The following is a 72,089-nucleotide window of genomic DNA, read 5'->3' on the forward strand; positions in this document are numbered from 1 at the left end:
TAAGGACTAGTTCACCAGGGGTATATTACTAACTAAGGACTAGTTCACCAGGGGTATATTACTAAGGACTAGTTCACCAGGGGTATATTACTAACTAAGGACTAGTTCACCAGGGGTATATTACTAACTAAGGACTAGTTCACCAGGGGTATATTACTAACTAAGGACTAGTTCACCAGGGGTATATTACTAAGGACTAGTTCACCAGTGGTATATTACTAACTAAGGACTAGTTCACCAGGGGTATATTACAAGGACTAGTTCACCAGGGTATATTACTAAGGACTAGTTCACCAGGGTATATTACTAAGGACTAGTTCACCAGGGTATATTACTAAGGACTAGTTCACCAGTGGTATATTACTAAGGACTAGTTCACCAGGGGTATATTACTAAGGACTAGTTCACCAGGGGCATATTACTAAGGACTAGTTCACCAGGGGTATATTACTAACTAAGGACTAGTTCACCAGAGGTATATTACTAACTAAGGACTAGTTCACCAGGGGTATATTACTAAGGACTAGTTCACCAGGGGTATATTACTAAGGACTAGTTCACCAGGGGTATATTACTAAGGACTAGTTCACCAGGGGTATATTACTAGTTCACCAGGGGTATATTACTAACTAAGGACTAGTTCACCAGGGGTATATTACTAACTAAGGACTAGTTCACCAGGGGTATATTACTAAGGACTAGTTCACCAGTGGTATATTACTAAGGACTAGTTCACCAGTGGTATATTACTAACTAAGGACTAGTTCACCAGGGGTATATTACTAACTAAGGACTAGTTCACCAGGGGTATATTACTAAGGACTAGTTCACCAGGGGTATATTACTAACTAAGGACTAGTTCACCAGGGGTATATTACTAAGGACTAGTTCACCAGGGGTATATTACTAACTAAGGACTAGTTCACCAGGGGTATATTACTAAGGACTAGTTCACCAGGGGTATATTACTAACTAAGGACTAGTTCACCAGGGGTATATTACTAACTAAGGACTAGTTCACCAGAGGTATATTACTAACTAAGGACTAGTTCACCAGGGGTATATTACTAAGGACTAGTTCACCAGGGGTATATTACTAACTAAGGACTATTTCACCAGGGGTATATTACTAACTAAGGACTAGTTCACCAGGGGTATATTACTAAGGACTAGTTCACCAGGGTATATTACTAACTAAGGACTAGTTCACCAGGGGTATATTACTAAGGACTAGTTCACCAGGGGTATATTACTAACTAAGGACTAGTTCACCAGGGGTATATTACTAACTAAGGACTAGTTCACCAGGGGTATATTACTAAGGACTAGTTCACCAGGGGTATATTACTAACTAAGGACTAGTTCACCAGGGGTATATTACTAACTAAAGACTAGTTCACCAGGGGTATATTACTAACTAAGGACTAGTTCACCAGGGGTATATTACTAAGGACTAGTTCACCAGTGGTATATTACTAACTAAGGACTAGTTCACCAGGGGTATATTACGAAGGACTAGTTCACCAGGGGTATATTACTAAGGACTAGTTCACCAGAGGTATATTACTAAGGACTAGTTCACCAGGGGTATATTACTAAGGACTAGTTCACCAGTGGTATATTACTAAGGACTAGTTCACCAGGGGTATATTACTAAGGACTAGTTCACCAGGGGTATATTACTAAGGACTAGTTCACCAGGGGTATATGACTAACTAAGGACTAGTTCACCAGAGGTATATTACTAACTAAGGACTAGTTCACCAGGGGTATATTACTAAGGACTAGTTCACCAGGGGTATATTACTAAGGACTAGTTCACCAGAGGTATATTACTAAGGACTAGTTCACCAGGGGTATATTACTAAGGACTAGTTCACCAGGGGTATATTACTAACTAAGGACTAGTTCACCAGGGGTATATTACTAACTAAGGACTAGTTCACCAGGGGTATATTACTAAGGACTAGTTCACCAGTGGTATATTACTAAGGACTAGTTCACCAGTGGTATATTACTAACTAAGGACTAGTTCACCAGGGGTATATTACTAACTAAGGACTCGTTCACCAGGGGTATATTACTAAGGACTAGTTCACCAGGGGTATATTACTAACTAAGGACTAGTTCACCAGGGGTATATTACTAAGGACTAGTTCACCAGGGGTATATTACTAACTAAGGACTAGTTCACCAGGGGTATATTACTAAGGACTAGTTCACCAGGGGTATATTACTAACTAAGGACTAGTTCACCAGGGGTATATTACTAACTAAGGACTAGTTCACCAGGGGTATATTACTAACTAAGGACTAGTTCACCAGGGGTATATTACTAACTAAGGACTAGTTCACCAGAGGTATATTACTAACTAAGGACTAGTTCACCAGGGGTATATTACTAAGGACTAGTTCACCAGGGGTATATTACTAACTAAGGACTATTTCACCAGGGGTATATTACTAACTAAGGACTAGTTCACCAGGGGTATATGACTAACTAAGGACTAGTTCACCAGGGGTATTAACTAAGGACTAGTTCACCAGGGGTATATTACTAAGGACTAGTTCACCAGTGGTATATTACTAAGGACTAGTTCACCAGGGGTATATTACTAAGGACTAGTTCACCAGGGGTATATTACTAACTAAGGACTCGTTCACCAGGGGTATATTACTAAGGACTAGTTCACCAGTGGTATATTACTAAGGACTAGTTCACCAGGGGTATATTACTAACTAAGGACTAGTTCACCAGGGGTATATTACTAAGGACTAGTTCACCAGGGGTATATTACTAAGGACTAGTTCACCAGTGGTATATTACTAAGGACTAGTTCACCAGTGGTATATTACTAAGGACTAGTTCACCAGTGGTATATTACTAACTAAGGACTAGTTCACCAGGGGTATATTACTAACTAAGGACTAGTTCACCAGGGGTATGTTACTAACTAAGGACTAGTTCACCAGGGGTATATTACTAACTAAGGACTAGTTCACCAGGGGTATATTACTAACTAAGGACTAGTTCACCAGGGGTATATGACTAACTAAGGACTAGTTCACCAGGGGTATATTACTAAGGACTAGTTCACCAGGGGTATATTACTAACTAAGGACTAGTTCACCAGGGGTATATTACTAAGGACTAGTTCACCAGGGGTATATTACTAACTAAGGACTAGTTCACCAGGGGTATATTACTAACTAAAGACTAGTTCACCAGGGGAATATTACTAACTAAGGACTAGTTCACCAGGGGTATATTACTAAGGACTAGTTCACCAGTGGTATATTACTAACTAAGGACTAGTTCACCAGGGGTATATTACTAACTAAGGACTCGTTCACCAGGGGTATATTACTAAGGACTAGTTCACCAGGGGTATATTACTAACTAAGGACTAGTTCACCAGGGGTATATTACTAAGGACTAGTTCACCAGGGGTATATTACTAACTAAGGACTAGTTCACCAGGGGTATATTACTAAGGACTAGTTCACCAGGGGTATATTACTAACTAAGGACTAGTTCACCAGGGGTATATTACTAACTAAGGACTAGTTCACCAGAGGTATATTACTAACTAAGGACTAGTTCACCAGGGGTATATTACTAAGGACTAGTTCACCAGGGGTATATTACTAACTAAGGACTATTTCACCAGGGGTATATTACTAACTAAGGACTAGTTCACCAGGGGTATATTACTAAGGACTAGTTCACCAGGGGTATATTACTAACTAAGGACTAGTTCACCAGGGGTATATTACTAAGGACTAGTTCACCAGGGGTATATTACTAACTAAGGACTAGTTCACCAGGGGTATATTACTAACTAAGGACTAGTTCACCAGGGGTATATTACTAAGGACTAGTTCACTAGGGGTATATTACTAACTAAGGACTAGTTCACCAGGGGTATATTACTAACTAAAGACTAGTTCACCAGGGGTATATTACTAACTAAGGACTAGTTCACCAGGGGTATATTACTAAGGACTAGTTCACCAGTGGTATATTACTAACTAAGGACTAGTTCACCAGGGGTATATTACTAAGGACTAGTTCACCAGGGGTATATTACTAAGGACTAGTTCACCAGAGGTATATTACTAAGGACTAGTTCACCAGGGGTATATTACTAAGGACTAGTTCACCAGTGGTATATTACTAAGGACTAGTTCACCAGGGGTATATTACTAAGGACTAGTTCACCAGGGGTATATTACTAAGGACTAGTTCACCAGGGGTATATGACTAACTAAGGACTAGTTCACCAGAGGTATATTACTAACTAAGGACTAGTTCACCAGGGGTATATTACTAAGGACTAGTTCACCAGGGGTATATTACTAAGGACTAGTTCACCAGAGGTATATTACTAAGGACTAGTTCACCAGGGGTATATTACTAAGGACTAGTTCACCAGGGGTATATTACTAACTAAGGACTAGTTCACCAGGGGTATATTACTAACTAAGGACTAGTTCACCAGGGGTATATTACTAAGGACTAGTTCACCAGTGGTATATTACTAAGGACTAGTTCACCAGTGGTATATTACTAACTAAGGACTAGTTCACCAGGGGTATATTACTAACTAAGGACTAGTTCACCAGGGGTATATTACTAAGGACTAGTTCACCAGGGGTATATTACTAACTAAGGACTAGTTCACCAGGGTATATTACTAAGGACTAGTTCACCAGGGGTATATTACTAACTAAGGACTAGTTCACCAGGGGTATATTACTAAGGACTAGTTCACCAGGGGTATATTACTAACTAAGGACTAGTTCACCAGGGGTATATTACTAACTAAGGACTAGTTCACCAGAGGTATATTACTAACTAAGGACTAGTTCACCAGGGGTATATTACTAAGGACTAGTTCACCAGGGGTATATTACTAACTAAGGACTATTTCACCAGGGGTATATTACTAACTAAGGACTAGTTCACCAGGGGTATATGACTAACTAAGGACTAGTTCACCAGGGGTATTAACTAAGGACTAGTTCACCAGGGGTATATTACTAAGGACTAGTTCACCAGTGGTATATTACTAAGGACTAGTTCACCAGGGGTATATTACTAAGGACTAGTTCACCAGGGGTATATTACTAACTAAGGACTCGTTCACCAGGGGTATATTACTAAGGACTAGTTCACCAGTGGTATATTACTAAGGACTAGTTCACCAGGGGTATATTACTAACTAAGGACTAGTTCACCAGGGGTATATTACTAAGGACTAGTTCACCAGGGGTATATTACTAAGGACTAGTTCACCAGTGGTATATTACTAAGGACTAGTTCACCAGTGGTATATTACTAAGGACTAGTTCACCAGTGGTATATTACTAACTAAGGACTAGTTCACCAGGGGTATATTACTAACTAAGGACTAGTTCACCAGGGGTATATTACTAACTAAGGACTAGTTCACCAGGGGTATATTACTAACTAAGGACTAGTTCACCAGGGGTATATGACTAACTAAGGACTAGTTCACCAGGGGTATATTACTAAGGACTAGTTCACCAGGGGTATATTACTAACTAAGGACTAGTTCACCAGGGGTATATTACTAAGGACTAGTTCACCAGGGGTATATTACTAACTAAGGACTAGTTCACCAGGGGTATATTACTAACTAAAGACTAGTTCACCAGGGGAATATTACTAACTAAGGACTAGTTCACCAGGGGTATATTACTAAGGACTAGTTCACCAGTGGTATATTACTAACTAAGGACTAGTTCACCAGGGGTATATTACTAAGGACTAGTTCACCAGGGGTATATTACTAAGGACTAGTTCACCAGAGGTATATTACTAAGGACTAGTTCACCAGGGGTATATTACTAAGGACTAGTTCACCAGTGGTATATTACTAAGGACTAGTTCACCAGGGGTATATTACTAAGGACTAGTTCACCAGGGGTATATTACTAAGGACTAGTTCACCAGGGGTATATTACTAACTAAGGACTAGTTCACCAGAGGTATATTACTAACTAAGGACTAGTTCACCAGGGGTATATTACTAAGGACTAGTTCACCAGGGGTATATTACTAAGGACTAGTTCACCAGAGGTATATTACTAAGGACTAGTTCACCAGGGGTATATTACTAAGGACTAGTTCACCAGGGGTATATTACTAACTAAGGACTAGTTCACCAGGGGTATATTACTAAGGACTAGTTCACCAGGGTATATTACTAAGGACTAGTTCACCAGTGGTATATTACTAAGGACTAGTTCACCAGTGGTATATTACTAAGGACTAGTTCACCAGTGGTATATTACTAACTAAGGACTAGTTCACCAGGGGTATATTACTAACTAAGGACTAGTTCACCAGGGGTATGTTACTAACTAAGGACTAGTTCACCAGGGGTATATTACTAACTAAGGACTAGTTCACCAGGGGTATATTACTAACTAAGGACTAGTTCACCAGGGGTATATGACTAACTAAGGACTAGTTCACCAGGGGTATATTACTAAGGACTAGTTCACCAGGGGTATATTACTAACTAAGGAATAGTTCACCAGGGGTATATTACTAAGGACTAGTTCACCAGGGGTATATTACTAACTAAGGACTAGTTCACCAGGGGTATATTACTAACTAAAGACTAGTTCACCAGGGGAATATTACTAACTAAGGACTAGTTCACCAGGGGTATATTACTAAGGTCTAGTTCACCAGTGGTATATTACTAACTAAGGACTAGTTCACCAGGGGTATATTACTAAGGACTAGTTCACCAGGGGTATATTACTAAGGACTAGTTCACCAGAGGTATATTACTAAGGACTAGTTCACCAGGGGTATATTACTAAGGACTAGTTCACCAGTGGTATATTACTAAGGACTAGTTCACCAGGGGTATATTACTAAGGACTAGTTCACCAGGGGTATATTACTAAGGACTAGTTCACCAGGGGTATATTACTAACTAAGGACTAGTTCACCAGAGGTATATTACTAACTAAGGACTAGTTCACCAGGGGTATATTACTAAGGACCAGTTCACCAGTGGTATATTACTAAGGACTAGTTCACCAGGGGTATATTACTAAGGACTAGTTCACCAGGGGTATATTACTAACTAAGGACTAGTTCACCAGGGGTATATTACTAAGGACTAGTTCACCAGGGGTATATTACTAAGGACTAGTTCACCAGTGGTATATTACTAAGGACTAGTTCACCAGTGGTATATTACTAACTAAGGACTAGTTCACCAGGGGTATATTACTAACTAAGGACTAGTTCACCAGGGGTATGTTACTAACTAAGGACTAGTTCACCAGGGGTATATTACTAACTAAGGACTAGTTCACCAGGGGTATATTACTAACTAAGGACTAGTTCACCAGGGGTATATGACTAACTAAGGACTAGTTCACCAGGGGTATATTACTAAGGACTAGTTCACCAGGGGTATATTACTAACTAAGGACTAGTTCACCAGGGGTATATTACTAAGGACTAGTTCACCAGGGGTATATTACTAACTAAGGACTAGTTCACCAGGGGTATATTACTAACTAAAGACTAGTTCACCAGGGGTATATTACTAACTAAGGACTAGTTCACCAGGGGTATATTACTAAGGACTAGTTCACCAGTGGTATATTACTAAGGACTAGTTCACCAGGGGTATATTACTAAGGACTAGTTCACCAGGGGTATATTACTAACTAAGGACTAGTTCACCAGGGGTATATTACTAAGGACTAGTTCACCAGTGGTATATTACTAAGGACTAGTTCACCAGGGGTATATTACTAACTAAGGACTAGTTCACCAGGGGTATATTACTAAGGACTAGTTCACCAGTGGTATATTACTAAGGACTAGTTCACCAGGGGTATATTACTAACTAAGGACTAGTTCACCAGGGGTATATTACTAAGGACTAGTTCACCAGGGGTATATTACTAACTAAGGACTAGTTCACCAGGGGTATGTTACTAACTAAGGACTAGTTCACCAGGGGTATATTACTAACTAAGGACTAGTTCACCAGGGGTATATTACTAACTAAGGACTAGTTCACCAGGGGTATATGACTAACTAAGGACTAGTTCACCAGGGGTATATTACTAAGGACTAGTTCACCAGGGGTATATTACTAACTAAGGACTAGTTCACCAGGGGTATATTACTAAGGACTAGTTCACCAGGGGTATATTACTAACTAAGGACTAGTTCACCAGGGGTATATTACTAACTAAAGACTAGTTCACCAGGGGTATATTACTAACTAAGGACTAGTTCACCAGGGGTATATTACTAAGGACTAGTTCACCAGTGGTATATTACTAACTAAGGACTAGTTCACCAGGGGTATATTACTAAGGACTAGTTCACCAGGGGTATATTACTAAGGACTAGTTCACCAGAGGTATATTACTAAGGACTAGTTCACCAGGGGTATATTACTAAGGACTAGTTCACCAGTGGTATATTACTAAGGACTAGTTCACCAGGGGTATATTACTAAGGACTAGTTCACCAGGGGTATATTACTAAGGACTAGTTCACCAGGGGTATATTACTAACTAAGGAATAGTTCACCAGGGGTATATTACTAACTAAGGACTAGTTCACCAGGGGTATATTCCCTAGAATTTCTAAGCAAACAGCTGGAGGCAGGGCTTTCTCCTATAGAGCTCCATTTTTATGGAACGGTCTGCCTACCCATGTCAGAGACGCAAACTCGGTCTCAACCTTTAAGTCTTTACTGAAGACTCATCTCTTCAGTGGGTCATATGATTGAGTGTAGTCTGGCCCAGGAGTGGGAAGGTGAACGGAAAGGCTCTGGAGCAACGAACCGCCCTTGCTGTCTCTGTCCTGGCCGGTTCCCCTTTTTCCACTGGGATTCTCTGCCTCTAACCCTGTTACGGGGGCTGAGTCACTGGCTTGCTGGGGCTCTCTCGTGCCGTCCCTGGGGGGATGCGTCACCTGGGTGGGTTGATTCACTGTTGTGGTCGGCCTGTCTGGGTTCCCCCCCCCCCCTGGGTTGTACCGTGTCGGAGATCTTTGTGGGCTATACTCGGCCTTGTCTCAGGATGGTATGTTGGTGGTTGAAGATTTCCCTCTAGTGGTGTGGGGGCTGTGCTTTGGCAAAGTGGGTGGGGTTATATCCTTCCTGTTTGGCCCTGTCCGGGGTGTCCTCGGATGGGGCCACAGTGTCTCCTGACTCCTCCTGTCTCAGCCTCCAGTATTTATGCTGCAGTAGTTTATGTGTCGGGGGCTAGGGTCAGTTTGTTTATCTGGAGTACTTCTCCTGTCCTATTCGGTGTCCTGTGTAAATCTAAGTGTGCGTTCTCTAATTCTCTCCTTCTCTCTTTCTTTCTCTCTCTCGGAGGACCTGAGCCCTAGAACCATGCCCCAGGACTACCTGACATGATGACTCCTTGCTGTCCCCAGTCCACCTGGCCATGCTGCTGCTCCAGTTTCAACTGGCCTGGGCCCTAGGACCATGTCCCAGGACTACCTGACATGAGGACTCCTTGCTGTCCCCAGTCCACCTGGCCATGCTCCTGCTCCAGTTTCAACTGTTCTGCCTTACTATTATTCAACCATGCTGGTCATTTATGAACATTTGAACATCTTGGCCACGTTCTGTTATAATCTCCACCCGGCACAGCCAGAAGAGGACTGGCCACCCCACATATGCTCTCTCTAATTCTCTCTTTCTTTCTCTCTCTCGGAGGACCTGAGCCCTAGGACCGTGCCCCAGGACTACCTGACATGATGGCTCCTTGCTGTCCCCAGTCCACCTGACTGTGCTGCTGCTCCAGTTTCAACTGTTCTGCCTTATTATTATTTGACCATGCTGGTCATTTATGAACATTTGAACATCTTGGTCATGTTCTGTTATAATCTCTACCCGGCACAGCCAGAAGAGGACTGGCCACCCCACATAGCCCGGTTCCTCTCTAGGTTTCTTCCTAGGTTTTGGCCTTTCTAGGGAGTTTTTCCTAGCCACCGTGCTTTTACACCTGCATTGTTTGCTGTTTGGGGTTTTAGGCTGGGTTTCTGTACAGCACTTTGAGATATCAGCTGATGTACGAAGGGCTATATAAATAAATTTGATTTGATTTGATTTGATATATTACTAAGGACTAGTTCACTAGGGGTATATTACTAACTAAGGACTAGTTCACCAGGGGTATATTACTAAGGACTAGTTCACCAGGGGTATATTACTAACTAAGGACTAGTTCACCAGGGGTATATTACTAAGGACTAGTTCACCAGGGGTATATTACTAACTAAGGACTAGTTCACCAGGGGTATATTACTAACTAAGGACTAGTTCACCAGGGGTATATTACTAACTAAGGACTAGTTCACCAGGGGTATATTACTAACTAAGGACTAGTTCACCAGGGGTATATTACTAAGGACTAGTTCACCAGGGGTATATTACTAACTAAGGACTAGTTCACCAGGGGTATATTACTAACTAAGGACTAGTTCACCAGGGGTATATTACTAACTAAGGACTAGTTCACCAGGGGTATATTACTAACTAAGGACTAGTTCACCAGGGGTATATTACTAACTAAGGACTAATTCACCAGGGGTATATTACTAACTAAGGACTAGTTCACCAGGGGTATATTACTAACTAAGGACTAGTTCACCAGGGGTATATTACTAACTAAGGTCTAGTTCACCAGGGGTATATGACTAACTAAGGACTAGTTCACCAGGGGTATATTACTAAGGACTAGTTCACCAGGGGTATATTACTAACTAAGGACTAGTTCACCAGGGGTATATTACTAACTAAAGACTAGTTCACCAGGGGTATATTACTAACTAAGGACTAGTTCACCAGGGGTATATTACTAAGGACTAGTTCACCAGTGGTATATTACTAACTAAGGACTAGTTCACTACTAAGGACTAGTTCACCAGGGGTATATTACTAAGGACTAGTTCACCAGGGGTATATTACTAAGGACTAGTTCACCAGGGGTATATTACTAAGGACTAGTTCACCAGGGGTATATTACTAAGGACTAGTTCACCAGGGGTATATTACTAACTAAGGACTAGTTCACCAGGGGTATATTACTAACTAAGGACTAGTTCACCAGGGGTATATTACTAACTAAGGACTAGTTCACCAGGGGTATATTACTAACTAGGGACTAGTTCACCAGGGGTATATTACTAACTAAGGACTAGTTCACCAGGGGTATATTACTAACTCAGGACTAGTTCACCAGGGGTATATTACTAACTAAGGACTAGTTCACCAGGGGTATATTACTAAGGACTAGTTCACCAGGGGTATATTACTAACTAAGGACTAGTTCACCAGGGGTATATTACTAACTAAGGACTAGTTCACCAGGGGTATATTACTAACTCAGGACTAGTTCACCAGGGGTATATTACTAACTAAGGACTAGTTCACCAGGGGTATATTACTAAGGACTAGTTCACCAGGGGTATATTACTAACTAAGGACTAGTTCACCAGGGGTATATTACTAAGGACTAGTTCACCAGGGGTATATTACTAACTAAGGACTAGTTCACCAGGGGTATATTACTAACTAAGGACTAGTTCACCAGGGGTATATTACTAACTAAGGACTAGTTCACCAGGGGTATATTACTAACTAAGGACTAGTTCACCAGGGGTATATTACTAACTAAGGACTAGTTCACCAGGGGTATATTACTAACTAAGGACTAGTTCACCAGGGGTATATTACTAAGGACTAGTTCACCAGGGGTATATTACTAAGGACTAGTTCACCAGGGGTATATTACTAAGGACTAGTTCACCAGGGGTATATTACTAACTAAGGACTAGTTCACCAGGGGTATAGTACTAACTAAGGACTAGTTCACCAGGGGTATAGTACTAAGGGCTAGTTCACCAGGGGTATAGTACTAACTAAGGACTAGTTCACCAGGGGTATAGTACTAACTAAGGACTAGTTCACCAGGGGTATAGTACTAAGGGCTAGTTCACCAGGGACATTGTTGCTGGTTGGCCATTTATTGGGATGAATATTGTCCTGGAGGCAGCTCTACTAGCTAGCTCAGCCACACATCCTGATTTTAATCACACTGCTAACACTATGCTTAATCTTAAACAAGCTCATTTTAGTTTTCATACGTTTTGTTTACAGTTTTGCCGTTTTTTCCTTTGCGGCTGGCCCATCTAGCGGAAAGCTCTCCTCTCTTTCTCCAGGACAATCCCAATAAACACCTTTTGTTCTGGGGTGTTTATGAAGTGAATGACCTGACCAGATGTTTGGTATGTTGAGTTGAACATAAACCATTGAAGAGAGTTGTTCTGTTCCCTAGATCTAATCCCCACATCCATCTCCACAGTCACTAGATCTAATCCCCACATCCATCTCCACAGTCACTAGATCTAATCCCCACATCCATCTCCACAGTCACTAGATCTAATCCCCACATCCATCTCCACAGTCACTAGATCTAATCCCCACATCCATCTCCACAGTCACTAGATCTAATCCCCACATCCATCTCCACAGTCACTAGATCTAATCCCCACATCCATCTCCACAGTCACTAGATCTAATCCCCACATCCATCTCCACAGTCACTAGATCTAATCCCCACATCCATCTCCACAGTCACTAGATCTAATCCCCACATCCATCTCCACAGTCACTAGATCTAATCCCCACATCCATCTCCACAGTCACTAGATCTAATCCCCACATCCAACTCCACAGTCACTAGATCTAATCCCCACATCCATCTCCACAGTCACTAGATCTAATCCCCACATCCAACTCCACAGTCACTAGATCTAATCCCCACATCCAACTCCACAGTCACTAGATCTAATCCCCACATCCATCTCCACAGTCACTAGATCTAATCCCCACATCCAACTCCACAGTCACTAGATCTAATCCCCACATCCAACTCCACAGTCACTAGATCTAATCCCCACATCCAACTCCACAGTCACTAGATCTAATCCCCACATCCATCTCCACAGTCACTCACAGTCTGACATCCATATTAAGTCATTTTATTTGGCAATTCAAAGAAATATACATCTTAGTTCATCAAAATAGTTGCAATAAAAATGTTTATAAAATCTGTACTCTGCCATAAAGTTGTTACAGTCCATGTAGCTGAACAAACAGGCAATATGAGGAGAAACATAGTCAGGTTTTTAAAGCACATACAACAGATTAAATTCTGGCAGATTTGAAGGCGTTTTGCTTCTACAGTGATGAAACGATACACTGATTACATTGTTACAAAACCTCAGCACGGCTCCACACATTCACAGGAGACTGAGTTTCCATCCAGGGTAGAGCCTGACTGACTGGCTGGCTGGTTGGCTGCCACCCTAAAACTGACAACTAACTCAAATGGCAGTACAAACCTAGTGAGCATTTAACATCTATTGAGGACAGACACACAGATAAGTTAAGTGCATGGAATGGCAGAGTCTGAGTCTACATGATGTCACGGGACCTCCTGATGGCACAGCACAGCAGCATGCTGAAGATCATCCCAAAGATCTGGACAGAAGAGAAACTACATATCATTAGAGGACAAGAGGAAGGAGAGGACAGAGGAGTGGAGAAGAGGAGAGAGAGGGAGAGGGGAGGAGGAGAGAGAGGAAGGAGAGGAGAGAGGAGTGAAGGAGAGATAGAAAAGAGAGGAGTGAGAGGTGTGAAGGAGAGGAGTGGAGGAGAGGAGAGAGAGGGAGAGGGGAGGAGGAGAGAGAGGAAGGAGAGGAGTGGAGGAGAGGAGAGAGAGGGAGAGGGGAGGAGGAGAGAGAGGAAGGAGAGGAGAGAGGAGAGAGAGGAGTGGAGAGGAGAGAGAGGTGTGAAGGAGAGGAGAGAGAGGTGTGAAGGAGAGGAGTGGAGGAGAGGAGAGAGAGGGAGAGGGGAGGAGGAGAGGAGAGAGAGGGAGAGAGAGGAAGGAGAGGAGAGAGGAGGACGGATAGAAAAGAAAGGAGTGAATGAGAGAACGAGACAGGAGAGGAGAGAGAGGGAGAGGGGAGGAGGAGAGAGAGGAAGGAGAGGAGAGAGGAGTGAAGGAGAGGACGAGACAGGAGAGGAGAGAGTTGATTGGCTGTTCTCACCATGAGGACTCCAATTCCGATGCCCACTCCTCCAATGATATGGAGTTTAGAGTTGAACACCTCGTCAATGGCCGCTGGGCAACTCTGACAGAACAACACACTGAGATTACACACTGCTACAACTCTTTTACCCTATAATATACACTTCTACCCTGTAATATACACCTCTACCCTATAATACCCTATAAGATACACTTCTACCCTATAATATACACTTCTACCCTATAATATACACCTCTACCCTATAATATACACCTCTACCTTATAATATACACCTCTACCCTATAATATACACTTCTACCCTATAATATACACTTCTACCCTATAATATACACCTCTACCCTATAATATACACTTCTACCCTATAATATACACCTCTACCCTATAATATACACCTCTACCCTGTAATATACACCTCTACCCTATAATATACACTTCTACCCTATAATACCCTATAATATACACCTCTACCCTATAATACCCTGTAATATACACCTCTACCCTATAATATACACTTCTACCCTATAATATACACCTCTACCCTATAATATACACCTCTACCCTATAATATACACTTCTACCCTATAATATACACTTCTACCCTATAATATACACTTCTACCCTATAATATACACTTCTACCCTATAATATACACCTCTACCCTGTAATATACACTTCTACCCTATAATATACACTTCTACCCTATAATATACACTTCTACCCTATAATATACACCTCTACCCTATAATATACACCTCTACCCTATAATACCCTATAATATACACCTCTACCCTATAATATACACCTCTACCCTATAATATACACCTCTACCCTATAATATACACTTCTACCCTATAATATACACCTCTACCCTATAATATACACCTCTACCCTATAATATACACCTCTACCCTATAATATACACTTCTACCCTATAATACCCTATCATATACACCTCTACCCTATAATATACACCTCTACCCTATAATATACACTTCTACCCTATAATACCCTATAATATACACCTCTACCCTATAATATACACCTCTACCCTATAATATACACTTCTACCCTATAATACCCTATAATATACACTTCTACCCTATAATATCCACCTCTACCCAATAATATACACCTCTACCCTATAATATACACCTCTACCCTATAATATACACTTCTACCCTATAATATACACCTCTACCCTATAATATACACCTCTACCCTATAATATACACCTCTACCCTATAATATACACCTCTACCCTATAATATACACCTCTACCCTATAATATACACCTCTACCCTATAATATACACCTCTACCCTATAATACCCTATAATATACACCTCTACCCTATAATACCCTATAATATACACCTCTACCCTATAATATACACCTCTACCCTATAATATACACCTCTACCCTATAATACCCTATAATATACACCTCTACCCTATAATATACACCTCTACCCTATAATACCCTATAATATACACCTCTACCCTATAATATACACTTCTACCCTATAATATACACCTCTACCCTATAATATACACCTCTACCCTATAATATACACCTCTACCCTATAATATACACCTCTACCCTATAATATACACCTCTACCCTATAATATACACTTCTACCCTATAATATACACCTCTACCCTATAATACCCTATAATATACACCTCTACCCTATAATATACACTTCTACCCTATAATATACACCTCTACCCTATAATATACACCTCTACCCTATAATATACACCTCTACCCTGTAATATACACCTCTACCCTATAATATACACTTCTACCCTATAATATACACCTCTACCCTATCATATACACTTCTACCCTATAATATACACTTCTACCCTATAATATACACTTCTACCCTATAATATACACCTCTACCCTATAATATACACCTCTACCCTATAACACCCTATAATATACACCTCTACCCTATAATATACACCTCTACCCTATAACATACACCTCTACCCTATAATATACACCTCTACCCTATAATATACACCTCTACCCTATAATATACACCTCTACCCTATAATATACACCTCTACCCTATAATATACACCTCTACCCTATAATATACACCTCTACCCTATAATATACACCTCTACCCTATAATATACACCTCTACCCTATAATATACACCTCTACCCTATAATATACACTTCTACCCTATAATATACACTTCTACCCTATAATAACCTATAATATACACTTCTACCCTATAATAACCTATAATATACACCTCTACCCTATAATATACACCTCTACCCTATAATATACACCTCTACCCTATAATATACACCTCTACCCTATAATATACACCTCTACCCTATAATATACACCTCTACCCTATAATATACACCTCTACCCTATAATATACACCTCTACCCTATAATATACACTTCTACCCTATAATATACACTTCTACCCTATAATAACCTATAATATACACTTCTACCCTATAATAACCTATAATATACACTTCTACCCTATACTATAATAGCTCATCACTCAAATAGTTGTTGCGGCAGGGGTTATGTTTGTTACCGTGGTAATCAGAGCCTCCAGTCCTTCCTTCTTTGGGCAGGTTTCCCTGGCGCTGTCAATTATCGTGCCTGTCAGGCCGCAGCAGTTCAGCTGCCCCAGGGAAACACAGGAAACACAATTTTAGTTCTACTGTACACTTGACAGACAGACATACCCTGGACTGTTGTGTTAGAGTTATGTGTGTGGACAGACAGACAGACAGACAGACAGACAGACAGACAGACAGACAGACAGACAGACAGACAGACAGACAGACAGACAGACAGACAGACAGACAGACAGACAGACAGACAGACAGACAGACAGACAGACAGACAGACAGACAGACAGACAGACAGTTATGTGTGTGTGTGTGTGTGTGTGTGTGTGTGTGTGTGTGTGTGTGTGTGTGTGTGTGTGTGTGTGTGTGTGTGTGTGTGTGTGTGTGTGTGTGTGTGTGTGTGTGTGTGTGTGTGTGTGTGTGTGTGTACTCACTCCAAAGTGTATGAGGCGTAATGTCTCCTTCAGGGCCTCCTGCTTGGTGTTCATGTAGTTATTGTAAGTCTGCTTGTAGAACTCTGTGATGTCTTCCACCACCTAAACAGAGACAGACGGGGAGACAAGGGACGCCAGAGGGGAGAGACAGACAGGGAAGGGGGAGACAAGGGACGCCGGAGGGGAGAGACAGAGAGGGAAGGGGAGACAGACATGAGGAGAGAAGAGAGACAGACAGGGGAAGAGAAGAGAGACAGAGAGGGAAGGGGGAGACAGACAGGAGGAGAGAAGAGAGACAGACAGGGAAGAGAAGAGAGACAGAGAGGGAAGGGGGAGACAGACAGGAGGTGGGGAGAGACAGAGAGGAGAGGGGGAGACAGACAGGAGAAGAGAAGAGAGACAGAGAGGAGAGGGGGAGACAGGCATGGGGTGGGGAGAGAGAGAGGGAAGGAGGAGACAGACAGGAGGAGAGAAGAGAGACAGACAGGGGAAGAGAAGAGAGACAGAGAGGGGAGAGGGAGACAGACAGGGAGTGGGGAGAGACAGAGAGGGAAGGGGAGACAGACAGGGGTGGGGAGAGACAGACAGGGAAGGGGGAGACAGACAGGAGGAGAGAAGAGAGACCGACAGGGGAAGAGAAGAGAGACAGAGAGGGGAGGGGAGACAGACAGGGGTGGGGAGAGACAGACAGGGGTGGGGAGAGACAGAGAGGGAAGGGGAGACAGACAGGGGTGGGGAGAGACAGACAGGGAAGGGGGAGACAGACAGGGGAAGAGAAGAGAGACAGAGAGGGAAGGGGGAGACAGACAGGGGTGGGGAGAGACAGACAGGGAAGGGGGAGACAGACAGGGGGTGGGGAGAGACAGAGAGGGAAGGGGAGACAGACATGAGGAGAGAAGAGAGACAGACAGGGGAGAGAAGAGAGACAGAGAGGGGAGGGGGAGACAGACAGGGGGAGAGAAGAGAGACAGAGAGGGAAGGGGAGACAGACAGGGGGAGAGAAGAGAGACAGACAGGGGAGGGGGAGACAGACAGGAGGAGAGACATGAGAATGGAGAGATGCTAAGGTTTTGTATTGATCTGTAATAGATGGTCTGATGGTCTGGCCACAGTAAGAACAACAAACAGTGAAACAGCCTCTGAGTGTGTTACCGTGTCTTTATTGGAGAGCCCCCAGATCCCTGCTGCTACCTCCACCCCAAAGATCAACAACAGGAAGAAGAAGAACTGGAGAGAGGGAGAACGAGAGACAGACAGGGGGTGGGGGGAGAGACAGACAGGGGGCGCGGAGAGAGACAGACAGGAGAGAGAGACAGACAGGGGGCGGGGAGAGAGACAGACAGGAGAGAGAGACAGACAGGGGGAGAACGAGAGACAGACAGGGTGTGAGGCCTTGCAATGAAAAGTGTGTTATCATTGTATTCTATGATCACCATCATTGATCCTCACCAGTCCGAGCATACAGGGGGATTCCTTAATGGCTCCACAGCAGCCCAGGAACCCAACAACCATCATCAACGCCCCCGCAGCGATCAGAATATACACACCTGTGGACCACACACACACACACACACACACACACACACACACACACACACACACACACACACACACACACACACACACACACACACACACACACACACACACACACACACACACACACACACACACACACACACACCATGAATACACACCATGCACACACACCATACACACACACACCATGCACACACACACACCATGAATACACATGATCACATCACACACACACACACACACACACACACACACACACACACACACACACACACACACACACACACACACACACACACACACACACACACACACACACACACCATGAATACACACCATACACACACACCATGAATACACACACCATACACACACACCATGCACACACACCATGCACACACACCATGACACACACACACACACACACACACACACACACACACACACACACACACACACACACACACACACACACACACACACACACACACACACACACACACACACACACACACACACACACACACACACACACACACCACACACACACATGCACACACACCATACATACACACCACACACACACACCATGCACACACACCATGCACACACACCATACACACACACCACACACACACACACACCATACACACACACCATACACACCCACCATGCACACACACCACGCACACCCACCATGCACACACACCACACACACACACCATACACCCACCATACACACACACCATGCACACCCACCATGCACACACACCATACACACACCATGGACACACACACCATGCACACACACCATACACACACACACACCATACACACACACACACACACACACACACCATACACACACACCATGCACACACACCATGCACACACACACCATACACACACACACCATGCACTGACTCTGTCCCTGACCCCTGACTCTGTCCCTGACCCCTTACCCTGTCCATGACCCCTGTCCCTGACTCTGTCCCTGACCCCTGACTCTGTCCCTGACCCCTTACCCTGTCCCTGAGCCCTGTCCCTGACTCTGTCCCTGACCCCTGACTCTGTCCCTGACCCTGTCCCTGAGCCCTGTCCCTGACTCTGTACCTGACCCCTGACTCTTCCCTGACCCCTTACCCTGCCCCTGACCCCTGACTCTGTCCCTGACCCCTGACTCTGTCCCTGACCCATGACTCTGTCCCTGACCCCTTACCCTGTCCACGACCCCTGTCCCTGACTCTGTCCCTGACCCCTGACTCTGTCCCTGACCTCTTACCCTGTCCCTGACCCTTGACTCTGTCCCTGACCCCTTACCCTGTCCACAACCCCTGACCCCTTACCCTGTCCCTGACCCCTGACTCTGTCCCTGACCTCTTACCCTGTCCCTGACCCCTGACTCTGTCCCTGACCTCTTACCCTGTCCCTGACTCTGTTCCTGACCCCTGACTCTTCCTTGACCCCTTACCCTGTCCCTGACCCCTTACCCTGTCCCTGGCCCCTTACCCTGTCCCTGACCCCTGACTCTGTCCCTGACTATGTCCCTGACCCCTGACTCTTTCCCTGACCCCTGACTCTGTCCCTGACCCTTTGTCCCTGACCCCTGTCCCCTGACTCTGTGTAGAGAATTAAGTGTGTGTGTGTTAGAAACCTATTTGGGGACCTTAGAGTTTCTAACAGACATGATGATACCACTAGCTGAGAGGAGATATTTTATGCTGTAGGGGTTAGGGTGGAGGGGTTATGGTTAGGGGTGAGAAGTTAGATTTAAGGTATAGGGGTTAGGGGTGAGAGCTCAGTCTTACCGGTGAAGAAGACAGAAGGAGAGTCCTCTCCACTGAACAGTCCCTCAGTCCGAGAGTCAAAACGCAGCCACAGCCCTACGGCCAACACTCCTGTTCCTGCCAACTGACACACCCACACCCACACCCACCCCACACACACACACACACACACACACACACACACACACACACACACACACACACACACACACACACACACACACACACACACACACACACACACACACACACACACACACACACACATTAGAAACAGTGTAACGAGCAGTTCAGATTTTGGGAATGATACCCAGCAGGCACTTATCCTATAATGGTAATATAATATAATAATACGACTACCCCCCCACCCACTTTCTAGAAAACTGGTTTCAGGCTGCTACATCCATTATAATATAATGGTAATATAATAATATAGAATATAATAATATAACAGTAATATAATATAATAATATAATAATATAATAATATAATATAATAATATAGTAATATAATAATATAGTAATATAATAATATAGTAATATAAAGTAATATAATAATATAGTTATATAATAATATAGTAATATAATAATATAATAGTAATATAATAATATAGTACTAATATAATTATATAATAGTAATATAATAATATAAAGTAATATAATAATATATTAATATAATAATATAGTAGTAATATAATAATATAGTAATATAATAATATAGTAGTAATATAATAATATAAAGTAATATAATAATATAGTAATATAATAATATAGTACTAATATAATAATATAATAGTAATATAATAATATAAAATATAATAATATAGTAATATAATAATATAGTAATATAATAATATAGTAATATAATATAATAATATGATAGTAATATAATAATATAGTAATATAATAATATAACAGTAATATAATAATATAGTAATATAACATATCACTTCCGGGTTGGAGCGAGCGGTCGCATCCGCACTTCGCTCCGCAGGTAGTATAACTTTTTCATTACATTTCATTATAGTACAACGGTTTGACTTGTCTAATCTTAGCAATTTCTTCTTAGCTAGCTACATAGCCGTCTTTGTATCAAAGATAATTGCGTAATTATCGTATTTCGCCATCCTAACGTAGTCTTCACTGCTATTTGCCCAGCAGCTAGCCAGCTAGCAAACGTCCACCGAATAGCAGCACTGTAGAAACTATTACACTCAACTGAACGACTTGATTAGTGTAGTGTTAGCTAGCTACATAGCTGTCTTTGCTGTCTTCGTATCCAAGATAATTGTGTAGTTTAGAGTGTGTAGTCTTAGAGTGATTATCTTAATTTACCGAGGTTAGCTAGCCAGCTATTTGTCGTCCTTAACGTAGGAGACACTGCTAGCTAGCCAACAGCTAGCCAACGTCTACCGAATAGAACAACCCGGTCGCATTCCGCTTCGCTCCACAGGTAGTATCACATTTTCACTTCATTTCATTACAGTACAATGGTTTGATTTGTTTGATCGTAGCTAGCTACATAGCTAGCTACATAGCCGTCTTTGTATCAAAGATAATTGTGTAGTCTAGAGCGACTTTCTAGGTTAGCTAGCCAGCTATTGTCGTTCTTTTAACGCAACGTAACGTAAACAACACTGCCAGCTAGCCCCGAATAGCAGCACTGTAGAAACTATTACACTCAACGGAACGACTTGATTAGTGTAGTGTCAACAACGCAGCCACTGCCAGCTAGCCTACAAAGTCAACAACGCAGCCACTGCCAGCTAGCCTACTTCAGCAGTACTGTATCATTTTAATCATTTTAGTCAATAAGATTGTTGCTATGTAAGCTTAACTTTCTGAACATTCGAGACGTGTAGTCCACTTGTCATTCCAATCTCCTTTGCATTAGCGTAGCCTCTTCTGTAGCCTGTCAACTATGTGTCTGTCTATCCCTGTTCTCTCCTCTCTGCACAGACCATACAAACGCTCCACACCGCGTGGCCGCGGCCACCCTAATCTGGTGGTCCCAGCGCGCACGACCCACGTGGAGTTCCAGGTCTCCGGTAGCCTCTGGAACTGCCGATCTGCGGCCAACAAGGCAGAGTTAATCTCAGCCTATGCCTCCCTCCACCCTCCAGTCCCTCGACTTCTTGGCACTGACGGAAACATGGATCACCACAGATAACACTGCTACTCCCACTGCTCTCTCTTCGTCCGCCCACGTGTTCTCGCACACCCCGAGAGCTTCTAGTCAGCGGGGTGGTGACACCGGGATCCTCATCTCTCCCAAGTGGTCATTCTCTCTTTCTCCCCTTACCCATCTGTCTATCGCCTCCTTTGAATTCCATGCTATCACAGTTACCAGCCCTTTCAAGCTTAACATCCTTATCATTTATCGCCCTCCAGCTTCCCTCGGAGAGTTCATCAATGAGCTTGATGCCTTAATAAGCTCCTTTCCTGAGGACGGCTCACCTCTCACAGTTCTAGGTGACTTTAACCTCCCCACGTCTACCTTTGACTCATTCCTCTCTGCCTCCTTCTTTCCACTCCTCTCCTCTTTTGACCTCACCCTCTCACCTTCCCCCCCTACTCACAAGGCAGGCAATACGCTCGACCTCATCTTTACTAGATGCTGTTCTTCCACTAACCTCATTGCATTGCAACTCCCCTCCAAGTCTCCGACCACTACCTTGTATCCTTTTCCCTCTCGCTCTCATCCAACACTTCCCACACTGCCCCTACTCGGATGGTATCGCGCCGTCCCAACCTTCGCTCTCTCTCCCCCGCTACTCTCTCCTCTTCCATCCTATCATCTCTTCCCTCTGCTCAAACCTTCTGATTCTGATTCTGCCTCCTCAACCCTCCTCTCCTCCCTTTCTGCATCCTTTGACTCTCTATGCCCCCTATCCTCCAGGCCGGCTCAGTCCTCCCCTCCCGCTCCGTGGCTCGACGACTCATTGCGAGCTCACAGAACAGGGCTCCGGGCAGCCGAGCGGAAATGGAGGAAAACTCGCCTCCCTGCGGACCTGGCATCCTTTCACTCCCTCCTCTCTACATTTTCCTCTTCTGTCTCTGCTGCTAAAGCCACTTTCTACCACTCTAAATTCCAAGCATCTGCCTCTAACCCTAGGAAGCTCTTTGCCACCTTCTCCTCCCTCCTGAATCCTCCCTCTCTGCAGATGACTTCGTCAACCATTTTGAAAAGAAGGTCGACGACATCCGATCCTTGTTTGCTAAGTCAAACGACACCGCTGGTTCTGCTCACACTGCCCTACCCTGTGCTCTGACCTCTTTCTCCCCTCTCTCTCCAGATGAAATCTCGCGTCTTGTGACGGCCGGCCGCCCAACAACCTGCCCGCTTGACCCCATCCCCTCCTCTCTTCTCCAGACCATTTCCGGAGACCTTCTCCCTTACCTCACCTCGCTCATCAACTCATCCCTGACCGCTGGCTACGTCCCTTCCGTCTTCAAGAGAGCGAGAGTTGCACCCCTTCTGAAAAAACCTACACTCGATCCCTCCGATGTCAACAACTACAGACCAGTATCCCTTCTTTCTTTTCTCTCCAAAACTCTTGAACGTGCCGTCCTTGGCCAGTTCTCCCGCTATCTCTCTCAGAATGACCTTCTTGATCCAAATCAGTCAGGTTTCAAGACTAGTCATTCAACTGAGACTGCTCTTCTCTGTATCACGGAGGCGCTCCGCACTGCTAAAGCTAACTCTCTCTCCTCTGCTCTCATCCTTCTAGATCTATCGGCTGCCTTCGATACTGTGAACCATCAGATCCTCCTCTTCACCCTCTCCGAGTTGGGCATCTCCGGCGCGGCCCACGCTTAGATTGCATCCTACCTGACAGGTCGCTCCTACCAGGTGGCGTGGCGAGAATCTGTCTCCTCACCACGCGCTCTCACCACTGGTGTCCCCCAGGGCTCTGTTCTAGGCCCTCTCCTATTCTCGCTATACACCAAGTCACTTGGCTCTGTCATAACCTCACATGGTCTCTCCTATCATTGCTATGCAGACGACACACAATTAATCTTCTCCTTTCCCCCTTCTGATGACCAGGTGGCGAATCGCATCTCTGCATGTCTGGCAGACATATCAGTGTGGATGACGGATCACCACCTCAAGCTGAACCTCGGCAAGACGGAGCTGCTCTTCCTCCCGGGGAAGGACTGCCCGTTCCATGATCTCGCCATCACGGTTGACAACTCCATTGTGTCCTCCTCCCAGAGCGCTAAGAACCTTGGCGTGATCCTGGACAACACCCTGTCGTTCTCAACTAACATCAAGGCAGTGGCCCGTTCCTGTAGGTTCATGCTCTACAACATCCGCAGAGTACGACCCTGCCTTACACAGGAAGCGGCGCAGGTCCTAATCCAGGCACTTGTCATCTCCCGTCTGGATTACTGCAACTCGCTGTTGGCTGGGCTCCCTGCCTGTGCCATTAAACCCCTACAACTCATCCAGAACGCCGCAGCCCGTCTGGTGTTCAACCTTCCCAAGTTCTCTCACGTCACCCCGCTCCTCCGCTCTCTCCACTGGCTTCGAGTTAAAGCTCGCATCCGCCTACGGAGCTGTGAGGGGAACGGCACCTTAGTACCTCCAGGCTCTGATCAGGCCCTACACCCAAACAAGGGCACTGCGTTCATCCACCTCTGGCCTGCTCGCCTCCCTACCACTGAGGAAGTACAGTTCCCGCTCAGCCCAGTCAAAACTGTTCGCTGCTCTGGCCCCCCAATGGTGGAACAAACTCCCTCACGACGCCAGGACAGCGGAGTCAATCACCAACTTCCGGAGACACCTGAAACCCCACCTCTTTAAGGAATACCTAGGATAGGATAAAGTAATCCTTCTACCCCCCCCTTAAAAGATTTAGATGCACTATTGTAAAGTGGCTGTTCCACTGGATGTCATAAGGCGAATGCACCAATTTGTAAGTCGCTCTGGATAAGAGCGTCTGCTAAATGACTTAAATGTAAATGTAAATGTAGGCTGGGTTTCTGTACAGCGCTTTGAGATATCAGCTGATGTACGAAGGGCTATATAAATACATTTGATTTGATTTGAAGCCCTAGTGCAAAATCTGTATGGTGTTATACCCCCTGAGGACAGCACTCTGATTCAGTATGTGGATGAATCAGCACTCTGATTCAGTATGTGGATGAATCAGCACTCTGATTTAGTATGTGGATGAATCAGCACTCTGATTCAGTATGTGGATGAATCAGCACTCTGATTTAGTATGTGGATGAATCAGCACTCTGATTCAGTATGTGGATGAATCAGCATTCTGGTTCAGTATGTGGATGAATCATTCAGTATGTGGATGAATCAGCATTCTGATTCAGTATGTGGATGAATCAGCATTCTGATTCAGTATGTGGATGAATCAGCACTCTGATTCAGTATGTGGATGAATCAGCATTCTGGTTCAGTATGTGGATGAATCAGCATTCTGATTCAGTATGTGGATGAATCAGCACTCTGATTCAGTATGTGGATGAATCTGATTCAGTATGTGGATGAATCAGCATTCTGATTCAGTATGTGGATGAATCAGCTTCTGGTTCATTCTGATTCAGCATTCTGTATGTGGATGAATCAGCAGCATTCTGATTCAGTATGTGGATGAATCAGCACTCTGATTCAGTATGTGGATGAATCAGCATTCTGGTTCAGTATGTGGATGAATCAGCATTCTGATTCAGTATGTGGATGAATCAGCATTCTGATTCAGTATGTGGATGATTTGTTGTTGTGCTCAATGGAATCTTGTGAAACTGATACTGCGGGTCTGTTGATATTTCTGTCCACAAAGTTTCAAAGAAGAAGTTACAGTTGGTTTCACAGACAGTGAAGTATCTGGGTCATGACATCACTCCCAATGGCAGGCAGCTGGGTACAGAGAGGATACAGGCTATTCTCTCCGTCCCACAGCCGATGTCATTGACTTGTATGGCAGGCTATTGTAGGGCGTGGTTACCTGACTATGCTGAGGTGTGCAGCCGCTTGCTGACCTTATTTATCAAATCAAATGTATTTGTCACATACACATGCACATGGTTAGCAGATGTTAATGCGAGTGTAGCAAAATGGCTATGAGGGCAAAATGAAGTGGACACCAGAGGGACTGACTGCTCTGACCAGACTGGAACAACTCATGACTACTTCTCCCTGTGTGGGGCTCCCTGACCAGTCTAAACCTTTTAACTGCTTTGTTTGTGAGAAAAATGGTTTTATGTCATCTGTTTTAACACAGGATCATGGAGGAAAGCAGCGCCCAGTTGGGTATTATTCCAAACAGCTGGACAGTGTGGCCAGAGGTCTGGTTTGTTGTTTGAGAGCTGTGGCTGCAGCTACTGCAGCTGTGATGGCTTGTGCAGACATTGTTGTCATGTGTGAACTCACTGTACACGTGCCTCATGCAGTTCATGATCTTATTTCACAGGCAAAGACGGCCCATCTCACACCAGCTCCATTATCAGAATGACGGCCCATCTAACACCAGCTCCATTATCAGAATGACGGCCCATCTAACACCAGCTCCACTCCTCCATTATCAGAATGACGGCCCATCTAGCACCAGCTCCATTATCAGAATGACGGCCCATCTCACACCAGCTCCATGATCGGAATGACGGCCCATCTCACACCAGCTCCATTATCAGAATGACGGCCCATCTAACACCAGCTCCATTATCAGAATGACGGCCCATCTCACACCAGCTCCATTATCAGAATGACGGCCCATCTCACACCAGCTCCATTATCAGAATGACGGCCGATCTAACACCAGCTCTACTGCTGCATTATCAGAATGTTCGTCTGACAATGTCTCATGTGACCCTGAAGAGGTGCACTGTGGACGATGGAGAGCCGCACGACTGTGCCGCCCTGGTGGAGCTTGTCTCTAAACCAAGGCTGGATTTAACTGATGTCCCTTTGCTAAACACACATGTGGAACTGTTTGTAGATGGCTGAGAAAGGAGAACCATTGGTTGCGTATGCGGTTACTACTGCCTCAACCAGACTGGAAAGTGCTAAATTACACTCCCACCTTTCTGCCCAAGCAGCAGAACTCTTTGCACTCACTAGAGCTGGCATATTAGCTAAAGGCCAGTCTGCTACCATCTATACAGATAGCAGATATGCCTTTGGTGTGGTACATGATTCTGTGGAAACAGAGTTGCTTCCTGACCTCTTCCTCTGGTCAGACATTCTCTCATTCAAAACGTGTTGATAACTAAAGTCTATTTGGCTCCCTTCTGAAGGTGCTGTTTGTAAGTGCCTTGCTCATGCTAACTCTTCCGACCCTGTCTCCAAAGGTAACGCTATGGCTGACTCGGCAGCTAAGGCTGCAGCTGTCTCCGTGGAGACGCCCTGTGTTACAGATGGTTTAACTTCCTGGTCATAACCTCTTCTCTCTCACTGATATCTCTGACTTGCAATCATCTGTTGTTCCTGTTGAGGAAGTGGAAACAACTATATGCATACTGTATGACCAGGTGCAGAAACTCTGGCTGGGCCCGGCTGGGCTACCAGTCTTACCACGTCCATGTTTCCCCTACTTAGCTAAGTTGTCACATGGAAGGGATCATGTGTCAAAGGGGGGAGTTGTTGATTTTGTAAATACATTTTGGTTTGCACCTGGGTTTTCTGTGTTTGCTGAACAATTTTGTGTAAGATGTGTGATTTGTATGACTAACAACATGGGAAGAGGGATTCCCATGCCACTGTCGGCTCATCTGACCCCTGAAGGACCATTTGAACACATAATGATGGATTTTATTGAACTCTCTCCTTGTCAGGGTTACAAATATTGTCCGGTGATAGTGGATGCCTTCTCCAAGTGGGTAGAGGCTTTCCCATGTCGACATCCCACTGAATCTCCTTAGGGAGATCATCCCAAGGTGGGGGTTACCATCTAAAGTAGCCAGCGACAATGGCTCCCACTTTGTAAACCTGGTGATACAGAACTTGTCTGAGATTCTGCAGATAGACCTCAGGACCCATTGTAGCTATAAGTCGCAATCTGGCTCGAGCCAACGGCAGACTCAGGACGAGACTTAATTAACAGCCACTCCAGCTCGAGCCAACGGCAGACTCAGGACGAGACTTAATTAACAGCCACTCCAGCTCGAGCCAACGTCAGACTCAGGACGAGACTTAATTAACAGCCACTCCAGCTCGAGCCAACGGCAGACTCAGGACGAGACTTAATTAACAGCCACTCCAGCTCGAGCCAACGGCAGACTCAGGACGAGACTTAATTAACAGCCACTCCAGCTCGAGCCAACGGCAGACTCAGGACGAGACTTAATTAACAGCCACTCCAGCTCGAGCCAACGGCAGACTCAGGACGAGACTTAATTAACAGCCACTCCAGCTCGAGCCAACGGCAGACTCAGGACGAGACTTAATTAACAGCCACTCCAGCTCGAGCCAACGGCAGACTCAGGACGAGACTTAATTAGCTCAGCCACTCCAGCGAGACTTAATTAACAGCCACTCCAGCTCGAGCCAACGGCAGACTCAGGACAGGAGTCCAGCAAACAATAACCGCTCCAGTACCGGAAGAAGCAGAAGGTCAATGCATCCACTGGATGAGCATCACAGTAGGAACCACGAGGAAAACACTTGGTGGTCACTGCTTAACTACACAGTAAAGACTGAACCGATGTTAGGAAATACCTCCTGTTATGTATGTAGCTTGTTTCCACATTCAGCGATCTCCCCATTCTTACAGTATTCAGTAGAGGTCAGCATTAATGACACTCTATGTGCACTAGAAGGGCTCTTATCCAATGAGAACACAGGGGGTCAACCTTCACTAGGTAGAACACTGGAGGGATAAATACAAAATAACTAAATATTTACGAGTGGGATTTTATTGTTCACATTGGTACAGTAGAATCATCTTAGAACCTAGATCCCGTGTACCAGAACCTATTCAAATCCAACCCCGGCGAACCCCATTCAGAACCTGTCCTGATCCAACCCCATTCAGAACCTGTTCTGATCCAACCCCGGCGAACCCCATTCAGAACCTGTTCTGATCCAACCCCATTCAGAACCTGTCCTGATCCAACCCCATTCAGAACCTGTCCTGATCCAACCCCATTCAGAACCTGTCCTGATCCAACCCCGGCGAACCCCATTCAGAACCTGTCCTGATCCAACCCCATTCAGAACCTGTCCTGATCCAACCCCGGCGAACCCCATTCAGAACCTGTTCTGATCCAACCCCGGCGAACCCCATTCAGAACCTATTCAAATCCAACCCCGGCGAACCCCATTCAGAACCTATTCAAATCCAACCCCGGCGAACCCCATTCAGAACCTGTCCTGATCCAACCCCGGCGAACCCCATTCAGAACCTGTTCTGATCCAACCCCGGCGAACCCCATTCAGAACCTGTTCTGATCCAACCCCATTCAGAACCTGTCCTGATCCAACCCCATTCAGAACCTGTTCTGATCCAACCCCAACCCCATTCAGAACCTGTTCTGATCCAACCCCATTCAGAACCTGTTCAATCCAACCCCGGCAAACCCCATTCAGAACCTGTCCTGATCCAACCCTGGCGAACCCCATTCAGAACCTGTTCTGATCCAACCCCAGCGAACCCCATTCAGAACCTGTTCTGATCCAACCCCGGCGAACCCCATTCAGAACCTATTCAAATCCAACCCCGGCGAACCCCATTCAGAACCTGTTCTGATCCAACCCCGGCGAACCCCATTCAGAACCTGTTCTGATCCAACCCCGGCGAACCCCATTCAGAACCTGTCCTGATCCAACCTGTTCAGAACCTGTCCTGATCCAACCCCGGCGAACCCCATTCAGAACCTGTCCTGATCCAACCCCGGCGAACCCCATTCAGAACCTGTTCTGATCCAACCCCGCGAACCCCATTCAGAACCTGTTCTGATCCAACCCCGGCGAACCCCATTCAGAACCTGTTCTGATCCAACCCCATTCAGAACCTGTCCTGATCCAACCCCGGCGAACCCCATTCAGAACCTGTTCTGATCCAACCCCGGCGAACCCCATTCAGAACCTGTTCTGATCCAACCCCGGCGAACCCCATTCAGAACCTGTTCTGATCCAACCCCATTCAGAACCTGTCCTGATCCAACCCCGGCGAACCCCATTCAGAACCTGTTCTGATCCAACCCCGCGAACCCCATTCAGAACCTGTTCTGATCCAACCCCGGCGAACCCCATTCAGAACCTGTTCTGATCCAACCCCGGCGAACCCCATTCAGAACCTGTTCTGATCCAACCCCGGCGAACCCCATTCAGAACCTGTTCTGATCCAACCCCGGCGAACCCCATTCAGAACCTGTCCTGATCCAACCCCGGCGAACCCCATTCAGAACCTGTCCTGATCCAACCCCATTCAGAACCTGTCCTGATCCAACCCCATTCAGAACCTGTTCTGATCCAACCCCATTCAGAACCTGTCCTGATCCAACCCCATTCAGAACCTGTCCTGATCCAACCCCGGCGAACTCCATTCAGAACCTGTCCTGATCCAACCCTGGAGAACCCCATTCAGAACCTGTTCTGATCCAACCCCATTCAGAACCTGTCCTGATCCAACCCCGGCGAACCCCATTCAGAACCTGTTCTGATCCAACCCCGGCGAACCCCATTCAGAACCTGTTCTGATCCAACCCCGGCGAACCCCATTCAGAACCTGTTCTGATCCAACCCCATTCAGAACCTGTCCTGATCCAACCCCGGCGAACCCCATTCAGAACCTGTTCTGATCCAACCCTGGCGAACCCCATTCAGAACCTGTTCTGATCCAACCCCGGCGAACCCCATTCAGAACCTGTTCTGATCCAACCCCGGCGAACCCCATTCAGAACCTGTTCTGATCCAACCCCATTCAGAACCTGTCCTGATCCAACCCCGAACCCCATTCAGAACCTGTTCTGATCCAACCCCGGCGAACCCCATTCAGAACCTGTTCTGATCCAACCCCGGCGAACCCCATTCAGAACCTGTTCTGATCCAACCCCGGCGAACCCCATTCAGAACCTGTTCTGATCCAACCCCGGCGAACCCCATTCAGAACCTGTTCTGATCCTACCCCGGCGAACCCCATTCAGAACCTGTCCTGATCCAACCCCGGCAAACCCCATTCAGAACCTGTCCTGATCCAACCCCATTCAGAACCTGTCCTGATCCAACCCCATTCAGAACCTGTCCTGATCCAACCCCATTCAGAACCTGTCCTGATCCAACCCCATTCAGAACCTGTCCTGATCCAACCCCGGCGAACTCCATTCAGAACCTGTCCTGATCCAACCCCGGCGAACCCCATTCAGAACCTGTCCTGATCCAACCCCATTCAGAACCTGTCCTGATCCAACCCCATTCAGAACCTGTTCTGATCCAACCCCATTCAGAACCTGTCCTGATCCAACCCCATTCAGAACCTGTCCTGATCCAACCCCGGCGAACTCCATTCAGAACCTGTCCTGATCCAACCCTGGCGAACCCCATTCAGGACCTGTCCTGATCCAACCCTGGAGAACCCCATTCAGAACCTGTTCTGATCCAACCCCATTCAGAACCTGTCCTGATCCAACCCCGGCGAACCCCATTCAGAACCTGTTCTGATCCAACCCCGGCGAACCCCATTCAGAACCTGTTCTGATCCAACCCCGGCGAACCCCATTCAGAACCTGTTCTGATCCAACCCCATTCAGAACCTGTCCTGATCCAACCCCGGCGAACCCCATTCAGAACCTGTTCTGATCCAACCCTGGCGAACCCCATTCAGAACCTGTTCTGATCCAACCCCGGCGAACCCCATTCAGAACCTGTTCTGATCCAACCCCGTCAACCCCATTCAGAACCTGTTCTGATCCAACCCCATTCAGAACCTGTCCTGATCCAACCCCGGCGAACCCCATTCAGAACCTGTTCTGATCCAACCCCAACCCCATTCAGAACCTGTTCTGATCCAACCCCGGCGAACCCCATTCAGAACCTGTTCTGATCCAACCCCGGCGAACCCCATTCAGAACCTGTTCTGATCCTACCCCGGCGAACCCCATTCAGAACCTGTCCTGATCCAACCCTGGAGAACCCCATTCAGAACCTGTTCTGATCCAACCCCATTCAGAACCTGTCCTGATCCAACCCCGGCGAACCCCATTCAGAACCTGTTCTGATCCAACCCCGGCGAACCCCATTCAGAACCTGTTCTGATCCAACCCCGGCGAACCCCATTCAGAACCTGTTCTGATCCAACCCCATTCAGAACCTGTCCTGATCCAACCCCGGCGAACCCCATTCAGAACCTGTTCTGATCCAACCCTGGCGAACCCCATTCAGAACCTGTTCTGATCCAACCCCGCTCTTCAGAACCTGTTCTGATCCAACCCCGGCGAACCCCATTCAGAACCTGTTCTGATCCAACCCCATTCAGAACCTGTCCTGATCCAACCCCGGCGAACCCCATTCAGAACCTGTTCTGATCCAACCCCTGAACCCCATTCAGAACCTGTTCTGATCCAACCCCTGGATACCCCATTCAGAACCTGTTCTGATCCAACCCCGGCGAACCCCATTCAGAACCTGTTCTGATCCAACCCCGGCGAACCCCATTCAGAACCTGTTCTGATCCTACCCCGGCGAACCCCATTCAGAACCTGTCCTGATCCAACCCCGGCAAACCCCATTCAGAACCTGTCCTGATCCAACCCCATTCAGAACCTGTCCTGATCCAACCCCATTCAGAACCTGTCCTGATCCAACCCCATTCAGAACCTGTCCTGATCCAACCCCGGCGAACTCCATTCAGAACCTGTCCTGATCCAACCCTGGCGAACCCCATTCAGGACCTGTCCTGATCCAACCCTGGAGAACCCCATTCAGAACCTGTCATTGTCACAATCCAAGCAATATTTCCATACCACAATTAAATGAATCCAATCTGGGAATGTCAACATGTGTCAATTATAGAGGGTGACGTGGAAAACTTGTGTCTCCCCAATTGGATGTAGCTGGAAGACGGGAACATGCAGCTCTGGATACCCCATTAGACTGAGGGTGACGTGGAAAACTTGTGTCTCCCCAATAGGATGTAGCTGGAAGACGGGAACATGCAGCTCTGGATACCCCATTAGACTGAGGGTGGGACACACCATTATTGATGCGGAAACTGATGATCATTCTCCTCATCAATTTGGCTCGGCAACATTTACTGATCATTATTGGATCTGTGGTGATCAAGCCCGTCTCTACCTACCAACACATTGGACAGGGTGCTGTATTTTAGGTAAACTAAACATATCCCTTGTGGTAATGTATAAAACCAATTCCTCTATTCCAAGCAGGTTACACAGTGCCATCCGTTTTGTCACCAAAGCCCCATACACTACCCACCACTGCGACCTGTACGCTCTCGTTGGTTGGCCCTCGCTTCATACTCGTCACCAAACCCACTGGCTCCAGGTCATTTACAAGTCTCTGCTAGGTAAAGCCCCACCTTATCTCAGCTCACTGGTCACCATAGCAGCACCCACCAATAGTACGCATTCCAGCAGGTATATCTCACTGGTCACCCCCAAAGCCAATTCCTCCTTTGGTCGCCTTTCCTTCCTGTTCTCTGCTGCCAATGACTGGAACGAACTGTAAAAATCACTGAAGCTGGAGACTCATATCTCCCTCACTAGCTTTAAGCACCAGCTGTCAGAGCAGCTTACAGATCACTGCACCTGTACATAGCCCATCTGTAAACAGCCCATATATCTACCTCATCCCCATACTGTATTTATTTATCTTGCTCCTTTGCACCCCAGTATCTCTACTTGCACATTAATCTTCTGCACATCTACCATTCCAATGTTTAATTGCTATATTGTAATTACTTCGCCACCATGGCCTATTTATTGCCTTACCTCCCTCCCTTATCCTACCTCATTTGCACACACACTATATAGACTTTTTCTACTGTATTATTGATTGTATGTCTGTTTATTCCATGTGTAACTCTGTGTTGTTGTATGTGTCGAATTGCTATGCTTTATCTTGGCCAGGTCACAGTTGCAAATTAGGACTTGTTCTCAACTAGCCTACGTGGTTAAATAAAGGTGAAATAAAAATAAATAAAATAAAATAAATCACTTCAAGAAGCTCATCAAACGCTCGGCTCAGGCCAAGCTACGAGTTGTCTGGATCGGTCAGATATACCAGTATAACTTTGATGCAAAAGCGAGAGGGGTAGCAATCCTGATAAAGAAAAACATTCCTTTTGTTTACTCAACCTCCATTTCAGATCCTAATGGTCGGTATGTTATTGTGGCTTGTATACTGAATTCGAAACCAATAACCTTGGTCAATGTATACTGTATATAACAAGGCAGACAGAATTTCAAAGAAGCATTTATGCAAGTACAAGATAGAGGGGGGGCTTTGGCCTTCCTCACTTCAAACTGTATTATTGGGCTGCTAATCTGAACATTGTCTTTCTGGAGGGAAAGTTTACCTGGGATCCGTCAGAATGACATGCCTTCATATGGCTTTTGATTGAGCAGGCCTCCTGTCAACGTTCCTCACTCCCTGCACTTGTTAATAGTCCAGAATATGTGGAAAAAGACACGTATGACTCTAATCCAGTCATTTCTCATACTCTTATGATCTGGAAACAGATGAGGTATTTTCTTAACATACCCACTGTTTACATTGACAGCCCAATTTGCCTGAATCATGCTTTCCACCCTGCATTGGATGATGTGGTGTTTTCACAGTGGAGGTAGAAGGGGCTCACAACAATTGGTAATCTATACATAGATGGTCAGTTAGCTTCATTTCAACAATTACAGGGAAAGTTCAACATGCCAACAACACATTTTTTCAGATACCTCCAAATCAGGAACTGCTTAAGGACACAAATCCCACAGTATGGCAGTAAGCCAAATAGTCCTACATTAGATAGCTTGATCCTTATCGAACCCCATTCAAAAGGGTCGGTCTCTAGACTGTATGATGTGCTACAGAAAGGGTCAGTCTCTAGACTGTATGATGTGCTATAGAAAGGGTCAGTCTCTAGACTGTATGATGTGCTACAGGCCCTTATAGAGGTATCCATAGACACTATTAAAAGGGTCAGTCTCTAGACTGTATGATGTGCTATAGAAAGGGTCGGTCTCTAGACTGTATGATGTGCTACAGGCCCCCAAGAGGTATCCATAGACACTATTAAAAGGGCTTGGGAACAAGAACTTGGTTCAGAAATCTCAGATGAGGACTGGGTGAAGCTCTGAGATGAGGACTGGGTCAAGCTCTGAGATGAGGACTGGGTAGAAGCTCTGAGATGAAGACTGGGTAGAAGCCCTCAGATGAGGACTGGGTAGAAGCTCTGAGATGAGGACTGGGTAAAGCTCTGAGATGAGGACTGGGTAGAAGCTCTGAGATGAGGACTGGGTAGAAGCTCTGAGATGAGGACTGGGTAGAAGCTCTGAGACGAGGACTGGGTAGAAGCTCTGAGATGAGGACTGAGTAGAAGCTCTGAGATGAGGACTGGGTAGAAGCTCTCAGATGAGGACTGGGTAGAAGCTCTGAGATGAGGACTGGGTAGAAGCTCTGAGATGAGGACTGGGTAGAAGCTCTGAGATGAGGACTGGGTAGAAGCTCTGAGATGAGGACTGGGTAGAAGCTCTCAGATGAGGACTGGGTAGAAGCTCTCAGATGAGGACTGGGTAGAAGCTCTCAGATGAGGACTGGGTAGAAGCTCTGAGATGAGGACTGGGTAGAAGCTCTGAGATGAGGACTGGGTAGAAGCTCTGAGATGAGGACTGGGTAGAAGCTCTCAGGAATATAAACCACAGTTCAGTGAATGCCAGACACAACCTTGTACAGTTTAAGGTGATACACAGGTTACATTACTCAAAGGTTAAACTGCATAAAATATTCCCAGACACCTCACCACTGTGTGAGAGGTGCAAGCAGGACGAGGGGACGTTGACCCACTTATTCTGGACATGTCCTAAGTTACAGGCTTACTGGGCTCTCATTTTTGATGACTTATCTAAAGCCTTCGATAGAGTTTTAGCCCCAGACCCATTGATCGCTCTGTTGTTCTCTGCTCTACAGTTGATGGGAATAACCAGGAAGGGAAGGCTGTCTCTCTTTGTACTCTATTAGCCAAGAGGCTCATATTGCAATTTTGGAAATTGGAGACTGTACCTACCTTTGAAATGTGGTTACAGGATTTAGGGAATGTAATACATATGAAAAGATACAATACCTCCAATAGAAGTCTGTTTTACAAAATATGTCAGCCGATAGTGGATAAATGGTCTCGTCCCGCTTCATAACTGGGTTGACGATCTGCTGCTACTCTGTGCTGTACTCCACTCAATATTTATTTAGGCTTTAACTACACTGCTTGAAATGACTATCTGCTGTTTTCTTATACATGTACCAATACTAATAGGATTTAGTGTTATTTTGTGTGTGTGTGTGAGTTCAGTTTAGTTCTGTCCTCTAAATTGGCCATCCCATTCAACAGTACAATGAATGTCAATGTTTGTATTGCTGTCTTAAAAAATATATAATAATATAATAACATAAGACCTGGATGATATATCACACACAGTCAGACAGAGTGTACCTTACCAACCAAGGGAAACAACCAGACACTCGTCCAGTCTGATTTAGCTTCTCAGTGTTAATCATTCTATTTTCTCACTATGGCCAACAAACAGCTGACCACCAAAATGCTGATAACATTGTAAAAGAGAAGAGAGAATGTGACAAAAGAGAGAGGGTCATTTTTTTTTAACTAGGCAAGGAAGTTGTGACGAAATTCTGATTTACAATGACAGCCTACCGAGGAACAGTGGGTTAACTGCCTTGTTCAGGTGCAGAACAACAGATGGGGATTCGAGCCAGCAATCTTTCAGTTACTGGCTCAATGCTCTAACCCACATATGTCAGAGTCAAGGCCCGCGGGCCACATCCGGCCCGCGAGAAGGTTTTTTACGGCCCCTGGGATGATCTTGATTTATTATTAGAACCGGCCCGCAGACCGCAGCAAGCCGGCAGCCCGCAGATCTTTTACACGCACCAATACTACATTTCCCACAATGCAACGGTGACGCACCGAGCAGTAGGCTGCTTCATTTCAATATTTATTGGCACAGCAGTTGTCAGCATCACAGTAAAATTAACTTTCAGATACCCATCAAAAATGGCAAAACGGAAGGTGGACACTGAGAACCGGGGGTTTCAAACAAGGTGGGAGTCGGAGTATTTGTTCACGGAGGTAGCTGGAAAACCTGTGTGTCTTCTGTGTGGAGAAAGTGTGGCGGTACTGAAAGAGTATAATCTGAGACGACATTATGAAACGAAACACGCGGACAAAAACAAGAATATGGACATGGAACAAAGGCTACAAAAGGCAGAGGAATTAAAACGAGGCCTCAAATCTCGACAGGCTCTGTTCAAAAAAGCCAAATCACAAGGCCAGGCTGCTGTCAAGGCCAGTTTTATTTTGGCAGAAGAGATCGCTAAATCAGCCCGGCCATTTACGGAGGGGGATTTCATCAAAAACTGCATGATTAAAGTTTGTGACGAAGTTTGCCCAGAAAAAAGGCAACTCTTTTTAAATGTGAGTCTGAGCAGAAACACCATTGCCGAGAGAGTAGACCAGTTGTCCATCAATCTAAAAGAGCAGCTTGTGAAAAAGGGAAAAGATTTCATTGCATATTCCTTGGCTGTGGATGAGAGCACCGACATTTCTGACATTGCCCAGTTGTCAATTTTCATCCGCGGAGTGGACTCCAGCCTAAGCGTGACAGAGGAGTTTTTGGCTTTACGTCCTATGCATGGCACAACTACGGGGCATGATTTGTATGAAGAGGTGTCAAGATGTGTAAATGAGATGGAGCTGCCTTGGGAAAAACTTGTGGGTTTGACAACCGACGGAGCACCTGCGATGTGTGGACACAGGAGCGGACTGGTGGCAAAGATACGGGAAAAGATGCAAGAGGAAAACGCGACAGGTGAGCTGACAGCTTATCATTGTATCATACACCAGGAAGCGTTGTGCGGTAAAGCCTTGAAAATGGAGCATGTAATGAGCATCATCACGCGCACAGTTAACTTTATCAGAGCCAAAGGTTTGAATCACCGCCAGTTCAAGGCATTTCTGACGGAGTTAGAAACGGAGCATGGTGATTTGCCTTATCACACAGAGGTGCGATGGCTAAGCCAGGGAAAGGTGCTTCAAAGATGTTTCGAGCTTCGTGAGGAGATTTGTCTGTTCTTGGACAGCAAGGGAAAGACACAACACAACTCCGAGACGAAATGTTTTGTGTGAAATGGCTTTTCTGTGTGACATTACAAGTCATCTGAATGCAATGAACTTGCAGCTGCAGGGTCGGGATCGTGTCATCTCTGATATGTACAGTACAGTGAAGGCATTTAAAACCAAACTGACTCTGTGGGAGACGCAGATGCGGAAAGAAAATTTGAGCCACTTTCCCAGCTGCCAGACCATGAAAGAGAAGCTCTCTACCAGTGCGTTCCCGAGCGCACAGTTGGCTGATAAAATAGGTATGCTTGCCGCTGACTTTCGACGCCGATTTGCTGACTTTGAAGCACAAAAAAGCAGGTTGGAACTGCTCGGTAACCCATTTGCTGTTGACGTGGAAAGCTCACCACCAAACCTCCAAATGGAGTTGAATGACCTCCAATGCAATGATGCACTGAGGGCAAAATATGCGGCAGTGGGTGCTGCGGAGTTCGCCCGTTTCCTCCCCGACACAATGCCCCAGCTGCGCATCCAGGCTGCTCAAACGTTGTCTATGTTTGGCAGCACATACCTGTGTGAACAACTGTTTTCTTTGATGAACTTGAACAAAACATCACACAGAAGTCGACTTACTGCTGAACACCTCCACTCAATTCTGAGGATTTCCTCAGCTCAGAGCCTTACCCCGAACATTGATGAACTTGTGGAAAAGATGGGACACCACCAAGTATCACCCTCAACCTCAAACAAGTGAACATTACTGTGCAATCACATATTTAGAGTTTTTACTCAGTTCAAGTTTAAAAGTTAAAGTTTAATATTTGTTTTCACTGCATGTTACTTCTCATTAAACAAAGTGTTGTTTTTGATTAATAGATTTTTGCACTTTATTTTATTGTATTTCAATCCAATTATATTTTAAAAATATTTCAGTTGAGTGGATGATAGAAAATTGCTATTATTGTTTTTTTCTTTGAAGTAAATTTAGCCCACTTTTGCTAAAATAGAAAATATAGGCTACTGATGGTGCCTTGAATACCGGTTTCTTTCATTTAATGTTCATGTTATGGGGATTTTTATATAAAGGAAATTTGTCTTTTGTGTCTGTTGAAAATTAAAGATTACTGACAGAGCCATAAGAAAATATTGCTTTATTTATCTGATCATATTGGAATATATTTGTTAGGTTTTCAGTAGGTTCAATTAAGTTCACTAGACTATATGCGTCATTTAAAATTTTTTCAATGAACATTCGAACAGTCCGGCCCTCGGCTTGTAGCTAAATTTTTTATTTGGCCCTCCGTCCATTTGACTTTGACACCCCTGCTCTAACCAGTAGGCTACCTGCCACCCAGGCGCAGGTAAAGAGTGGACTCAGTAGAGAGAATATGAGACAGAAGGTTGATATCTCAGAGCACTTACCCAGAAGAGGAAGTTGAACATGAACATCAGGTATTTGATTCCTCCTACGACTCCCATGGTAAAATACAGCACAGGTTTGGTGGTGGAGAGAAATATCCCAGACAAGTCTAGTCAGAGTTAAACCTACGGTTCCCAGAGAAGTCTAGTCAGAGTTAAACCTGTGGTTCCCAGAGAAGTCTAGTCAGAGTTAAACCTACGTTTCCCAGAGAAGTCTAGTCAGAGTTAAACCTACGGTTCCCAGAGAAGTCTAGTCAGAGTTAAACCTACGGTTCCCAGAGAAGTCTAGTCAGAGTTAAACCTACGTTTCCCAGAGGAGTCTAGTCAGAGTTAAACCTACGTTTCCCAGAGAAGTACGTTTCCCAGAGAAGTCTAGTCAGAGTTAAACCTACGTTTCCCAGAGAAGTCTAGTCAGAGTTAAACCTACGGTTCCCAGAGAAGTCTAGTCAGAGTTAAACCTACGTTTCCCAGAGGAGTCTAGTCAGAGTTAAACCTACGGTTCCCAGAGAAGTCTAGTCAGAGTTAAACCTACGGTTCCCAGAGAAGTCTAGTCAGAGTTAAACCTACGTTTCCCAGAGAAGTCTAGTCAGAGTTAAACCTACGGTTCCCAGAGAAGTCTAGTCAGAGTTAAACCTGCGGAAAGAAACCTGTGAAAGAACACGAAGGAGAGAGGTCTGTGGAGAATTCCTGAGCCACACCCTCCAACCTCACTTGTTCTTTGTTAGTCAGTCAGTCAAGCAGGAAGGGAGGGGCTCGACTAAACTTACAACAAGCTCTACGCAGACGCACGATTCTGAGTGTTGCAATGTTGTTTTTCCTCGTACCTGCATTCAACATACCTTTTTTACTACCTGAAAATGGAGACATCATTCCTTCCTCAGCCGTGGGGGCAGGATTTTACTTCCTGAAAATGGAGACATATCATTCCTTCCTCAGCCGTGGGGGCAGGATTTTGCTTGGTTCCTTGATCTGATCTATAGACTATACACAGAGCCTTCGGAAAGTATTCAGACCCCTTGACCTTTTCCACAGTTTGTTACGTTACAGCCTTATTGTCACGGATCCTTCCAGAACTTTCATTACACACACCTGTCTCCTATTCCCACTGATTAGTACTTGTATAAGTGGTGCCCTTTGGTTTCCACTGGGCTGTTGATTATTGTTACTATGTCTGTTGGTGCGTGTGAGGACCTGTGCTGTGTTTTGCCTTCGTGCCCTTGTGGATTGGGCAGATGATTATGGGAGTCGTCCCGTGTGTTAGTCATTGGGCGCTTATGTTATTTATTTGAGGTTCTCCTCACTCTTTTGTTTTGGGTTTCTACCCTGTGTTTTGTTACGTGTTTGTTTGGTCTTCGACTTAATCCATTTTAGAATAGGGCTGTAGGGTTAGGGTTAGGGTTAGGGTTAGGGTTAGGGGGTTAGGGTTAGGGTTAGGGTTAGGGTTAGGGTTAGGGTTAGGCTGTAACGTACCAAAATGTGGAAAAAGTTAAGGAGTCAAAAAGTCAAGGAGTCTGAGTCTGGCTCTAACCAACCGTGCAATTTTTAAGTTCACAAAAAGGTATTAGGTGAACAATAGATAAGTATAGAAATAAAAAGGTATTAGGTGAACAATAGATAAGTATAGAAATAAAAGGTATTAGGTGAACAATAGATAAGTATAGAAATAAAATTAGGTATTAGGTAAAAAGAACAATAGATAAGTATAGAAATAAAAAGTATTAGGTGAACAATAGATAAGTATAGAAATAAAAAGGTATTAGGTGAACAATAGATAAGTATAGAAATAAAAGGTATTAGGTGAACAATAGATAAGTATAGAAATAAAAAGTATTAGGTGAACAATAGATAAGTATAGAAATAAAAAGGTATTAGGTGAACAATAGATAAGTATAGAAATAAAAGGTATTAGGTGAACAATAGATAAGTATAGAAATAAAAGGTATTAGGTGAACAATAGATAAGTATAGAAATAGTATTAGGTGAACAATAGATAAGTATAGAAATAAAAAGGTATTAGGTGAACAATAGATAAGTATAGAAATAAAAGGTATTAGGTGAACAATAGATAAGTATAGAAATAAAAAGGTATTAGGTGAACAATAGATAAGTATAGAAATAAAAAGGTATTAGGTGAACAATAGATAAGTATAGAAATATTAGGTGAACAATAGATAAGTATAGAAATAGGTGAACAATAGATAAGTATAGAAATAAAAGGTATTAGGTGAACAATAGATAAGTATAGAAATAAAAAGGTATTAGGTGAACAATAGATAAGTATAGAAATAAAAAGGTATTAGGTGAACAATAGATAAGTATAGAAATAAAAGGTATTAGGGGAACAATAGATAAGTATAGAAATAGTATTAGGTGAACAATAGATAAGTATAGAAATAAAAGGTATTAGGTGAACAATAGATAAGTATAGAAATAAAAGGTATTAGGTGAACAATAGATAAGTATAGAAATAGTATTAGGTGAACAATAGATAAGTATAGAAATAAAAGGTATTAGGTGAACAATAGATAAGTATAGAAATAAAAAGGTATTAGGTGAACAATAGATAAGTATAGAAATAAAAAGGTATTAGGTGAACAATAGATAAGTATAGAAATAAAAGGTATTAGGGGAACAATAGATAAGTATAGAAATAAAAAGGTATTAGGTGAACAATAGATAAGTATAGAAATAAAAGGTATTAGGTGAACAATAGATAAGTATAGAAATAAAAACAATAGATAAGTATTAGGTGAACAATAGATAAGTATAGAAATAAAAAGGTATTAGGTGAACAATAGATAAGTATAGAAATAAAAGGTATTAGGAAATAAAAAGAACAATAGATAAGTATAGAAATAAAAGGTATTAGGTGAACAATAGATAAGTATAGAAATAGATAAGTATTAGGTGAACAATAGATAAGTATAGAAATAGTATTAGGTGAACAATAGATAAGTATAGAAATAGATAAGTAGGTATTAGGTGAACAATAGATAAGTAAAAAGGTAGAAAATAAAAGTATAGAAATAAAAAGGTATTAGGTGAACAATAGATAAGTATAGAAATAAAAAGGTATTAGGTGAACAATAGATAAGTATAGAAATAAAAAGGTATTAGGTGAACAATAGATAAGTATAGAAATAAAAAGGTATTAGGTGAACAATAGATAAGTATAGAAATAAAAAGGTATTAGGTGAACAATAGATAAGTATAGAAATAAAAAGGTATTAGGTGAACAATAGATAAGTATAGAAATAAAAGGTATTAGGTGAACAATAGATAAGTATAGAAATAAAAACAATAGGTATTAGGTGAACAATAGATAAGTATAGAAATAAAAGGTATTAGGTGAACAATAGATAAGTATAGAAATAAAAAGTATTAGGTGAACAATAGATAAGTATAGAAATAAAAGGTATTAGGTGAACAATAGATAAGTATAGAAATAAAAGGTATTAGGTGAACAATAGATAAGTATAGAAATAGTATTAGGTGAACAATAGATAAGTATAGAAATAAAAAGGTATTAGGTGAACAATAGATAAGTATAGAAATAAAAAGGTATTAGGTGAACAATAGATAAGTATAGAAATAAAAAGGTATTAGGTGAACAATAGATAAGTATAGAAATAAAAAGGTATTAGGTGAACAATAGATAAGTATAGAAATAAAAAGGTATTAGGTGAACAATAGATAAGTATAGAAATAAAAGGTATTAGGTGAACAATAGATAGATAAGTGAACAATAGAAATATAGAAATAAAAAGGTATTAGGTGAACAATAGATAAGTATAGAAATAGTATTAGGTGAACAATAGATAAGTATAGAAATAAAAGGTATTAGGTGAACAATAGATAAGTATAGAAATAGTATTAGGTGAACAATAGATAAGTATAGAAATAAAAACAATAGATAAGTATTAAAAAGGTATTAGTGAACAATAGATAAGTATAGAAATAAAAACAATAGGTATTAGGGAACAATAGATAAGTATAGAAATATAGAAATAGTATTAGGTGAACAATAGATAAGTATAGAAATAAAAGGTATTAGGTGAACAATAGATAAGTATAGAAATAAAAACAATAGATAAGTATTAAAAGGTATTAGAACAATAGATAAGTATAGAAATAAAAGTATTAGGTGAACAATAGATAAGTATAGAAATAAAGGTGAACAATAGATAAGTATAGAAATAAAAGGTATTAGGTGAACAATAGATAAGTATAGAAATAAAAGGTATTAGGTGAACAATAGATAAGTATAGAAATAGTATTAGGTGAACAATAGATAAGTATAGAAATAAAAGTATTAGAACAATAGATAAGTATAGAAATAGTATTAGGTGAACAATAGATAAGTATAGAAATAAAACAATAGATAAGTATTAGGGTGAACAATAGATAAGTATAGAAATAAAAAGTATTAGGTGAACAATAGATAAGTATAGAAATAAAATTAGGTATTAGGTGAACAATAGATAAGTATAGAAATAAAAAGGTATTAGGTAACAATTAAGTATAGAAATAAAAGTGAACAATAGATAAGTATAGAAATAGTATTAGGTGAACAATAGAAATATAAAATAAAAGATAATAGTATTAGGTGAACAATAGTATTAGGTGAACAATAGATAAGTATAGAAATAAAAGGTATTAGGTGAACAATAGATAAGTATAGAAATAGTATTAGGTGAACAATAGATAAGTATAGAAATAAAAAGGTATTAGGTGAACAATAGATAAGTATAGAAATAAAAGGTATTAGGTGAACAATAGATAAGTATAGAAATAAAAAGGTATTAGGTGAACAATAGATAAGTATAGAAATAAAAGGTATTAGGTGAACAATAGATAAGTATAGAAATAGTATTAGGTGAACAATAGATAAGTATAGAAATAAAAGGTATTAGAAATAATAAGTATAGAAATATTAGGATGAACAATAGAACAATAATAAGTATAGAAATAAAAACAATAGGTATAGAAATAGTATTAGGTGAACAATAGATAAGTATAGAAATAAAAGTATTAGGTGAACAATAGATAAGTATAGAAATAGTAAAACAATAGATAAGTATAGAAATAAAAACAGTAAATCAGAAGGTGAAAGCAGATATTCTGGGTATCCATTTGATGAACTGTTCAGGAGTCTTATGGGGGTAAAAACTGTGGAGATGCCTTTAGGTCCTAGAATGCACTGTTGGCTATTCATCCAAGTAGTCTATGTTGCATTGATGACCAAATATAATCTCAATGACTGTTCAAACAGTCAACCAAACAACAAGAATCTACCCAAAAAGGTATTTTGTTTAGAAGTAATAGCTATTGTGAAATGGTAGAACCGGCTGTAGTCTATTGCACCAGACCATCACATGGAGATGAAGGCCTTGTTTCTATTGGACCAGACCATCACATGGAGATGAAGGCCTTGTTTCTATTGGACCAGACCATCACATGTAGATGAAGGCCTTGTTTCTATTGGACCAGACCATCACATGGAGATGAAGGCCTTGTTTCTATTGGACCAGACCATCACATGGAGATGAAGGCCTTGTTTCTATTGGACCAGACCATCACATGGAGATGAAGGCCTTGTTTCTATTGGACCAGACCATCACATAGAGATGAAGGCCTTGTTTCTATTGGACCAGACCACCACATAGAGATGAAGGCCTTGTTTCTATTGGACCAGACCATCACATGTAGATGAAGGCCTTGTTTCTATTGGACCAGACCATCAGATAGAGATGGAGGCTTTGTTTCTATTGGACCAGACCATCACATAGAGATGAAGGCCTTGTTTCTATTGGACCAGACCATCACATAGAGATGAAAGCCTTGTTTCTATTGGACCAGACCATCACATAGAGATGAAGGCCTTGTTTCTATTGGACCAGACCATCACATAGAGATGAAGGCCTTGTTTCTATTGGACCAGACCATCACATAGAGATGAAGGCCTTGTTTCTATTGGACCAGACCATCAGATAGAGATGAAGGCTTTGTTTCTATTGGACCAGACCATCACATAGAGATGAAAGCCTTGTTTCTATTGGACCAGGCCATTTCTATAGGATCAGATCATCAGACTGTGTAGAGTGTCTCCATCTAGTGGTGTAAATATAACACTGCAGGTCAGATGTACCAGTTATGGTGATGATGAGGCGGAGGAGGAGCTTGTTGATTCCAATAGTTCTCTGTTCTGCCAGCCATATGATAATAGAGGTAGCTAAGCCTCCTGGAGATTACTACTGGATGTGCAGGTTTTTGTTCCAGCCCTGCTCTAGAAAACCTGATTTTAAGTTCATTTGGATTTTTTTCATTTCACATCCATTAAGACTAAAATAATCCTCAACTTGTTTTTATATCTTTCAATATGTTTTTTAAATGTTATTTTCTTAAGCACTGAATGACTGTATTTCATTGTTTTACACAGTTTTTTGTCCTGTCTCACACCCAGACTTTTGACATTCTGCTACGTATTGCTGTAAGGATCGTGGTCGGGAGAAAGAGAGGAGGACCAAGATGCAGCGTGGTCAGTGTTGATATTAAAACGGGTTTAATGAACACTGAAACAAAACACAACAAACGAACAGTCCTGAACGGTGCAACAAAACACAGAACAGAAAATGAACAGCCACAACCAACATGTGGAAAACAGGCTGCCTAAGTATGATTCTCAATCAGAGACAACGACACCTGCCTCTGATTGAGAACCAGGCCCAACACATAGAAATATAACAACCTAGAAAAACAAACATAGACTGCCCACCCCAACTCACGCCCTGACCATACTAAAACAAACATAGACTGCCCACCCCAACTCACGCCCTGACCATACTAAAACTAACATAGACAACCCACCCAACTCACGCCCTGACCATACTAAAACAACAGACAACCCACCCAACTCACGCCCTGACCATACTAAAACAACAGACAACCCACCCAACTCACGCCCTGACCATACTAAAACAACAGACAACCCACCCAACTCACGCCCCATGACCATACTAAAACAACAGACAACCCACCCAACTCACGCCCTGACCATACTAAAACTAACATAGACAACCCACCCAACTCACGCCCTCACCATACTAAAACTAACATAGACAACCCACCCAACTCACGCCCTCACCATACTAAAACTAACAACCCACCCAACTCACACCCTGACCATACTAAAACAACAGACAACCCACCCAACTCACACCCTGACCATACTAAAACAACAGACAACCCACCCAACTCACACCCTGACCATACTAAAACAACAGACAAAACAAAGGAACCAAGGTCAGAACGTGACAATTGCACTTACAAAAGTCATCTTAATTAGAAAATATTTAATGCACCTGATTAAAAAATAGTAAAATAAATGGAAACGATATACATATTGGTTGTGTATAAGCCATTTGTAACTTTTCTTTTACACAAAATACAGTCGTCTCTAAGTATTGTGTCATTACCACCACAACAAGCAAATTACATGATAATAACCTTTTCAGAAGAGACAGTGGAGAACATGGTTACCATGGATATGAATAGAGACAGTGGAGAACATGGTTACCATGGATATGAATAGAGACAGTGGAGAACATGGTTACCATGGATGTGAATAGAGACAGTGGAGAACATGGTTACCATGGATATGAATAGAGACAGTGGAGAACATGGTTACCATGGATATGAATAGAGACAGTGGATAACATGACAGGATATGAATAGAGAGACAGGATGGAGAACATGGTTACCATGGATATGAATAGAGACAGTGGAGAACATGGTTACCATGGATATGAATAGAGACAGTGGAGAACATGGTTACCATGGATATGAATAGAGACAGTGGAGAACATGGTTACCATGGATATGAATAGAGACAGTGGAGAACATGGTTACCATGGATATGAATAGAGACAGTGGAGAACATGGTTACCATGGATATGAATAGAGACAGTGGAGAACATGGTTACCATGGATATGAATAGAGACAGTGGAGAACATGGATACCATGGATATGAATAATAGAGACAGTGGAGAACGTGGTTACCATGGATATGAATAGAGACAGTGGAGAACGTGGTTACCATGGATATGAATAGAGACAGTGGAGAACGTGGTTACCATGGATATGAATAGTGACAGTGGAGAACGTGGTTACCATGGATATGAATAGAGACAGTGGAGAACGTGGTTACCATGGATATGAATAGAGACAGTGGAGAACGTGGTTACCATGGATATGAATAGAGACAGTGGAGAACGTGGTTACCATGGATATGAATAGAGACAGTGGAGAACGTGGTTACCATGGATATAGAATAGTGACAGTGGAGAACGTGGTTACCATGGATATGAATAGAGACAGTGGAGAACATGGTTACCATGGATATGAATAGAGACAGTGGAGAACATGGTCACCATGGATATGAATAGAGACAGTGGAGAACATGGTTACCATGGATATGAATAGAGACAGTGGAGAACATGGTTACCATGGATATGAATAGAGACAGTGGAGAACATGGTTACCATGGATATGAATAGAGACAGTGGAGAACATGGTTACCATGGATATGAATAGAGACAGTGGAGAACATGGTTACCATGGATATGAATAGAGACAGTGGAGAACATGGTTACCATGGATATGAATAGAGACAGTGGAGGAACATGGTTACCATGGATATGAATAGTGACAGTGGAGAACATGGTTAATAGAGACCATGGATATGAATAGAGACAGTGGAGGACATGGTTACCATGGATATGAATAGAGACAGTGGAAAACATGGTTACCATGGATATGAATAGAAACAGTGGAGAACATGGTTACCATGGATATGAATAGAGACAGTGGAAAACATGGTTACCATGGATATGAATAGAGACAGTGGAGAACATGGTTACCATGGATATGAATAGTGACAGTGGAGAACATGGTTACCATGGATATGAATAGAGACAGTGGAGAACATGGTTACCATGGATATGAATAGAGACAGTGGAGAACATGGTTACCATGGATATGAATAGAGACAGTGGAGAACATGGTTACCATGGATATGTATAGAGACAGTGGAGAACATGGTTACCATGGATATGAATAGAGACAGTGGAGAACATGGTTACCATGGATATGAATAGAGACAGTGGAGAACATGGTTACCATGGATATGAATAGAGACAGTGGAGAACATGGTTACCATGGATATGAATAGTGACAGTGGACAACATGGTTACCATGGATATGAATAGAGACAGTGGAGAACATGGTTACCATGGATATGAATAGAGGCAGTGGAAAACATGGTTACCATGGATATGAATAGAAACAGTGGAGAACATGGTTACCATGGATATGAATAGAGACAGTGGAAAACATGGTTACCATGGATATGAATAGAGACAGTGGAGAACATGGTTACCATGGATATGAATAGTGACAGTGGAGAACATGGTTACCATGGATATGAATAGAGACAGTGGAGAACATGGTTACCATGGATATGAATAGAGACAGTGGAGAACATGGACGTCATGGAGGGAAATTCAAATGTTGATGGTTACCATGGAGTGGAGCTGCTGCTGTGTGTCCCACTGACTGTCAGACAAATGGACTGGCTTGGTGCTCACATCGTCGGACAGACACCAATATGCCAGTCCTTTTGAACAATCAGCGTGTTTGTGAAATATTCAGTGGGAAATATTCAGTACTTGTGTTGTCATAGTGATTAGCAAGGCTAATTTAAACATTGGAAACAGACACTGTGGTGTTGTCATAGTGATTAGCAGGGCTAGTTTAAACATTGGAAACAGACACTGTGGTGTTGTCATAGCGATTAGCAGGGCTAGTTTAAACATTGGAAACAGACACTGTGGTGTTGTCATAGTGATTAGCAGGGCTAGTTTAAACATTGGAAAGAGACACTGTAGTGTTGTCATAGTGATTAGCAGGGCTAGTTTAAACATTGGAAACAGACACTGTGGTGTTGTCATAGTGATTAGCAGGTGTAGTTTAAACATTGGAAACAGACACTGTGGTGTTGTCATAGTGATTAGCAGGGCTGGTTTAAATATTGGAAACAGACACTGTGGTGTTGTCATAGTGATTAGCAGGGCTAGTTTAAACATTGGAAAGAGACACTGTAGTGTTGTCATAGTGATTAGCAGGGCTAGTTTAAACATTGGAAACAGACACTGTGGTGTTGTCATAGTGATTAGCAGGTGTAGTTTAAATATTGGAAACAGACACTGTGGTGTTGTCATAGTGATTAGCAGGTGTAGTTTAAACATTGGAAACAGACACTGTGGTGTTGTCATAGTGATTAGCAGGTGTAGTTTAAATATTGGAAACAGACACTGTGGTGTTGTCATAGTGATTAGCAGGTGTAGTTTAAACATTGGAAACAGACACTGTGGTGTTGTCATAGTGATTAGCAGGTGTAGTTTAAATATTGGAAACAGACACTGTGGTGTTGTCATAGTGATTAGCAGGTGTAGTTTAAATATTGGAAACAGACACTGTGGTGTTGTCATAGTGATTAGCAGGGCTAAACATCACTCTTTTCCTCTTGTGATGGTAAACACATCTAATATGTCTGCAAATGTATTTGTCTGGTTATTTGTACTTGTTACTGTTTGCTGCTTTGTACATGAGCTCGGTAGATGAGCTTAATGTCTTGGGGGTCTGTCCTTACAGTCTACAGCTGGACACTCACCATTGAAGACCTCTCCATCACACCAGGTTAGGTAAACATGACATGGAAGACCTCTCCATCACACCAGGTTAGGTAAACATGACATTGAAGACCTCTCCATAACAACAGGTTAGGTAAACATGACATTGAAGACCTCTCCATAACAACAGGTTAGCAGGAAGGTCTCCATTGAAGACCTCTCCATAACAACAGGTTAGCAGGAAGGTCTCCATTGAAGACCTCTCCATAACAACAGGTTAGGTAAACATGACATGGAAGACCTCTCCATCACACCAGGTTAGGTAAACATGACATTGAAGACCTCTCCATAACAACAGGTTAGGTAAACATGACATGAAGACATAACAACAGGTTACCAGAAGGTCTCCACCTCTCCATAACAACAGGTTACCAGGAAGGTCTCCATTGAAGACCTCTCCATAACAACAGGTTAGCAGGAAGGTCTCCATTGAAGACCTCTCCATAACAACAGGTTACCAGGAAGGTCTCCTTCGAAGACCTCTCCATAACAACAGGTTAGGTAAACATGACATGGAAGACCTCTCCATAACACCAGGTTAGGTAAACATGACATGGAAGACCTCTCCATAACAACAGGTTAGCAGGAAGGTCTCCATTGAAGACCTCTCCATAACAACAGGTTAGGTAAACATGACATTGAAGACCTCTCCATAACACCAGGTTAGCAGGAAGGTCTCCATTGAAGACCTCTCCATAACAACAGGTTAGGTAAACATGACATGGAAGACCTCTCCATAACAACAGGTTACCAGGAAGGTCTCCATTGAAGACCTCTCCATAACAACAGGTTAGGTAAACATGACATGGAAGACCTCTCCATAACAACAGGTTACCAGGAAGGTCTCCATTGAAGACCTCTCCATAACAACAGGTTAGCAGGAGGGTCTCCATTGAAGACCTCTCCATAACAACAGGTTAGCAGGAAGGTCTCCATTGAAGACCTCTCCATAACAACAGGTTAGGTAAACATGACATTGAAGACCTCTCCATAACAACAGGTTAGGTAAACATGACATTGAAGACCTCTCCATAACAACAGGTTAGGTAAACATGACATTGAAGACCTCTGCATAACAACAGGTTAGCAGGAGGGTCTCCATTGAAGACCTCTCCATAACAACAGGTTAGCAGGAAGGTCTCCATAACAACAGGTTAGCAGGAAGGTCTCCATAACAACAGGTTAGCATGAAGGTCTCCATAACACCAGGTTAGCAGGAAGGTCTCCATTGAAGACCTCTCCATAACAACAGGTTACCAGGAAGGTCACTATTGAAGACCTCTCCATAACAACAGGTTAGGTAAACATGACATGGAAGACCTCTCCATAACAACAGGTTAGGTAAACATGACATGGAAGACCTCTCCATAACAACAGGTTAGGTAAACATGACATGGAAGACCTCTCCATAACAACAGGTTAGGTAAACATGACATGGAAGACCTATCCATAACAACAGGTTAGCAGGAAGGTCTCCGTTGAAGACCTCTCCACAACAACAGGTTACCAGGAAGGTCTCTATTGAAGACCTCTCCATAAAAACAGGTTAGCAGGAAGGTCTCCATTGAAGACCTCTCCATAACAACAGGTTACCAGGAAGGTCTCCATTGAAGACCTCTCCATAACAACATGTTACCAGGAAGGTCTCCATAACAACAGGTTACCAGGAAGGTCTCCATAACAACAGGTTAGCAGGAAGGCCTCCATGGAAGACCTCTCCATAATAACAGGTTTCCAGGAAGGTCTCTGTTGAAGACCTCTCCACAACAACAGGTTAGCAGGGAGGTCTCCATTGAAGACCTCTCCATAACACCAGGTTAGCAGGAAGGTCTCTATTGAAGACCTCTGCATAACACCAGGTTAGCAGGAAGGTCTCCATTGAAGACCTCTCCATAACAACAGGTTAGGTAAACATGACATGGAAGACCTCTCCATAACAACAGGTTAGCAGGAAGGTCTCCATTGAAGACCTCTCCATAACAACAGGTTAGGTAAACATGACATGGAAGACCTCTCCATAACAACAGGTTACCAGGAAGGTCTCCATTGAAGACCTCTCCATAACAACAGGTTAGGTAAACATGACATGGAAGACCTCTCCATAACAACAGGTTAGGTAAACATGACCTGAAGACCTCTCCATAACAACAGGTTAGGTAAACATGACATTGAAGACCTCTCCATAACACCAGGTTAGGTAAACATGACATGGAAGACCTCTCCATAACACCAGGTTAGGTAAACATGACATGGAAGACCTCTCCATAACAACAGGTTACCAGGAAGGTCTCTATTGAAGACCTCTCCATAACAACAGGTTAGGTAAACGTGACATGGAAGACCGCTCCATAACAACAGGTTAGGTAACCATGACATTGAAGACCTCTCCATAACAACAGGTTAGCAGGAAGGTCTCCATTGAAGACCTCTCCATAACAACAGGTTAGCAGGAGGGTCTCCATTGAGGTGGTGTGGTCCTTCTGTAGCTCAGTTGGTAGAGCATGGCGCTTGTAACGCCAGGGTAGTGGGTTCGATCCCCGGGACCACCCATACGTAGAATGTATGCACACATCACTGTAAGTCGCTTTGGATAAAAGCGTCTGCTAAATGGCATATATCATATCATATCAAGACCTCTCCATAACAACAGGTTAGCAGGAAGGTCTCCATTGAAGACCTCTCCATAACAACAGGTTACCAGGAAGGTCTCCATTGAAGACCTCTCCATAACAACAGGTTACCAGGAAGGTCTCCATTGAAGACCTCTCCATAACAACATGTTACCAGGAAGGAAGACCTCTCCATAACAGCAGGTTACCAGGTCTCCACCCTCTCCAGGAAGGTCTCCATAACAACAGGTTAGCAGGAAGGCCTCCATGGAAGACCTCTCCATAACAACAGGTTTCCAGGAAGGTCTCTGTTGAAGACCTCTCCACAACAACAGGTTAGCAGGGAGGTCTCCATTGAAGACCTCTCCATAACACCAGGTTAGCAGGAAGGTCTCTATTGAAGACCTCTGCATAACACCAGGTTAGCAGGAAGGTCTCCATTGAAGACCTCTCCATAACAACAGGTTACCAGGAAGGTCTCCATTGAAGACCTCTCCATAACAACAGGTTAGCAGGAAGGTCTCCATTGAAGACCTCTCCATAACAACAGGTTACCAGGAAGGTCTCTATTGAAGACCTCTCCATAACAACAGGTTAGGTAAACATGACATGGAAGATAACAATGATCAGATGCAGGAAGGTCTCCATAATGATCAGATATGGTAATATTATGGCTGGGTGCTGTTTTCTGTTTGTTCCCCCCTTGGTGGTGACAAGTTTACCAGGGTAGCATCAATGATGACACACGCACGCACCCACCCACCCACCACACACACACACCCACACACACACACACACACACACACACACACACACACACACACACACACACACACACACACACACACACACACACACACACACACACACACACACACAGTTGACCTCTAGGGGTGTGTGTGTAACTGAAGCTCTGTTCTCCCTCAGGACTCTAGATAATCAACAACAATGTCTTTGTCTCCCCGCCACCAGCCTCTCTCTCTCCTTTTTCTCCAATCTCTCTGTTTCTATTTGCCCCTCTTTCTCTCTGTTCTCCACCCACAGGAGGAACAGAGGAACAGGAGACGTGAGAAAGTCAGAGGAAGAAATCAATACACTTTCACTTCTTTGTCATAAAGCAGAGTTTCCCAAACTAGGGCTGTTGTTCTGTTCTACCCAGACGGTCACACTACATGATAGAGTTTGCCAAACTAGGGCTGTTGTTCTGTTCTACCCAGAAGGTCACACTACATGATAGAGTTTCCCAAACTAGGGCTGTTGTTCTGTTCTACCCAGAAGGTCACACTACATGATAGAGTTTCCCAAACTAGGGCTGTTGTTCTGTTCTACCCAGACGGTCACACTACATGATAGAGTTTCCCAAACTAGGGCTGTTGTTCTGTTCTACCCAGAAGGTCACACTACATGATAGAGTTTCCCAAACTAGGGCTGTTGTTCTGTTCTACCCAGACGGTCACACTACATGATAGAGTTTCCCAAACTAGGGCTGTTGTTCTGTTCTACCCAGACGGTCACACTACATGATAGAGTTTCCCAAACTAGGGCTGTTGTTCTGTTCTACCCAGACGGTCACACTACATGATAGAGTTTCCCAAACTAGGGCTGTTGTTCTGTTCTACCCAGACGGTCACACTACATGATAGAGTTTCCCAAACTAGGGCTGTTGTTCTGTTCTACCCAGACGGTCACACTACATGATAGAGTTTCCCAAACTAGGGCTGTTGTTCTGTTCTACCCAGAAGGTCACACTACATGATAGAGTTTCCCAAACTAGGGCTGTTGTTCTGTTCTACCCAGACGGTCACACTACATGATAGAGTTTCCCAAACTAGGGCTGTTGTTCTGTTCTACCCAGACGGTCACACTACATGATAGAGTTTCCCAAACTAGGGCTGTTGTTCTGTTCTACCGAGAAGGTCACACTACATGATAGAGTTTCCCAAACTAGGGCTGTTGTTCTGTTCTACCCAGAAGGTCACACTACATGATAGAGTTTCCCAAACTAGGGCTGTTGTTCTGTTCTACCCAGACGGTCACACTACATGATAGAGTTTCCCAAACTAGGGCTGTTGTTCTGTTCTACCCAGACGGTCACACTACATGATAGAGTTTCCCAAACTAGGGCTGTTGTTCTGTTCTACCCAGACGGTCACACTACATGATAGAGTTTCCCAAACTAGGGCTGTTGTTCTGTTCTACCCAGAAGGTCACACTACATGATAGAGTTTCCCAAACTAGGGCTGTTGTTCTGTTCTACCCAGAAGGTCACACTACATGATAGAGTTTCCCAAACTAGGGCTGTTGTTCTGTTCTACCCAGACGGTCACACTACATGATAGAGTTTCCCAAACTAGGGCTGTTGTTCTGTTCTACCCAGACGGTCACACTACATGATAGAGTTTCCCAAACTAGGGCTGTTGTTCTGTTCTACCCAGACGGTCACACTACATGATAGAGTTTCCCAAACTAGGGCTGTTGTTCTGTTCTACCCAGACGGTCACACTACATGATAGAGTTTCCCAAACTAGGGCTGTTGTTCTGTTCTACCCAGAAGGTCACACTACATGATAGAGTTTCCCAAACTAGGGCTGTTGTTCTGTTCTACCCAGAAGGTCACACTACATGATAGAGTTTCCCAAACTAGGGCTGTTGTTCTGTTCTACCCAGAAGGTCACACTACATGATAGAGTTTCCCAAACTAGGGCTGTTGTTCTGTTCTACCCAGACGGTCACACTACATGATAGAGTTTCCCAAACTAGGGCTGTTGTTCTGTTCTACCCAGACGGTCACACTACATGATAGAGTTTCCCAAACTAGGGCTGTTGTTCTGTTCTACCCAGAAGGTCACACTACATGATAGAGTTTCCCAAACTAGGGCTGTTGTTCTGTTCTACCCAGAAGGTCACACTACATGATAGAGTTTCCCAAACTAGGGCTGTTGTTCTGTTCTACCCAGAAGGTCACACTACATGATAGAGTTTCCCAAACTAGGGCTGTTGTTCTGTTCTACCCAGACGGTCACACTACATGATAGAGTTTCCCAAACTAGGGCTGTTGTTCTGTTCTACCCAGACGGTCACACTACATGATAGAGTTTCCCAAACTAGGGCTGTTGTTCTGTTCTACCCAGAAGGTCACACTACATGATAGAGTTTCCCAAACTAGGGCTGTTGTTCTGTTCTACCCAGACGGTCACACTACATGATAGAGTTTCCCAAACTAGGGCTGTTGTTCTGTTCTACCCAGACGGTCACACTACATGATAGAGTTTCCCAAACTAGGGCTGTTGTTCTGTTCTACCCAGACGGTCACACTACATGATAGAGTTTCCCAAACTAGGGCTGTTGTTCTGTTCTACCCAGACGGTCACACTACATGATAGAGTTTCCCAAACTAGGGCTGTTGTTCTGTTCTACCCAGACGGTCACACTACATGATAGAGTTTCCCAAACTAGGGCTGTTGTTCTGTTCTACCCAGACGGTCACACTACATGATAGAGTTTCCCAAACTAGGGCTGTTGTTCTGTTCTACCCAGAAGGTCACACTACATGATAGAGTTTCCCAAACTAGGGCTGTTGTTCTGTTCTACCCAGACGGTCACACTACATGATAGAGTTTCCCAAACTAGGGCTGTTGTTCTGTTCTACCCAGACGGTCACACTACATGATAGAGTTTCCCAAACTAGGGCTGTTGTTCTGTTCTACCCAGAAGGTCACACTACATGATAGAGTTTCCCAAACTAGGGCTGTTGTTCTGTTCTACCCAGACGGTCACACTACATGATAGAGTTTCCCAAACTAGGGCTGTTGTTCTGTTCTACCCAGAAGGTCACACTACATGATAGAGTTTCCCAAACTAGGGCTGTTGTTCTGTTCTACCCAGACGGTCACACTACATGATAGAGTTTCCCAAACTAGGGCTGTTGTTCTGTTCTACCCAGACGGTCACACTACATGATAGAGTTTCCCAAACTAGGGCTGTTGTTCTGTTCTACCCAGAAGGTCACACTACATGATAGAGTTTCCCAAACTAGGGCTGTTGTTCTGTTCTACCCAGAAGGTCACACTACATGATAGAGTTTCCCAAACTAGGGCTGTTGTTCTGTTCTACCCAGAAGGTCACACTACATGATAGAGTTTCCCAAACTAGGGCTGTTGTTCTGTTCTACCCAGACGGTCACACTACATGATAGAGTTTCCCAAACTAGGGCTGTTGTTCTGTTCTACCCAGAAGGTCACACTACATGATAGCCTGATGACCTTCTTCAATACACAGAAGAGCAGACAACATGTTCTTCTGAACTTCTACCCAGACTGTCACACTACATGATAGCCTGATGACCTCCTTCAGATTGAAATAGCAAAACACTGACAGTCTTTGAACTTCCCTTTCTGATGCATATCAGTCACTGGCAAACCTCCTTCAGATTTATATACTGTCAAAAGGACTGGCAGACTCATTTGTAGTTTATAGACTGTCAAAAGGACTGGCAGACTCATTTGTAGTTTATAGACTGTCAAAAGGACTGGCAGACTCATTTGTAGTTTATAGACTGTCAAAAGGACTGGCAGACTCATTTGTAGTTTATAGACTGTCAAAAGGACTGGCAGACTCATTTGTAAATATAATTTTTGTTCCATTAAAATAACATCAAATTGATCAGAAATACAGTGTAGACATTGTTAATGTTGTAAATGACTATTGAAACTGGAAACGGCTGATTTTTTTATGGAGTATCTACATAGGCCTACAGAGGCCCATTATCAGCAACCATCACTCCTGTGTTCTAATGGCACGTTGTGTTAGCTAATCCAAGTTTATCATTTTAAAAGGCTAATTGATCCTGAGAAAACCCTTTTGCAATTATGTTAGAACAGCTGAAAACTGTTGTTCTGATTAAAGAAGCAGCAAAACTGGCCTTCTTTAGACTAGTTACTATGTTACTATGGTAATGTCCTCTATACTCATGTATAGTCATGTTACTATGGTAATGTCCTCTATACTCATGTATAGTCATGTTACTATGGTAATGTCCTCTATACTCATGTATAGTCATGTTACTATGGTAATGTCCTCTATACTCATGTATAGTCATGTTACTATGGTAATGTCCTCTATACTCATGTATAGTCATGTTACTATGGTAATGTCCTCTACTCATGTATAGTCATGTTACTATGGTAATGTCCTCTATACTCATGTATAGTCATGTTACTATGGTAATGTCCTCTATACTCATGTATAGTCATGTTACTATGGTCCTCTATACTCATGTATAGTCATGTTACTATGGTAATGTCCTCTATACTCATGTATAGTCATGTTACTATGGTAATGTCCTCTATACTCATGTATAGTCATGTTACTATGGTAATGTCCTCTATACTCATGTATAGTCATGTTACTATGGTCCTCTCTATACTCATGTATAGTCATGTTACTATGGTAATGTCCTCTATACTCATGTATAGTCATGTTACTATGGTAATGTCCTCTATACTCATGTATAGTCATGTTACTATGGTAATGTCCTCTATACTCATGTATAGTCATGTTACTATGGTAATGTCCTCTATACTCATGTATAGTCATGTTACTATGGTAATGTCCTCTATACTCATGTATAGTCATGTTACTATGGTAATGTCCTCTATACTCATGTATAGTCATGTTACTATGGTAATGTCCTCTATACTCATGTATAGTCATGTTACTATGGTTACTATGGTAATGTCCTCTATACTCATGTATAGTCATGTTACTATGGTAATACCTGTATACTCATGTATAGTCATGTTACTCATGTTAATGTCCTCTATACTCATGTATAGTCATGTTACTATGGTAATGTCCTCTATACTCATGTATAGTCATGTTACTATGGTAATGTCCTCTATACTCATGTATAGTCATGTTACTATGGTAATGTCCTCTATACTCATGTATAGTCATGTTACTATGGTAATGTCCTCTATACTCATGTATAGTCATGTTACTATGGTAATGTCCTCTATACTCATGTATAGTCATGTTACTATGGTAATGTCCTCTATACTCATGTATAGTCATGTTACTATGGTAATGTCCTCTATACTCATGTATAGTCATGTTACTATGGTAATGTCCTCTATACTCATGTATAGTCATGTTACTATGGTAATGTCCTCTATACTCATGTATAGTCATGTTACTATGGTAATGTCCTCTATACTCATGTATAGTCATGTTACTATGGTAATGTCCTCTATACTCATGTATAGTCATGTTACTATGGTAATGTCCTCTATACTCATGTATAGTCATGTTACTATGGTAATGTCCTCTATAGTCATGTATAGTCATGTTACTATGTATAGTCATGTAATGTCCTCTATACTCATGTATAGTCATGTTACTATGGTAATGTCCTCTATACTCATGTATAGTCATGTTACTATGGTAATGTCCTCTATACTCATGTATAGTCATGTTACTATGTCATGTTACTATGGTAATGTCCTCTATACTCATGTATAGTCATGTTACTATGGTAATGTCCTCTATACTCATGTATAGTCATGTTACTATGGTAATGTCCTCTATACTCATGTATAGTCATGTTACTCATGTATAGTCATGTTACTATGGTAATGTCCTCTATACTCATGTATAGTCATGTTACTATGGTAATGTCCTCTATACTCATGTATAGTCATGTTACTATGTATAGTCAATATGTCCTCTATACTCATGTATAGTCATGTTACTATGGTAATGTCCTCTATACTCATGTATAGTCATGTTACTATGGTAATGTCCTCTATACTCATGTATAGTCATGTTACTATGGTAATGTCCTATGGTAATGTCCTCTATACTCATGTATAGTCATGTTACTATGGTAATGTCCTCTATACTCATGTATAGTCATGTTACTATGGTAATGTCCTCTATACTCATGTATAGTCATGTTACTATGGTCCTCTATACTCATGTATAGTCATGTTACTATGGTAATGTCCTCTATACTCATGTATAGTCATGTTACTATGGTAATGTCCTCTATACTCATGTATAGTCATGTTACTATGGTAATGTCCTCTATACTCATGTATAGTCATGTTACTATGGTAATGTCCTCTATACTCATGTATAGTCATGTTACTATGGTAATGTCCTCTATACTCATGTATAGTCATGTTACTATGGTCCTCTATACTCATGTATAGTCATGTTACTATGGTAATGTCTCTATACTCATGTATAGTCATGTTACTATGGTAATGTCCTCTATACTCATGTATAGTCATGTTACTATGGTCCTCTATACTCATGTATAGTCATGTTACTATGGTAATGTCCTCTATACTCATGTATAGTCATGTTACTATGTCATGTTAGTCTACTATGGTAATGTCCTCTATACTCATGTACTATGGTCATGTATAGTCATGTTACTATGGTCCTCTATACTCATGTATAGTCATGTTACTATGGTAATGTCCTCTATACTCATGTATAGTCATGTTACTATGGTAATGTCCTCTATACTCATGTATAGTCATGTTACTATGGTAATGTCCTCTATACTCATGTATAGTCATGTTACTATGGTAATGTCCTCTATACTCATGTATAGTCATGTTACTATGGTAATGTCCTCTATACTCATGTATAGTCATGTTACTATGTCCTCTATAGTCATGTATAGTCATGTTACTATGGTAATGTCCTCTATACTCATGTATAGTCATGTTACTATGGTAATGTCCTCTATACTCATGTATAGTCATGTTACTATGGTAATGTCCTCTATACTCATGTATAGTCATGTTACTATGGTAATGTCCTCTATACTCATGTATAGTCATGTTACTATGGTAATGTCCTCTATACTCATGTATAGTCATGTTACTATGGTAATGTCCTATACTCATGTATACTCATGTATAGTCATGTTACTATGTATAGTAATGGTCCTCTATACTCATGTATAGTCATGTTACTATGGTAATGTCCTCTATACTCATGTATAGTCATGTTACTATGGTAATGTCCTCTATACTCATGTATAGTCATGTTACTATGGTCCTCTATACTCATGTATAGTCATGTTACTATGGTAATGTCCTCTATACTCATGTATAGTCATGTTACTATGGTAATGTCCTCTATACTCATGTATAGTCATGTTACTATGGTCCTCTATACTCATGTATAGTCATGTTACTATGGTAATGTCCTCTATACTCATGTATAGTCATGTTACTATGGTAATGTCCTCTATACTCATGTATAGTCATGTTACTATGGTCCTCATGTATAGTCATGTTACTATGGTCCTCTATACTCATGTATAGTCATGTTACTATGGTAATGTCCTCTATACTCATGTATAGTCATGTTACTATGGTAATGTCCTCTATACTCATGTATAGTCATGTTACTATGGTAATGTCCTCTATACTCATGTATAGTCATGTTACTATGGTAATGTCCTCTATACTCATGTATAGTCATGTTACTATGGTAATGTCCTCTATACTCATGTATAGTCATGTTACTATGGTAATGTCCTCTATACTCATGTATAGTCATGTTACTATGGTAATGTCCTCTATACTCATGTATAGTCATGTTACTATGGTAATGTCCTCTATACTCATGTATAGTCATGTTACTATGGTAATGTCCTCTATACTCATGTATAGTCATGTTACTATGGTAATGTCCTCTATACTCATGTATAGTCATGTTACTATGGTAATGTCCTCTATACTCATCATATAGTCATGTTATACTCATGTATAGTCATTACTATGGTAATGTCCTCTATACTCATGTATAGTCATGTTACTATGGTAATGTCCTCTATACTCATGTATAGTCATGTTACTATGGTAATGTCCTCTATACTCATGTATAGTCATGTTACTATGGTAATGTCCTCTATACTCATGTATAGTCATGTTACTATGGTAATCATGTTACTATGGTAATGTCCTCTATACTCATGTATAGTCATGTTACTATGGTAATGTCCTCTATACTCATGTATAGTCATGTTACTATGGTAATGTCCTCTATACTCATGTATAGTCATGTTACTATGGTAATGTCCTCTATACTCATGTATAGTCATGTTACTATGGTAATGTCCTCTATACTCATGTATAGTCATGTTACTATGGTAATGTCCTCTATACTCATGTATAGTCATGTTACTATGGTAATGTCCTCTATACTCATGTATAGTCATGTTACTATGGTAATGTCCTCTATACTCATGTATAGTCATGTTACTATGGTAATGTCCTCTATACTCATGTATAGTCATGTTACTATGGTAATGTCCTCTATACTCATGTATAGTCATGTTACTATGGTAATGTCCTCTATACTCATGTATAGTCATGTTACTATGGTAATGTCCTCTATACTCATGTATAGTCATGTTACTATGGTAATGTCCTCTATACTCATGTATAGTCATGTTACTATGGTAATGTCCTCTATACTCATGTATAGTCATGTTACTATGGTAATGTCCTCTATACTCATGTATAGTCATGTTACTATGGTAATGTCCTCTCTATACTCATGTATAGTCATGTTACTATGGTAATGTCCTCTATACTCATGTATAGTCATGTTACTATGGTAATGTCCTCTATACTCATGTATAGTCATGTTACTATGGTAATGTCCTCTATACTCATGTATAGTCATGTTACTATGGTAATGTCCTCTATACTCATGTATAGTCATGTTACTATGGTAATGTCCTCTATACTCATGTATAGTCATGTTACTATGGTAATGTCCTCTATACTCATGTATAGTCATGTTACTATGGTAATGTCCTCTATACTCATGTATAGTCATGTTACTATGGTAATGTCCTCTATACTCATGTATAGTCATGTTACTATGGTAATGTCCTCTATACTCATGTATAGTCATGTTACTATGGTAATGTCCTCTATACTCATGTATAGTCATGTTACTATGGTAATGTCCTCTATACTCATGTATAGTCATGTTACTATGGTAATGTCCTCTATACTCATGTATAGTCATGTTACTATGGTAATGTCCTCTATACTCATGTATAGTCATGTTACTATGGTAATGTCCTCTATACTCATGTATGGTCCTCTATACTCATGTATAGTCATGTTACTATGGTAATGTCCTCTATACTCATGTATAGTCATGTTACTATGGTAATGTCCTCTATACTCATGTATAGTCATGTTACTATGGTAATGTCCTCTATACTCATGTATAGTCATGTTACTATGGTAATGTCCTCTATACTCATGTATAGTCATGTTACTATGGTAATGTCCTCTATACTCATGTATAGTCATGTTACTATGGTAATGTCCTCTATACTCATGTATAGTCATGTTACTATGGTAATGTCCTCTATACTCATGTATAGTCATGTTACTATGGTAATGTCCTCTATACTCATGTATAGTCATGTTACTATGGTAATGTCATGTATAGTCATGTTACTATGGTAATGTCATCTATACTCATGTATAGTCATGTTACTATGGTAATGTCCTCTATACTCATGTATAGTCATGTTACTATGGTAATGTCCTCTATACTCATGTATAGTCATGTTACTATGGTAATGTCCTCTATACTCATGTATAGTCATGTTACTATGGTAATGTCCTCTATACTCATGTATAGTCATGTTACTATGGTAATGTCCTCTATACTCATGTATAGTCATGTTACTATGGTAATGTCCTCTATACTCATGTATAGTCATGTTACTATGGTAATACTCATGTATAGTCATGTTACTATGGTAATGTCCTCTATACTCATGTATAGTCATGTTACTATGGTAATGTCCTCTATACTCATGTATAGTCATGTTACTATGGTAATGTCCTCTATACTCATGTATAGTCATGTTACTATGGTAATGTCCTCTATACTCATGTATAGTCATGTTACTATGGTAATGTCCTCTATACTCATGTATAGTCATGTTACTATGGTAATGTCCTCTATACTCATGTATAGTCATGTTACTATGGTAATGTCTCTATACTCATGTATAGTCATGTTACTATGGTAATGTCCTCTATACTCATGTATAGTCATGTTACTATGGTAATGTCCTCTATACTCATGTATAGTCATGTTACTATGGTAATGTCCTCTATACTCATGTATAGTCATGTTACTATGGTAATGTCCTCTATACTCATGTATAGTCATGTTACTATGGTAATGTCCTCTATACATGTTACTATGGTAATGTCCTCTATACTCATGTCATGTTACTATGGTAATGTCCTCTATACTCATGTATAGTCATGTTACTATGGTAATGTCCTCTATACTCATGTATAGTCATGTTACTATGGTAATGTCCTCTATACTCATGTATAGTCATGTTACTATGGTCCTGTCTCTCATGTACTCATGTATATGTCATGTTACTATGGTAATGTCCTCTATACTCATGTATAGTCATGTTACTATGGTAATGTCCTCTATACTCATGTATAGTCATGTTACTATGGTAATGTCCTCTATACTCATGTATAGTCATGTTACTATGGTAATGTCCTCTATACTCATGTATAGTCATGTTACTATGGTAATGTATAGTCTATATACTCATGTAGTATGTCATCATGTATAGTCATATGGTAATGTCCTCTATACTCATGTATAGTCATGTTACTATGGTAATGTCCTCTATACTCATGTATAGTCATGTTACTATGGTAATGTCCTCTATACTCATGTATAGTCATGTTACTATGGTAATGTCCTCTATACTCATGTATAGTCATGTTACTATGGTAATGTCCTCTATACTCATGTATAGTCATGTTACTATGGTAATGTCCTCTATACTCATGTATAGTCATGTTACTATGGTAATGTCCTCTATACTCATGTATAGTCATGTTACTATGGTAATGTCCTCTATACTCATGTATAGTCATGTTACTATGGTAATGTCCTATACTCATGTATAGTCATGTTACTATGGTAATGTCCTCTATACTCATGTATAGTCATGTTACTATGGTAATGTCCTCTATACTCATGTATAGTCATGTTACTATGGTAATGTCCTCTATACTCATGTATAGTCATGTTACTATGGTAATGTCCTCTATACTCATGTATAGTCATGTTACTATGGTAATGTCCTCTATACTCATGTATAGTCATGTTACTATGGTAATGTCCTCTATACTCATGTATAGTCATGTTACTATGGTAATGTCCTCTATACTCATGTATAGTCATGTTACTATGGTAATGTCCTCTATACTCATGTATAGTCATGTTACTATGGTAATGTCCTCTATACTCATGTATAGTCATGTTACTATGGTAATGTCCTCTATACTCATGTATAGTCATGTTACTATGGTAACTCATGTCCATCTATACTCATGTATAGTCATACTCATGTTACTATGGTAATGTCCTCTATACTCATGTATAGTCATGTTACTATGGTAATGTCCTCTATACTCATGTATAGTCATGTTACTATGGTAATGTCCTCTATACTCATGTATAGTCATGTTACTATGGTAATGTCCTCTATACTCATGTATAGTCATGTTACTATGGTCCTGTCATGTTACTATGTTATGGTAATGTCCTCTATACTCATGTATAGTCATGTTACTATGGTAATGTCCTCTATACTCATGTATAGTCATGTTACTATGGTAATGTCCTCTATACTCATGTATAGTCATGTTACTATGGTAATGTCCTCTATACTCATGTATAGCACATGTTACTATGGTCTGTCTAAATGGCATATCATGTTACTATGGTAATGTGTATACTCATGTATATGGTAATGTCATCTATACTCACTATGGTAATGTCCTCTATACTCATGTATAGTCATGTTACTATGGTAATGTCCTCTATACTCATGTATAGTCATGTTACTATGGTAATGTCCTCTGTATACTCATGTATAGTCATGTTACTATGGTAATGTCCTCTATACTCATGTATAGTCATGTTACTATGGTAATGTCCTCTATACTCATGTATAGTCATGTTACTATGGTAATGTCCTCTATACTCATGTATAGTCATGTTACTATGGTAATGTCCTCTATACTCATGTATAGTCATGTTACTATGGTAATGTCCTCTATACTCATGTATAGTCATGTTACTATGGTAATGTCCTCTATACTCATGTATAGTCATGTTACTATGGTAATGTCCTCTATACTCATGTATAGTCATGTTACTATGGTAATGTCCTCTATACTCATGTATAGTCATGTTACTATGGTAATGTCCTCTATACTCATGTATAGTCATGTTACTATGGTAATGTCCTCTATACTCATGTATAGTCATGTTACTATGGTAATGTCCTCTATACTCATGTATAGTCATGTTACTATGGTAATGTACTCATGTATATACTCATGTTACTATGTAATGTCCTCTATACTCATGTATAGTCATGTTACTATGGTAATGTCCTCTATACTCATGTATAGTCATGTTACTATGGTAATGTCCTCTATACTCATGTATAGTCATGTTACTATGGTAATGTCTCTATACTCATGTATAGTCATGTTACTATGGTAATGTCCTCTATACTCATGTATAGTCATGTTACTATGGTAATGTCCTCTATACTCATGTATAGTCATGTTACTATGGTAATGTCCTCTATACTCATGTATAGTCATGTTACTATGGTAATGTCCTCTATACTCATGTATAGTCATGTTACTATGGTAATGTCCTCTATACTCATGTATAGTCATGTTACTATGGTCCTCTATACTCATGTATAGTCATGTTACTATGGTAATGTCCTCTATACTCATGTATAGTCATGTTACTATGGTCCTCTATACTCATGTATAGTCATGTTACTATGGTAATGTCCTCTATACTCATGTATAGTCATGTTACTATGGTAATGTCCTCTATACTCATGTATAGTCATGTTACTATGGTAATGTCCTCTATACTCATGTATAGTCATGTTACTATGGTAATGTCCTCTATACTCATGTATAGTCATGTTACTATGGTAATGTCCTCTATACTCATGTATAGTCATGTTACTATGGTAATGTCCTCTATACTCATGTATAGTCATGTTACTATGGTAATGTCCTCTATACTATGTATAGTCATGTTACTATGTCCTCTATACTCATAGTCATGTTACTATGGTAATGTCCTCTATACTCATGTATAGTCATGTTACTATGGTAATGTCCTCTATACTCATGTATAGTCATGTTACTATGGTAATGTCCTCTATACTCATGTATAGTCATGTTACTATGGTAATGTCCTCTATACTCATGTATAGTCATGTTACTATGGTAATGTCCTCTATACTCATGTATAGTCATGTTACTATGGTAATGTCCTCTATACTCATGTATAGTCATGTTACTATGGTAATGTCCTCTATACTCATGTATAGTCATGTTACTATGGTAATGTCCTCTATACTCATGTATAGTCATGTTACTATGGTAACTATGGTAATGTCCTCTATACTCATGTATAGTCATGTTACTATGGTAATGTCCTCTATACTCATGTATAGTCATGTTACTATGGTAATGTCCTCTATACTCATGTATAGTCATGTTACTATGGTAATGTCCTCTATACTCATGTATAGTCATGTTACTATGGTAATGTCCTCTATACTCATGTATAGTCATGTTACTATGGTAATGTCCTCTATACTCATGTATAGTCATGTTACTATGGTAATGTCCTCTATACTCATGTATAGTCATGTTACTATGGTAATGTCCTCTATACTCATGTATAGTCATGTTACTATGGTAATGTCCTCTATACTCATGTATAGTCATGTTACTATGGTAATGTCCTCTATACTCATGTATAGTCATGTTACTATGGTAATGTCCTCTATACTCATGTATAGTCATGTTACTATGGTAATGTCCTCTATACTCATGTATAGTCATGTTACTATGGTAATGTATAGTCTATACTCATGTATAGTCATGTTACTATGGTAATGTCCTCTATACTCATGTATAGTCATGTTACTATGGTAATGTCCTCTATACTCATGTATAGTCATGTTACTATGGTAATGTCCTCTATACTCATGTATAGTCATGTTACTATGGTAATGTCCTCTATACTCATGTATAGTCATGTTACTATGGTAATGTCCTCTATACTCATGTATAGTCATGTTACTATGGTAATGTCCTCTATACTCATGTATAGTCATGTTACTATGGTAATGTCCTCTATACTCATGTATAGTCATGTTACTATGGTAATGTCCTCTATACTCATGTATAGTCATGTTACTATGGTAATGTCCTCTATACTCATGTATAGTCATGTTACTATGGTAATGTCCTCTATACTCATGTATAGTCATGTTACTATGGTCCTCTATACTCATGTATAGTCATGTTACTATGGTAATGTCCTCTATACTCATGTATAGTCATGTTACTATGGTAATGTCCTCTATACTCATGTATAGTCATGTTACTATGGTAATGTCCTCTATACTCATGTATAGTCATGTTACTATGGTCCTCTATACTCATGTATAGTCATGTTACTATGGTAATGTCCTCTATACTCATGTATAGTCATGTTACTATGGTAATCTACTAATGTCCTCTATACTCATGTATAGTCATGTTACTATGGTAATGTCCTCTATACTCATGTATAGTCATGTTACTATGGTCCTCTATACTCATGTATAGTCATGTTACTATGGTAATGTCCTCTATACTCATGTATAGTCATGTTACTATGGTAATATCCTCTATACTCATGTATAGTCATGTTACTATGGTCCTCTATACTCATGTATAGTCATGTTACTATGGTAGTGTCCTCTATACTCATGTATAGTCATGTTACTATGGTAATGTCCTCTATACTCATGTATAGTCATGTTACTATGGTCCTCTATACTCATGTATACTCATGTTACTATGGTCCTCTATACTCATGTTACTATGGTAATGTCCTCTATACTCATGTATAGTCATGTTACTATGGTAATGTCCTCTATACTCATGTATAGTCATGTTACTATGGTAATGTCCTCTATACTCATGTATAGTCATGTTACTATGGTAATGTCCTCTATACTCATGTATAGTCATGTTACTATGGTAATGTCCTCTATACTCATGTATAGTCATGTTACTATGGTAATGTCCCTCTATACTCATGTATAGTCATGTTACTATGGTAATGTCCTCTATACTCATGTATAGTCATGTTACTATGTATAGTCATGTTACTATGGTAATGTCCTCTATACTCATGTATAGTCATGTTACTATGGTATAGTCATGTTACTATGGTAATGTCCTCTATACTCATTGTATAGTCATGTTACTATGGGTTGTCCTCTATACGTAGAATGTATGCACACATGACTGTAAGTCGCTTTGGATAAAAGCGTCTGCTAAATGGCATATATTATTATTATTATTATTACTATGGTAATGTCCTCTATACTCATGTATAGTCATGTTACTATGGTAATGTCCTCTATACTCATGTATAGTCATGTTACTATGGTAATGTCCTCTATACTCATGTATAGTCATGTTACTATGGTAATGTATACTCATATACTCATGTTACTATGGTCCTCTATACTCATACTATGGTAATGTCCTCTATACTCATGTATAGTCATGTTACTATGGTAATGTCCTCTATACTCATGTATAGTCATGTTACTAATGTCCTCTATACTCATGTATAGTCATGTTATGTCCTCTATACTCATGTATAGTCATGTTACTATGGTAATGTCCTCTATACTCATGTATAGTCATGTTACTATGGTAATGTCCTCTATACTCATGTATAGTCATGTTACTATGGTAATGTCCTCTATACTCATGTATAGTCATGTTACTATGGTAATGTCCTCTATACTCATGTATAGTCATGTTACTATGGTAATGTCCTCTATACTCATGTATAGTCATGTTACTATGGTAATGTCCTCTATACTCATGTATAGTCATGTTACTATGGTAATGTCCTCTATACTCATGTATAGTCATGTTACTATGGTAATGTCCTCTATACTCATGTATAGTCATGTTACTATGGTAATGTCCTCTATACTCATGTATAGTCATGTTACTGTTATGGTAATGTCCTCTATACTCATGTATAGTCATGTTACTATGGTAATGTCCTCTATACTCATGTATAGTCATGTTACTATGGTAATGTCCTCTATACTCATGTATAGTCATGTTACTATGGTAATGTCCTCTATACTCATGTATAGTCATGTTACTATGGTAATGTCCTCTATACTCATGTATAGTCATGTTACTATGGTAATGTCCTCTATACTCATGTATAGTCATGTTACTATGGTAATGTCCTCTATACTCATGTATAGTCATGTTACTATGGTAATGTCCTCTATACTCATGTATAGTCATGTTACTATGGTAATCTATACTCATGTATAGTCATGTTACTATGGTAATGTCTATACTCATGTATAGTCATGTTACTATGGTAATGTCCTCTATACTCATGTATAGTCATGTTACTATGGTAATGTCCTCTATACTCATGTATAGTCATGTTACTATGGTCCTCTATACTCATGTATAATCATGTTACTATGGTAATGTCCTCTATACTCATGTATAGTCATGTTACTATGGTAATGTCCTCTATACTCATGTATAGTCATGTTACTATGGTAATGTCCTCTATACTCATGTATAGTCATGTTACTATCATCTATACTCATGTATAGTCATGTTACTATGTCCTCTATACTCATGTATAGTCATGTTACTATGGTAATGTCCTCTATACTCATGTATAGTCATGTTACTATGGTAATGTCCTCTATACTCATGTATAGTCATGTTACTATGGTAATGTCCTCTATACTCATGTATAGTCATGTTACTATGGTAATGTCCTCTATACTCATGTATAGTCATGTTACTATGGTCCTCTATACTCATGTATAGTCATGTTACTATGGTAATGTCCTCTATACTCATGTATAGTCATGTTACTATGGTAATGTCCTCTATACTCATGTATAGTCATGTTACTATGGTAATGTCCTCTATACTCATGTATAGTCATGTTACTATGGTAATGTCCTCTATACTCATGTATAGTCATGTTACTATGGTAATGTCCTCTATACTCATGTATAGTCATGTTACTATGGTAATGTCCTCTATACTCATGTATAGTCATGTTACTATGGTAATGTCCTCTATACTCATGTATAGTCATGTTACTATGGTAATGTCCTCTATACTCATGTATAGTCATGTTACTATGGTAATGTCCTCTATACTCATGTATAGTCATGTTACTATGGTAATGTCCTCTATACTCATGTATAGTCATGTTACTATGGTAATGTCCTCTATACTCATGTATAGTCATGTTACTATGGTCCTCTATACTCATGTATAGTCATGTTACTATGGTAATGTCCT

General features: G+C 41.5%; 1 protein-coding gene across 3 annotated transcripts; it reads right to left on the reverse strand.

Moving 5' to 3' along the window:
* Window positions 1-13,059: 13,059 nt before the first annotated feature.
* On the reverse strand, window positions 13,060-40,929 carry LOC124024483 (CD9 antigen-like). Of its 3 annotated transcripts, XM_046338384.1 has the most exons (10): window positions 40,844-40,862; window positions 40,599-40,808; window positions 40,214-40,546; window positions 20,548-20,650; window positions 18,650-18,747; window positions 18,353-18,427; window positions 17,201-17,302; window positions 16,727-16,816; window positions 14,147-14,230; window positions 13,060-13,577 (listed from the first exon to the last, which is right to left on the reverse strand). In XM_046338384.1, the coding sequence occupies exons 3-10, from the start codon at window positions 40,268-40,270 to the stop codon at window positions 13,512-13,514; spliced, it is 675 nt and encodes a 224-aa protein (XP_046194340.1). In that variant the 5' UTR covers window positions 40,271-40,546; window positions 40,599-40,808; window positions 40,844-40,862; the 3' UTR covers window positions 13,060-13,511. The 3 variants fall into 3 exon arrangements, with proteins under 3 accessions (XP_046194340.1, XP_046194342.1, XP_046194341.1); XM_046338386.1 differs by having other exon boundaries at window positions 40,214-40,441; window positions 40,599-40,929; XM_046338385.1 differs by having other exon boundaries at window positions 40,214-40,511; window positions 40,599-40,929.
* Between the last annotated feature and the right edge of the window lie 31,160 nt (window positions 40,930-72,089).

The sequence above is a fragment of the Oncorhynchus gorbuscha genome, unplaced genomic scaffold (assembly GCF_021184085.1).
Source record: "Oncorhynchus gorbuscha isolate QuinsamMale2020 ecotype Even-year unplaced genomic scaffold, OgorEven_v1.0 Un_scaffold_1874, whole genome shotgun sequence".
Lineage (NCBI taxonomy): Eukaryota > Metazoa > Chordata > Actinopteri > Salmoniformes > Salmonidae > Oncorhynchus > Oncorhynchus gorbuscha.

Bases quoted from the DNA above. Each gene is read 5' to 3' on its own strand.
- LOC124024483 (XM_046338386.1), bottom strand. From the start codon at position 40,270: ATGGGAGTCGTAGGAGGAATCAAATACCTGATGTTCATGTTCAACTTC. The intron at 20,651-40,213 runs GTAAGTGCTCTG...TGGGTGTGTCAG, and splicing joins TGTTCAACTTCCTCTTCTGG to TTGGCAGGAACAGGAGTGTT. The intron at 17,303-18,352 runs GTAACACACTCA...GTCTCTGTTTAG, and splicing joins GGCTCTCCAATAAAGACACG to GTGGTGGAAGACATCACAGA.